The following is a 72089-nucleotide window of genomic DNA, read 5'->3' on the forward strand; positions in this document are numbered from 1 at the left end:
TTAGAGCTGTTAATATGAGCGTATTCAATCCACTCGAATTAACCTATACAAGCTTTAAAGCTTTACAGGTCAGACCGACTGATTCATTATTTTGGAGGGCCAAAAAATAATCAGCACAAACCATAACTATGTGGGCTACGGGTTGTGCTGAGCCAACACACTTTTTTTAAAAAAGAATATTTTTTATAATTTAAATTTAAATTTTAAAATCTTAACATAAATATCGATAAAACAATAAGTATTACATGATGTTTAGTACTTGTTAACCAAGCTCAAATCTATATATAAAATAAGGGCAAAAAATCTAACTATACAAAATAAGTACCTCAAATCTATATATAAAATCAGTGCTGCAATCCATTCCTATACACCTGCTGTCAGCTATCAGTCCTACCAAGACCACCATGAATCAAATCAAAAGACTAATTGCTGACTTCTTTTGGGGATGGAAAACTGAAAGAAGAAAATATCACTGGGCCTCTTGGGATACTCTCAGTTATCTTTATGAGGAGGGTGGTATAGGTGTTAAAAAATTAGAGGATGTATGCTTATCCTTCGAATATAAACATTGGTGGACTTTCAGATCAAAGAAGACACTATGGGGGGAATTCCTTAAAGCAAAATACTTCCAAAGGGCTCATCCAGTCATAAAGAAGTGGAACACAGGACAGTCCCTCATGTGGAAGCACATGATGAGCAATAAAAGAGATATTGAGCCTCATATACAATGGAGAATCAAGTCTGGAACAAGCAGCTTTTGGTAGGATGATTGGCTAGGGGTAGGTCCATTAGCTTACCACAATGAAAGTCTCCCTAGATTGAATAATACTACTGTCTCTGATCTAATGGAGAATGGAGGATGGAAGGCAGAGGAAGTAAGGAAACATGCACCCCCTCAACTGGTGTGCAAAAAGCACTCCCATCAGCTATATTCCAAATATACAGGATCAAGCCATCTGGAAGCCTAACTCTCATGGCAACTTCACTTGTGCATCAGCTTGGGAGTTAGTAAGAAAGAAAAAGACAAGATCTCTCACTAACAGCAACATATGGCACAATAGCATTCCTTTCAAGGTCTCTTTTCTTTTGTGGAGAGCTTTCAGACTTAAGCTACCCACAAATGACAGAATTGTGGCCTTTGGATAGGAGCCTGATGCATGCTCTTGCTGCTATAGAGCAGGTCTTGATGATGTAGACCATATCCTTGTTTCAGGCTACTTTGCACAACATATTTGGAAACACTTCTCAGGGTACTGGGGTCTACAACACAGCAACACTCCTCTAAAAAACCTATTGATGAGGTGGTGGCTAATCAAAACTAACAATGAGCTTCATAAGTTAGTAATGCAAGCCATCCCCATTTTTGTGTGCTGGAATCTATGGAAGAATAGATGTGCATGCAAGTATGGAGGCAAGAAGTCTAATGCTACTAGAGTAATATTCTCAATATCCAAAGATCTATACATGCTTATCTCTACTGTGTATCCATATATTGATTTGCCAAGTAAGTGGACAGATTTGGTTACCATGGTTGAAAAAAGCCAACATGAGTTGAGAATAACCAAAGTATGTTGGACTAAACCACAGCCTACAATGATCAAGCTCAACACAGATGGGAGTGACCTTAACAATCCAGGAAAGATAGGGGCAGGGGGCATTCTTAGGGACCATAATGGAGTGCTGATATATGCCTTTGCATCTCCACTAGGCTTTGGTTCTAATAACCAAGCTGAAGTACAAGCAGCTCTTATTGGTATTCAATGGTGTCTACAACATGGACACAGTAGGGTAGCCCTGGAAGTAGACTCTGAGCTACTGATCAAGTGGCTCAAACAAGAGATGAAACCACCATGGAATATTCACACCTATCTCACTGAGCTGCAGTTATTGATTAGCAAGATGGAAAGCTTCCACTGCAGACATATCTTTAGGGAAGCTAATTTCCCTGCAGATACACTCTCAAAAGAAAGCCACATGAAGGACCATACACAACACTACTACAGTTTTCAACAACTTCCAAGAGAGACCAAGGGATATTATAAAATGGACAAAGCTGGCATGGCTAGCTTTAGGAGAACAAAGATGAAGAAGATCCACCAACCACCTTGAAGGATATCACTAATCATGCTCTAGTGTTAGTTTCCATTCAAGTACATTTATTCACACTTTTTTAATACTAGCTGATATATATAATGATATCCAGGACCATTGTAAAAGGGAGAGTCTCCCTAGTTTACTGCTTTCCTAGAATAATTACCATACCACTAGAGATAAGGGATAGAGTAGCTATCTTCTCTTCTCTTGTCCTTTTGTTTATGCAGGTAGTTGCAGACATGGAAAATGTCAACCAGCAATACAACAGCATACAACAATCCACAGCAACAACTGTACAAACCAGCAACACAACATCCACCACATGGAACTCCATTCAACAGCAATCAAAAAGAAAACTCTGGTTCTATTATTGTTTTCTGTTGTGTCTCATTGTGCAGGTTTAATGCTACTTTAAGCCTGGGGTTGGAGTTGCAGCAGCTGAGTTTGAAGTTCTTGCACCATCATATCAACAACATCACATGTAGATGCTATAGCAGCAGCAACTACATTACAGAGATGCAGCAACAACAACATAAGAATGCTGTAGAGATGCAGCACAGGAATCAGCAATGGGATTTCTCCTTTTGTTTGTCTATCTTGTGCAGGTACTCTAAAGAGCTGATCCTGATCATAAGGAAGGGTCTCCTCTTGGGAGTAGCTTGCAACAACAAGCATCTTAACCCCCTTTACTATAGAAGTAACATGGAGATACCCAAGGACCTGCAGCAGACTATGACCAAAATGCAGCAGGGTATGATGTGCAGGGTGATTTGGACCATGTGGACCTGCACCAAGGTCTCCAAAATTTGCAGGACTGCAGCAAATACAATAGGAGCAAGACCCAAGAAGTCTCATCTCAAACGGATAATTGGAGACGTTAGGCGAGCGACCTTGAAAAAGTCAGCTGTCTTAAGCCTAAAGAGGGAGCATTTTGCTATTTGGAAGTTACAACCTGTGCAAAATACCTCAAAATCTTGCAGGACAAAAGAAAAGAATGTTTGTGCAAGTCTCAAGGAGTTTCATCTCAATCGGATAATTGGAGACGTTAGGCGAGCGACCTTGAAAAAGCAAACAGGCTCCAAAACACTTTTAGAGGTCCTTTCCTTTTTGCTAGCTTGTGCAAGTTCTTTCTTGCTTTTGTTTGTTTGTTGTATTGTTGCAGGTTGCTGGAGTGCTACATCAACATGCATTAACAACAACTACATAGAGGACATCAAAGATACAACCACCAAATCAAATAGAAACTCCAAGACTGCTACACAAGGCCCATCCTAGTTTTTCTGTCTGGTTGGCTGTTCATTTTTCTTTGATGGTTTTTGTGTAAGTACAACACCTGATGGGGCACCTTGGCAAATAAAATGCATCAACATAGAGACAACAACCTTACAAGCTAGGACTTCACCAACACATCAGCTCTCCACTCAAGCCAATTCCCTCACTGCAACACCTGAAGTCCATAGATCCTCACATTAAGGGAGACAACTACTTGTCTTACTTGGACCTCATCATCACAGCAACACTACTAAATACCAGGTTCCTGGTCTCAACACCTGCAATAGCTTTTGTGCACCCCAGCTACAACGTCAAAGTTGAGAATGCTTGGGTTCTCAGAGCACCAGCAGGCATCAGTATCCAACATCTGTACCAACAATTTGCAGCACTCAATGAGCAACTACAAGTCATTACTACTTCATACATCAGCTTCCAGATTTGCTTTTTGGGAGAGGCAATAAGGAGCTGGTTACAGGAATGCAGCAACCTTCCTTGGCTGCTTGTATCAAGAAGTTGCCTGCAGGTTTGCAACAACCATCACACCTCCCATACTTGTTTGGCTCTTTGGTTGCTTGGTTGTGCAGGTACACAAAGTCTCAGACAAAGGGAGACAACAACCACACAAGCAAGGGGTCAGGGAGGCATCACATACAAGTTGCACTACACAACTACTCTATCTTTCATGATCCTCAACAACAACCCCAAGGCTACTAGCTGCTATAGCTCCATTTACTTCCTATCATTTCATCCTCCTTAACTACTCATCCTTATACTGATGTTGTTGCATATTTCCTTGGACTTACTTGGTATGACAAGACTAAAAAGGGCAAAGATGAAAAGAATTTTCCCATCCCATGCGAGATAAAAGTTTCATATACTTTTTTCTTCTTCAATTTAGCTATGTCTGGTACGTAGCATAGTTGAATAGGAATATTGTAGGTTACTCTCTTTTTTCTCATGGAAGGGGAGAGTCTCCCTCATTTATGCTTTCCTAGTCGATTTGTACCAGGAGGAGTCCTCTCATAGATTTACTGCTTTCTAGTTAGAGTTAGCCTCTCTTTTGTATCGGGGATGAGTTAGCTGACCTTAATAGGTTAGCCGACTTATGAACCAACATAGGATCGGAGGTAAGGTTTATGTCCCCCTTCTTGTATTTTTATTTTGTTTATTTATGTTAAGGCTTGGGGGTGCTGCTCAACCCCTGACTATGCACGAGAGGTGAAAGCCTCGTGTAGGGTCTGTTCCCTTAAAAAAAAAATAACTACTATATAACAATAGTTTTAGTTTTCACCAACATAGCAATTGATTTTTTATAAAACAAGAAAAAAATTAAAAAACTGAAATTCTAAAACCAAACCCATATTTTATTGGTTAATGATATTCTAATCCCTTAATTTTATCACGATCCAATTTAGGATCATGACCGGCACTAAGGGGGAGAATTCCAAAGCAAGCCTTAAACCAAAGTCTACAGAAATTGGGCAGAGTTACCCTTGTTTTTGGGAAGAGTTACCTTTGTTTTTGGGCCTATCCAAAATTTTTCCGTCTCAGAAATTCACAACACAACCAACATCTCTAAATCAATGAATCATATCCATTAAAAATATAATCGCCATACAATAATATCAATTCATCTCCAAATACGAAAGAAAGTTTGAAACTAGTCAAATGACTACAATACAAAAGAATACTCATGATTATAATAGAGAAAATGACAAACGGAGCGACTCTAAGAGTTTTAAAAGAAAAAGCCATAACAACTAAATAAGCTTGATGCCTGCAGAACAAGTGCGGGGCTCACCATGGATTTTCAACTCGCTAACACTAATTAATGAAATCCTCGCCAATGTCACCTGTGCTCTCTGTAAAAATATTTAGCAGGGATTAAGACGCTAGTTTAGTGAATAATAACACTTCACCACAACTATTTTAGTGAGGGATAAGTGAGGAAACATGCTAGTATGATAATCAAGATCATGAAATAAATGCCCTTTTAGAACACTATAACAATATTCAATCTTATTTGTATCATGTAAGCGAAATCAATGTAAGTATTTATTAACAAACTAAGAAAACCACTTTCATATCAAATCTTATATTTGGGAGGTTTTCAAGAATGAATCATGTAATCAGTGTGGTTTTCTTCTTTTAGAAATAATAGATAATAGTGGACCCCTCATAAAGGAATCAAATATTCAGATCGGTAGATCCCTATTCGAGGGATATCGGTAACAATATGCTAGTTCTACCTTCCTACTAGCGAAGGCTATATCGGTAATCTATAAATACAAGGTGCACCAGGTCTAACGAACCCGCCGTTAGCTACAAGATCTATCAAGGTCTACTCCCATTTATACTTTTTCTTTATAAATAGTAGAAGCATTTCCAAAATAGTACAAGGCATTTAAGTTCTTATCGAATCATATTATATAAAACTTTAACGAAAAACACATGTCAAAATACTATTTCTCAAGCAAATGCTAAATCCTTTTGATAATGGTAATCATATCTCGATTATCAATAAAATATGTCTTATAAAAGCAAGTTCATCTCAAATAACTATTTCGGTATCATATCAAGTAATAGACTTGTCCCACATGCAAATTTAAAACATTCGATAACACATTCACTTTATAAACCATGTATAAATCATGAAAGTTATAAAAACACAAATTGTGGTAAGATTACTATTGATAGTACTCGTGTTGAATTACCAAGCTTGTCATTGAAGCAACTTGTATGGCTTTCTTCGATCAATCTATAGTCATCATATCGAACTCAAGTTAATTACCTCTTTTGGGCGGATTCAGGATAAATTTAGAATACCCAACTCTCCAAGTAATCCTATTTGTTAAATTATAGTTACTCATGTCATATGTAATTAAATTAATACATAATCTACTAACTTCAGTTAATTTACACAACTTATTCGTCTAATTTTGTAGCCAAAACTACACCTTACTGCCCAAATATTTGTCTCCGATGATTAATGTTTTAACACCCAAAGTATATTATCTAGTCGAAGAATCATGGAAAAAAAGCTGAGGGAGAAAACACAAAATCTCCAATGAAATCCTTTTCTCTTCTGCATATTCCCTCACCTCATCACTCTCTCTCCCTTTCTTCTCTATCTCTATCTATTCAATTTGTTTTCTTCGTCTTTGGTTGTTGTACGTAGGTTGCAGAAATCTCCACCCCAAATTCCCTTATGTTTTTCCTCTTTTTGATTTGATGTCAGGTTACAACCGTTTCAATAGCTTTTATATGTACTTGATTTGGTCCCAATACCTTATCATTACTGTCTTAAGAACACCTGATATGTAGTATGACCAACAAGAAGGGTGCAAAAGTTGAAAGTCATTTTATATATAAGTTGGTCCGAGGTAGCCCAATCACAAAGTTCATAATAACTCTTTACCCTTTCCACTTTGGAATCTCCATATATTTTAGTTGGCTAACAGATTTATACTCAGCATTAACAAGCTAAATAATCAGAAACAAAACATTTTTTTACACCTTTCTACCAATACAATTGTTGTAGGTCACAGTACATCTTAGTGATTATATCTGGAGTTATGGGCTCCCTCAAGGATAAACCCATCTCAATTCATCTATGGTTATTGTACACAAATGGGTTTCCTAGTTGGAGAATGCCATCACTATCGACAATCATACCCTTACTTTTACTAGCTAGGACCTGTATTTGTATAACCTCACATTCCCATGTTGAGTATCTTTATACATTCTTCTTATAAAGATTTAACTTGAACACAAGTCAATAGTATTTCTGAATTTTTCGTGGCTAAAACGAATATCTGCACCTCTAGTCTATGCATATCCTTAATGGGAAGCCTCTTTGCAGAAGTTATATGTGCCAAAATATCCACAATTTCATATAATATAAAATAGTACAATCATTGTCACTAAGTAATTACATCCATTGGAGTTGCCAAGGATTCAAATCTCTCTATAAGAAAATGTACCTGAAAGTTTTTTGATTGATGTAAATATCACATATTTTCTCACATAAGTAATGTCCCCCAGTCTTCACATCAAATATCATGGTGGTTCATTGTGATCATTCCTACTTATGTTTCTACAATTGTCTCGAAGAATAGTTGTCATGCATTAACCTTACACACACACACAAAAAAAAATCCTAATCTCCAAACTCAAAACATCGAGGACATCATGAATATTCCATATTTTAATTGTGAGAATAACATTGCACAGTGAGATTTTTTTTTTTTTTGAAATCTAAAAACTTTGCTCACATTCCTCCTACCACTGTTTTTTTTTTTGTGGCTCACTATTCTGAAGAAAATTCCATATGAAACGTCTTTACTAGCCTAATAAGCCCCAAAAACTATGGATCTCTATATGAGTAGTGGACCTTGGCCATTTTAAATTGCACCTATCTTCTTAATATCCATTAAAATATCATCCTTAGATACACTATATGTATGATCAATGTCATTTAGTATAGCTAAAAACTGCACTTAGAGAACCCGACATAAAGTTGATTCCACAGTATTGGCAACACAATCCTCATATTCTTCCCATCAACGAGAATATACCATAAGATCATCAATAAACACCATCATAAATTTTCTTGAAACAACTTGTACTTCTTATTCATTAACTCCATAACATTGTTGGAGAATCGATTAGTTCGAAAGACATCACAAGGGGCTCAAAATGCATTTTCTAAGTTCTGATGTTGTTTTAGGAATACTATCTTCTCTAATTTTAGGTTGATGATAAATAAACTGAATATCATCGTTAAAAAGTGGGAGGCTCCGTGTAATTGATCAAACATGTCATATTTATTAGACAATGAGTACTTATACGTAACGATGTTACCTTGCTCAATTATTTGCAGTCAATGCACAATCTCAATGGCCCACTCTATTTTTTTGTTTTACAAACATTATGAATATCCCATGGTTCTCCTATAAAGTCATTGTCTGTAGTCTTCAACGATTATTTTTTTCTCTCTCTCAACTCCACCAGTGTCATAGGATATGGAGATATCAGCATGGGCTATATGACAGGTATTATATCAATACCAACAATTTTTTTCAATAACTGGTAAGCCACTATAACATATATAATCTTACTTCATCCTTGTAAATATCCCTACTTGTTTTATTTTTCTAGAACAAAATGGGTTCATAAGGTATCTCAACAACTATTTTCACTGGCAATCGAGAGTATTGGGAAAGAATATAACCCATCTATGCAGTCATATCAAAGTTGACCATATCAAGTAAAATATGATATCCTTTCTCGTAATTCAAAATCTAACAAGTTTTATACACATGTTAAACTAACTTTAAGCTGGAAGGTTTTCTAGTTTTTGACCTTCTTGTGTGAATCCTTGATTGCATGCCTACCACATCCATGTTTTCAATCTTTTTGGCAAGTTCAAATTTTTCACAACACAAGTCAAAGTCTTTGTATATGCGGTTACTTCCTTGCTTAAACAGTTAACCAACAGTTTCACAAGCCTCTAAGCTTTTGAGGTATTGTGTCATTTATCGGTGCATATGTCATCTGAATCAATTTCATAAACTACCTAGGAGGCTTAAGCTTGACTGTAAGAAAGGAATTGATCTCTAAACACCTCAATGAACTTGTTCCCCGAGCTAATGGTGTTGCTCGTATCGACCTTCCTGATGGCACGATATCATACATTAGTTATGTAGGTCATGTCCTCTAGCATATATGCCATTGAATCTATATATCTCTCACTGGAACATCCAAGAGCTCAAAAAAACTTAAAGTAGTTCACCCACAAATCTTTACCAAAAAAGCAACCTTTTAAAGGATATTTGAGTAGTTTAAACATCTAAACCTTGGGGGGTTTTCATCTTTAGAAACTCTCAAGGATACATCTTTTCCAGGAAATTCTGAATCTTTGTACGTGCCTGAAGCTGGTCTTGGGACAAATGTTGTTGCCTAGTTATATTCATTATTTTCATTAATCTCTTTGGTTTGTTATGGAAAGATAATTGTCTTAACAGTAACACTCTCATGTTGCTATAGTGGCAGAGTCATACTCTTTCCAGAAGAGATATATCACAAGTCACATAAGTGAACAAAAATCCCTCATAATGGAATAACGCCCTCTTTCTTGGCATTGCCAACTACTTTTGTTTGTTCATCTTAACTGTGAGAAACACGAGTTCACAAAGGTGGACCTTGTTGCCTCCTGAATCCTTGGACTATTCTTATTATTGGATGACTGAATTCAAGGCATATGTTACAAAGATGAACAATGTTAGATTCATCTAGTTGACCCTATTAGACACACATTTAAGGAAGAATAAGAAAGAAGACACACACATCCTATCACGTTCTCACAGAATTACGATTATAGAAATGGCCGGAAACATAATAATAATTGAGATTCTATTACTAACGCGTTCTCCATAAGTCATAAGAATAACATAAGCTCTGATACCAACTTTGTCACGATCCAATTTAGGATCATGACCGGCGCTAAGAGGGAGAATCAGAAAGCAAGCCTTAAACCAAAGTCTACAGAAAATCGAGCAGAGTTACCCTTGTTTTTGGACCTATCCAAATTTTTTCTATCTTAGAAATTCACAACACAACCAACAACATCTCTAAATCAACGAATCATATCCATTAACAATCTAATCGCCTTGCAATAATATCAATTAATCTCCAAATACGAAAGGAAGTCTGAAATTAGTCACATGACTACAATACAAAAGAATACTCATGACTATAATAGAGAAAATGACAAATGGAGCGACTCTAAGAGTTTTAAAAGAAAAGGCCATAACAACTAAATAAGCTTGATGCCCGCGGAGCAAGTGCGGGACTCACCATGGATTTTCAACTCGTTAACTCTAATTATTTAAATCCTCGCCAACATCACCTGTGCTCTCTGTAAAAATATTTAGTAGGGAGTAAGACGCTAGCTTAGTGAATAATAACACTTAACCACAACTATTTTAATGAGGGACAAGTTAGGAAACATGCTAGTATGATAATCAAAATCATGAAATAAATGCCCTTTTAGAACACTATAACAATATTCAATCTTATTTGTATCATGTAAGCAACATCAATGTAAGCATTTAGCAATAAACTCACAAAAACACTTTTATATCAAATCTTATATTTGGGAGGTTTCCAAGAATGAATCATGTAATCGGTGTGGTTTTCTTCTTTTAGAAATAATAGATAATAGTGGACCCCTCATAAAGAAATCAAATATTCATATCGGTAGATCCCTATTCGAGGGATATCAGTAATGATATGCTAGTTCTACGTTCCCACTAGCGAGGGCTATATCGGTAATCTGTAAATATAAGGTGCACCAGGTCTAACGAACCCGCTGTTAGCTACAAGATCTATCAAGGTCTACTCCCATTTATACTTTTTCTTTATAAACAGTAGAAGCATTTCCAAAATAGTACAAGGTATTTAAGTTCCTATCGGATCATATTATATAAAACTTCAACAAAAAACATATGTCAAAATACTATTTCTCAAGTAAATTTTAAATCCTTTCAATAACGGTTATCATATCTCAATTATCAATAAATGTCACGATACAAGTTAGGCCCTAGATGTGACACGGAGATTAGAATACCGAAGAACCCCAACTAAGCCTCTTAGCATATCACACATGAGCATACATAAGGTAAATAAAGCAACAAAATTTAAACAAAGAAGCGGAAATAAAGTCTACAAAAATAGTCTCAATAAAGGAGAGTGAATCTCAAACTTGAAATAGAAAGACAACATAGACTCCATGATATCCAACATGCCTCTAATAATCTAGATGGGGACATAAGACAAGCTTCTTACTCACCCAAACATAAAAGACGAATAGTCATGAGAAAACTAGAAATAGTAAATGTGTTGTCCTTGAATCATGGGGACTTACCAACAATATGAAACTAAAGCTCAACTCTAGCCACGAGTGGGAGGGGCGTGGTGATCATTAGTCTCTACATTATGATACAATTTAGGCAAAAAGTATGCGTCAGTACATGAAATGCACTAAGTATGTGTGAAGTATGCAATGCATGGCATAAAAATATGATAGTGCAATGACCAAGCTTAAAACATAGTAAATTCCTTTTAAAAGCATCATAAGACATGGTCAATGAAAAACTCATAAGTAAATCATAAGGATGTGAGGTAGTCATGTCATGGGATTTTGTGGGAGAGACCGTCAACCGACATGTAATCATGTGAGCTATAACATGGAGTCTGATGTATTACCCCATCAAAAAGAGCCAAATATATCTTGCCAAGATATAAAGACATTATCATTATGAGAATCGGGTACTCGCCTCTAATCTCCTTTAAACCTATGGTGGTACATAGTTATGGGACATGGGTAATCACCACTAGTCCGCTCGGTGCTAACTATAACTCCCGATGGAATACATAAATCATAGTCATTAAATACATTAGAAAAGGCAATAATTAATACCAATCAACATCATAAGATAATCATACGAGTAGCTCCTAAAAAAATCATGATTTCATAACATAGTCAATCCATAAGAGACAGTCAATCGAAATCATCTAATTGATGATCCCTTAATGTGAGAAATTCTTTCACAAATCATTCATACCTGCTTGAAACATCATCGAAAACGTCATTCATTACTTTTATGAGTCATTCATAAGTCCTTGATAATCATTCATAAACATTCATTGAAATCCTTTGAAATTCATGATCATAAATCCTTGAAATCATAGTTGAAAATAGTATATAGCATGGATCAATGAAAATCAACTTGAAATCATGCGATATGATTTGAATTATGCATGAATTGATTAATAATAACATGATAAATCATAACTAAGAAGACCCAATGCAAATTCATGAAACTAGGGCTTTTAGAAGAAGAGTTCATAAAGAGAATTTGGAAAGAACCTTGGGACTCCATGGGTGAAATGACCCATAGATGAATTCCCACATACCTTCGTAATTCAAAGCCCTAAGTGTAAGCTTCTAGCAAAGGAGAGTTAATATTGACTTTGGAGCCCACACTTGACTTGAGGAAGAAGAAAGAAATTTGGGAGATAAATCCTAGAGAGATGATTTTTGTGTTAGGTGTTGAGAGGGAATGAGGGATTAAAAAGGGTTTTGGGTATTTATAATTTATGGAAAAAGATCTTAAAATGTCCAACTATTAAAATAAAAGAGTGGTCAATGACCAAAAATACCTCTAAGAAAATAATTGAATAGATCACTATATGAGAGGTAACCACTGCCCGTGAAGCTCACCACAGGTCGTGGTGAGGGTCGTGAACTGGAGGGTCGATTGGGATTGGAAGGGTTGACTTCCACGGTGGCCACCACGATCTGTGAAGTACTCCACGGTCCATGGAGACTATCGTGGTCGTCCCCAATATAAGGGGTCTTGGGGGATCGGGTTCACGGATGACTTTACGCTTAGTAGTTTGTACCACGGGTCGTAGAGCCCTCTGTAGTCCTTTCCCCAAATTCCCCATTTACTAGTGCTGGACCACGGTGGCTTTACACTGCGTGTGAAGAGCACCACGTCCTGTGAAGGGCTTTGTGAAGGACCTCCTGGTGCCAAAAGTTGAATGTTTTCTTGGGAACTCCCTTTAAACTCTGTTTTCTGACTTTCCAACTTCTGGCGTCTTACAATATCCCTCTTTGGGAATATTCCTCCTCGAATGGGCTAAATCGAACCTGAATAGGACATGGAAAGAGGACTATCAACCCAACATGAATGCAACAACACATTTATAATGAATAAACCATGAGATTTTTAATTTATCATAAAATATAGCTTAAAATCAACTTCATGATCATGCATGCATATGAAAGACATGAAAAACTGAAATGCAGGAATCCATAAGGGTGGACATGTGGAACTAACTCTACAATTAATACGAAAACTTAACCACTCGGGTCCTAAGGTTAATCAGGGCATAACGAATATGAAGCCAACATAACACCAAACCAAAAACTCATAACATACCCGATGAAGTACCTTGTCGAGTTGGACGCCCTAAAGAAGGGTAGGGCTGAGCTTGCCGATGACTATCTTCATCATTTCTAGCAGCTGAAAGTCAATCCCTCATCTTATGCCCCATCTTACCATAACCAAAACATGCACCCAAACCGGCTAGACAATCTCCTGGTATGGTTGCTCTCACATTTCTGACATACAGAGAAAATCTGACTATTAGAACCGTCATTTTGATGCTTAGGGTATGGAACCCTGTCCTTGTTGAACTTAGACACTGTATCACTAGCAAAAGATGGAACACCATCAGTTCGATCCCTCTTAAACTTCCTCTTAGACCTCTTTTTCAACTTCTCTTCCTCTATTTGCTTGGTATGTGTCATGAGCCTAGTGATGTCCACCTTTTTGATCAACATTGCAGTTTTGCACTCTTTGAAAACCAAATCCAAGACTCCTGAAACAAACTTGCTCATACGAGCACTAGGGTCAGCAACCATTAATGTAGCATAGTTGGTCAATTGCGTGAACTTCAAGGCATATTCCCTCACACTAATGTTCCCTTATTTCAGGTTGATAATTCATGGATCTTAGCTTCCGTTAATTCCAAAAGAAAGAAACAATCTGTAAAAGTATCCTTGAACTCCTCCCAATCAACTGGACTCGCATCCCTAACTTTTTCACCTTTCCATTGACTAAACCAAATTTGAGTGACTCCCTTCAATTGGTAAGCAGCCAAATACGGCTCCCTCCACCGATGTCACCCCCATAATATCAAAAATCTTTGGAATATCTTCAATAAACTATTGGGGATCCTCATCCAACTTGAACCTATGAAACTTCTATGGATTTATCCTAGTGAAGTCATGAACTCTTGTCGCCGCCGTATACCCATAGTTGGATTCACGGGAGCAACCACTTTCCTATTAACTTGTGCTGCCATGGCTTAGGAAAGCACTTGAAACACGGTCCAAAATTCGGTATGAGTCACTTGCTCATTCAAAGGGTCATTTGGAGCTTTTTACTCCTCAACATTCCTTCAAACTAGGATTCATCTTGGAGGCATATTTTTGTTATTGCAAAGAGAAAGCGTTAGAAGGAAAAGACTTAGAATTCAAATCTATCGCACGATATGATCATGAAAGAAGTGAAGTTTTTTCTAAAATGCCTCACCTCTTATTCATATATGTGGCACACTTTACACCGATGAACAAGACTCTACTTGATGCGGCATGTTAGACTCCCTAGGATGCTTTAAACCTTGTGCACTAACCCAAGTTTTTCACGACCTAAGATAGGCCCTAAGTGTAACATGAAAATTCAAATCCCGAAGGACCCCAACCAAGCCTCTTAGCATATCATACATGAGCATACATAAGGTAAATAAAGAAACAAGACTTAAACAAAGAAGCGAAAATAAAGTCTCAATAAGAATAGTGAATCTCAAACTTGAAATAGAAAGACAAGACAACATAAAATCCTGATATCTAACATGCCTCTACTAATCTAGATGGGGTATAAGACATGCTCCTAGCTTACCCAAACATAAAAGACAAATAGTCATGAGAAAAATAGAAATAGTAAATGTGTTTTCCTTGGATCATGAGGACTCACCAACAATATGAAACTAAAGTTTCACTCTAGCAACGAGTGGAAGGCACGCGGTGATCGTTGGTCCCTACATTATGATACAATGTAGACAATATGAGTTAGTATATGAAATTCTCTAAGTATGCAATGCATTACATAAAAATATGATAGTGTAATGACCAACCTTAAAACATAGGAAAAATCCTTTTTAAAAGTGTCACAAGACATGGTCAATGAAAAACTTATAAGTAAATCATAAGTAAGGACGTGAGATATTCACGTCATGGAATTTTGTGGGAAAGACCATCAACCGACATGTAACCATGTGAGATATAACATGGAGTTAGATGTATTTCTCCATCGAAAAGAGCTTAATATATCTTGTCAGGATATAAAGACATAATCATCATGAGAACCAGGTACTTGCCTGTAATCTCATTTAAACATACAGTAGCACGTAGTTATGGGACATAGGTAATCGCCACTAGTCTGATTGGTGCTATGTACAACTCCAAATGAAATACATAAATCATAGTCATTAACTACATCAGGAAAGGCAATAATCAATACCAATCTGCATCATAAGATAATCATAAAACTAGCTCCTCAAAAACATCATGATTTCATAACATAGTCAATCCATAAGAGACAATTAATCGAAAGCATCTAATTCATGATCCCTTGAATAATGTGGGAAATTCTTTCACAAATCGTTCATACTTGCTTAAAACATCATCGAAAACATCATTCATTACTTTCATGAGTCATTGATAAGTCCTTGATAATCATTTATAAACTTTCATTGAAATCCTTTGAAATTCATGATCATAAATCCTTTAAATCGTAGTTGAAAATAGTATATAGCATGGGTCAATAAAAATCAACTTGAAATCATGAGATGTGATGTGAATTGTGCATAAATTGATCAGTAATAACATGATAAATCATAACTAAGAAGACCCAATGCAAATTCATGAACCAAGGGCTTTTAGAAGAAGAGTTCATAAAGAGAATTTGGAAAGAACCTTGACACTATGAATTCCTACATTCCTTGGTAATTCAAAGCCCGAAGTGTAAGCTTCTAGCAATGGAGACTTGATCTTGACCTTGGAGCTCTCACTTGACTTGAGGAAGAAGAAAGATATTTGGGAGAGAAATCCTAGAGAGATAATTTTTGTGTAAGGTGTTGAGAGGGAATGAGGGATTAAAAAGGGTTTCGGCTATTTATAGTTTATGGGAAAAAGATCTTTAAAAAATCCAACTATTAAAATAAAAGAGTGGGCAATGACAAAAAATACCCCTAAGAAAATAACTGAACGAATCACTATATGGGAGGTCATCATGGCCTGTGAAGCTCACCAGGGCTTGTGGTGAGGGTCGTGAACTGGAGGGTCGACTCGGCTTGGAAGGGTTGGCTTCCATGGTGGCCACCAAGGTTCGTGAAGTGCTCCACCATCCGTGGAGCCTATCGTGGTCGTCTCTCATATAAGGTGTCTTGGGGGATCGAATTTACAGATGAATTCACGGTCCGTGGTTCACACCATAGGCCGTAGAGCCCTCCGTAGTCGTTTTCCCCAAATTCCCCATCTACCATTGCTGGACCACAGTGGCTTTTCACTGCGCATGAAGAGAACTACGGCCCGTGAAGGACAACCTGGTGCTAACAGCTGAATTTTTTCTTGGGAGCTTCCTTTAAACTCCATTTTCCGGCTTTTCAATTTCCGTGGTCTTACAATAAAACATGTCTTATAAAAGTGATTTCATCTCAAATAACTATTTCGGTATCATATCAAGTAAAAGACTTGTCCCACATGCAAATTCAAAACATTCGATAACACATTCACTTTATAAACCATGTATAAATTATGAAAGTTATAAAAACACAAATTGTGGTAAGGTTACCACTCACAGTACTCGTGTCGAATTACCAAACTTGTCATTCAAGCAACTTGTACAACTTCCTTTGATCAATCTATAATCATATCATATCTAACTCAAGTTAATTACCTCTTTTAGGGGGATTCGGGATAAATTAAGAATACCCAACTCTCCAAGTAATCCTATTTGACCCCCAATTTGTTAAATTATATTTACTCATGTCTTGAATAATTTAACTAATACATAATCTACTAACTTCGGCTAATTTACACAACTTATTCGTCTAATTCTATAGCCAAAACTATACCTTACTGCCCAAATACTTGTCTCTAGTGATTAAAGTTTTAACACCCAAAGTATATTATCTGGTCTAAGAATCATGGCAAAACAGAAGAGGGAGAAAAAGATTTACCTTGACTCCGACAAAATCTCCAATGAAATCCTTTTCTCTTCTGCATATTCCCTCACCTCATCACTCTCTCTCCCTTTCTTCTCTATCTCTATCTATTCAATTTGTTTTCTTCGTCTTTGGTTGTTGTACGTAGGTTGCAGAAATCTCCACCTCAAATTCCCTTATGTTTTTCCTCTTTTTGATTTGATGTCAGGTTACAACCCTTTATTTGGAAAAATTACTAGCAAAAACGTTTTTTAATAAATAATGATATTTTTTATTTATTATCATTTATAGCAATATTATGATATATCTATTATGTATTAAAAGTGAATTATGCATGCAATATAAATGTATTATAAGTGTTTTAAAATATATTATACTTGTTTGGTAAAAAAAATTGACGTGTATTAAAATATGTGATAAATATATTATCCATAAATAAAACTTGTATTATATGAGTTTTATAAATTATTTTCGCTAATATATATTAAAATTATATTATAAGTGTTCAGTGAAAAAATATATATTATTGTTATAAATGATAAATATTCCCCCTTTATTTTTGGGGTTTAGCCCAATGATGGTTATTATTATTTTTTTCTTTTCAAAAATTTCTTTTCGGTCAAAATAAAAGAAAATAATCTGCCTCATTTCTTTCTTTCCCCTTTTTTTTTTAAAAAAAGAACTAAATGACATATATATGCCCTTATTTTAGTATAGTATATTACAAATTTCCTCCCCTTTAGTTATTTACCTTTCATAAATATCTCAAAAATTACTTAATATTTTCTCTTTCATAAACTAAAAGGAAGGTATTGTAACTTAAATCAAACTCTCAACCTTTTCTGTTGTAAAAATCCTTCAATGGCAGACATGAATTATGTGTCAATTTTAGTTCAGCATGATGGAAGATGGAATGTAACATGTATGTATTAGAATATATGGTTCGATTTTGATAGTTTTGAAGTATTTTATTGATTATATTTGTTGATTGAGATTCTTTATTAAACATCTACTGTTAACGATGAAAAACAAAACTTAATTATAATGTGATAATGAACACTATGTATGGTACTAATTATTTGTTATTTACATCGAATATCAAACTAAATCAGTTGTTTTTTTTGTTTGATTACAATATATATAATGATTTAAATTTATTTTTTAATCATAGCATACATAGAAATTTAAAGAATTTTAAATGAGCAACATTAAAAAAAGTTTTTGATTATTTTATGGTTTATTATGATTTTTTGGTGTTTTGTGATTTTACCGTGATCTATAAAATATAGATTAATCATAAATTTTACAATTCATGTATATCGAATTTAAGTATTTAAAATAGTTAAATTCGTGATTTTTTTGGGTGTATATATTGGTGTATATCATAAATTGTATAAATAATACATATGCACTTACAAATTTGGTATTTTTAAAATTATATTGAGATTCATATGATATATTTGGTGTTTGGTTTTTTGATTATATATTGGTGAATATGCCTTTATAATGGTTAAATTGAACTGTGTATATGAAGTTTGTGCATTGATTATATTAATAATATAAACATTAATTTTTGTTTATGATTTAACACGAATTTGTAATGTGACGCAAACAGACATGTGAATTTCAAGATTGAATGAGTGATATTTGATGTAAACACAAATACGAAGGATTGATTACTACTATTGCTTCTCAATTAGGTGTGGACACTATCATATTTGAGTTGGTACACAAATATGTTGTGAGTGATCAATCCCCACCGATGATGATTCATAATGATAAATTATAATTCGTATATTTATTTTAGTATAAGTATTTGATATGTTGGTATTTCTTTGTAAAACAACACCATAGATACAATAATTTGTAATTTAAATTGTTTATGAATGGAAGTTTTACCAACACTGGTATTTTCTCATATATTTTGGTCTATTTATTTATTAATTTGATGATGATAATTAGTAGATAGTTGATGACATTATGGTGTAAGACATTAGAGAGTTGGAACATATAACAAAATCAATTTTACAATGCATGATTTTTAATTGGTGTGAAATTTAATTGTTTATTAGTATAATTTATTCATTGTGTTTAAAAACAGTTGTACACCAAATTTAAACTCATAAGATACACCATTTAATATATTGAACTTTTAAATTAAACTATAAAACAATGTTTTTAAGTGTAATAGTTTATAATAGATATGCAATTTGATTATATTTTGATGTAAGTTATTCATTATTATTAAAAGTGGACATTAATATTAATTCTTTCCTTTTTATGACAAAAATATATAAAATTGAAGAGAAAGAAGTAAAAAGAGATTTCTCTAAAAGAATTGAAACGGAATCGAAGAGAGAGAGAATTTTTTTTCCAAACAATAAGAGAGATAAAAAAGAACATAATTGAAGAGAGAGAAAAATCTTTTTCCAAACAATAAGAGAGATAAAAAGGAGAGAATTGAAGAGAGAGAGATAAATTTTAATATGAAATAGAAATGTAAGACCTCGGAAGTTGAAAAGACGGAAAAAGTAAAATAAAAGGTGAAATTTCAGAAAATACAGCTTTTAACACAGGTGATGACCACGAAGGCCATCACAGATAGTATTCAACACCACGACTCGTGGTGTGCCACCGTAGTGGTAATTCAAACCCAAACCCTACAGGAAAGGGTCACGACAGAGACCACGAGCCATGGTGAGCACCACGAGCTATGGTACCCTTCGTGGTGGCCCCTCCCCTGAAGCCCTCAAAAATTATTCTAAGGCAGGGACCACGCCTCACCACCAAGGGTCGTATTCACAGACCGTGGTGGATTCCATGGTGGATACCTCCCCATAGGCCCCTAGACCTTAGTTCAAGTTCATGAGTATGGACGACCACCATGGATCGTATTGCCCTTCACGGATCATAGTGGATCCCGTGGTGGGCATGAAACCTTCTCAGAAATCAAGTCCAATTTCATGATGGGAACCATGGCCCGTGAAGGATGGTCCATTTTGGGTTCCAGATTCAGTTTTAATTAAGGGTATTTCGGTCATTCCCTATATTTTCATTAATGAATGTGGATATTTTTTGGTACTAGATTCCTCCCTATTAACTACTCTAAAGTATTCTAACCCTCTTATTTTCTCCATAATTCTTAAATCACAAAATCCTCTCTCCCAAGTTTTCTCTCAAATGTCTTCTTCCTCCTCAAGCAATTCAAGGAATTCTTTTAAGTTCAAGCTCTCATTATCTTCAATTTAGGGCTCATTAAGGTCAAGGTATGTGGGATTTTATCCATGGGTTCCTTTCACCTATGGAATTTCAAAGATTTCTTCTCAATTCTCTTATGATTTCTTCAAGTAAAAGCCCTAATTTCATGATTTTTATTGGGTTTCTCAATTATGACATATTTCAATACTATTAGCCTAATTATGTATAATTCACATCTTATTGCATGATTTCAAGTTGAATTTTAATGACCCATGCTATATGCTAGTTTCGAGTATGAATTATGGGATATGATCATGATTTTCAAGTAATTTCAATAAAAGCTTTATGAATGAGTTTAAAGATGCTTTATATAAAGAAATTTATGGATAATGATTCTATGATGTTTCAAGTAAAGCGAAAGATAGGACAAGCTATGTCCCTAAAGATGTTTATGATAAAAGATATGCAATGATGGAACGCCTACACCCACATTGCATGAGTTATATGATAGATGAGCTAATCCTATGATTTTCTATGATTATGCTAGATGAATTATTCTTATTATGCTTTATAAAGATGGATTGATACTTATTATTATCTTTCCCTATGATGTTTATGATTAAATTTTGTGAGTTTCATTGGAATAATGACTAAGTACAGAGAGGACTTCTAGGTGGGGTTTGGTCTGGTAACGCACTTAATTACCCAAGGTAATCCTAGTAGCAACCTTTAGTCTCAAACTACGTTGTCCGCGTAGGTTTACATATGTCAATATGACGAAGCTAGTGGATCCACATAGCCCAGTTAAAAGAGTTACTTAATGGAGTATGCCCTGGCAAGGTAGCCTCCCCTGTCTCGTTGTAGGAGTCATCGGATTTCATGTATTAGCTCGCATGGTCTTATATGTCGGTTAAAGGTCATATCCCACACAGTTTCAGTTGAGTTATGAGTTCTTATGATGATTATGAGATTTTGATGTGTTGACCAATGAGATAAATGTTTTAATATTTTCATGACTTTACTCATGTTTTAAAGATATTGGCCTTGCATCCCATGATTCATATTGATTATGTCATATGTTTATTGTTCATGCATCTTCTCACATACTTAGTACATTTCATGTACTAGAGCATACTTTTTGCCTACATTGTATCATAATGTAGGGACCGACGATCACGTTCATCCTCTTCCCGCTCGTGGCTAGGGTTTGTTATTAGCTTCTTGTTGGTGAGTCCTCACAGTTTTAGGACATGCCATTTATTTCAAATCTGACAGTTGCAATTCATTACTCTTATGTTGTCTATTGGGTGAGGTGGGAGATTTTATCACACCCCCATCTAGCAGTAGAGACATGTTAGATAGCAAAGAGTCTATGTTGACATTTTCTCGTTTCAAGACTTGTGTTCTATTTGAGATTCTGCTTCCATATCTTGATTTAATTTTATTGCTTAATTACCTTATGTATGCTCATGAATATTTTGCTAACAGGCTTGGTTGGGGTCCTTCGGAATTCTAATCGTCAGGTCGGGTCGTGACAAGAAAAAAGGACGAAATTGAAGAGAGAAAAATCTTTTTCCAAAAGTAAGAGAGAGAAACGTGTAAGACTAAAATTGTGGTTGGAAAGCCAAAAAGTAATACAATAATTATCAATCTCATAAAATCAGCACTAAAACTCAAAAAAGGAAAAAAATACGGATAAATAAATTATATAATTAAATGTTGAAATTCAGTTTATTTGTTATATTTGTAATTAAAAATCTAGTTTTGTAAATAAAAAGGAGTATATACATATATTGTTAATCAAGGTCTTAAATAACATATTCTTGTAATTTTTCCAAAAAATTATCTTAATAATATTTATTAAATTTGAATTCAAGTAAATATTTGGTGTATGACTTAAATTTGAAATAATTGTCATTTTATGTAAATATTTTGGCTGCAATAGTACAAGAAAATAATTTTTATATTTGAGTTTTTGAACTTTGTGATATTTATATGTATGACGTAGAGCCCGTTTGGATTGGCTTATAAGCTGCTTATAAGTTGTTTTCAGTTTTTTTGAGTGTTTGGTTGGCCAACTTAAAATCATTTTGTGCTTAAAACAAGCCCAAAAAAAAATTGAGTCTATTTGACTTAGCTTATCTAAAGCAGCTAACAACAACAACTCAATGAAATCCCACAACGTGGGGTCTGGAGAGGATAAAGTGTACGCAGATCTTACTTCTACCAAGGTAGGACGGCTGTTTCCGAGAGACCCTCGACTCAATAGAAGCATAAAAAAGGGTCAGACAAGGGTAAGAAATTCAAAGCGATATGAGAAAGCAAATAACGAAAGCAACATAGATAAAATAGAGTAATCAAGGTACAGAAAGTAATAGATAATAATAGAAGTCAGAGCACAAGAAATTATAGTGCGCTAATGTGCCTACTAATACGGAAGAATAACGAGACTATGTACTAGCCTTCTACCCTAATATGGGTCCTCCACACCCTCCTATCTAAGGTCATGTCTTCGGTAAGCTGTAACCGCGCCATGTCCTGTCTAATCACCTCTTCCCAATATTTCTTCTGTCTACCCCAACCTCTTCTGAAACCATCCATGGCCAACCTCTCACACCTCCGCACTGGGGCATGGGTCTCTCCTCTTCACATGCCCAAACCATCTCAGTCGCATTTTTCGCATCTTGTCTTCCACCGAAGTCACTCCTACCTTGTCCCGAATAGTCTCAAACCATCTAAAACAGCTTATAAGCCAAAAAAAAAATAAGTTGGGTTACCCCAACTCATTTTTTTTAACTGCTGCTTAAAATAAATTAAGCCAAACATACACTTGAGACTTTAAGTTTGGATTCCTCTTCTTATTTTTAGTATTCTATTTTATTTTATTTTTAATTATTTTTTATTTATCAAACTAATCGGCCCAACCCCCATTGTTCAAGCCCTTCAGCCTAGCAGACCAAGCTAAAAAGTCCTATTTTTTAATGAACTCTAAAAATCTTAACCCAGTTCTATCAAATCACGGACTGAGCCAGGCTGGCTCAACATGCCTAGCCCTAATCGACGGCTCTATATACTGGTATAAGATTTTTTGATTAAAAAAACAAATGAGTAAGGCGTGGTTTCACGTACATAATGGCAATCAAGATGTATTTTGAGCTCATAAAATACTGCATGGCAGCAATATGCTGCTGCTTCTGTCACAGTATAGAAACAAAGAACAACATAAATCAGATAGAATCTCTTGTTACTTAAACGGGGAGAAATATCGAAATTTGTACAAAAAATCTACATGTCGAGCAGAGGAGCTAATTTTCTAATATTCCAGAGCATGAACAAACACCCATCAGTTCAGAATCCCTCCCTCCACCCACAACACAACCAACCCCGCAGAACAATAATGAGTCCATACTATAATCACTCCTTTTTTCATGTCCAGGTAATCTCAACATACCCTGTTGCCAACAGTTTGGTACAAAGACTTAAGTTGTGTGTTCCATTTATCAATGGCAGTGTATTTTTTCATTCCTTTCGACCTGCATGAATAAAAGCACGAAACACAAATTAGAAGTTATGTCAGCCAAAAACAACCAACCAAATTATCACGACGTCGAGTTCAGGGTTTCACCTATCTGCACACTCTAGCAACCGGTTCACTTGATCAATGTGCCCATGGATACGGTTGTCCAAGATGAGTGAGACCAACAACTCCTCAACGTCTTTTTCTGGCACATTAAGCTCCTGCATGTTAAGTAATAGCAACGAATTAGGAAGTCTATCACCCCCCCCCCCCTAAGTATAATATTCATGACAAAGCACAAGATGGTGGATCTATAAACATCATACTTATGAACCACGGAGAGTATGCCTGGCTTTTATGTGGATATTCCAAATTCAAATATGTTATCTAGTAAAGTGGTATGCCACCATTATGCCATCTTTAAAACAATTTATTGGTAGAGAGCACATGATTTGTGGGTTCACCACACGTCACTGGTTTGAACCCAGCTAGAGACAGAAGTCTGGTACTTAAGTCAAGGGTAGAGGGATGGGCGCATTATCCACAGAGCTTCGAACCGCTCATAACTAGCCCTTGGATATTTCTTGGATATAAAAAAGGAGTTTATTTCGGTTATAGAAAAGGAGTTTATTGATAAATTAATATCTTGTTCAGTCCTTCCACACACACACACCCCTCCCAAACCACAAAAAAAAGATATAATTGATAAACTGTCTTTAAGTTTGAGAAGCTACGAAAGTCGAAAAATACTAGGCGAAGAAACTCCTGTAATATTCCCTAGCAAACTCTAACAAACCTATTTACCTTGGAAATGAAGGGAATCCGGATTCTTGTGTAAGGCTTAATGATCTTCAGTAGCACTTGGGTTCTGACATTTCTTAAAAGATCTTCAATGTAATTTCTGATGAAGGGATCATCCATTATTGTTCTTCTATTACTCTGAAAAATACCAAGGGAATCACATTCAGAATGATGGTTAATAATAACTATAAATTGGAGGACTTATAGAAGCAATATTTTCATAGTTGCACCTTAAGAATTTTCTCAAACTCTAAGATCTCATTTCGTTGATATGCTGCTATAAGGTTAGTCATTGCCAGGATCTCAGGGTCATTTTTGTACCTGGAAAGTATAAAACACAGTCAAGCATCAACACCAATGCAATTTTGTTAATGTGCATTACTTGGTCCAGTGAGTCTAATCACAAAAAATTGATAAGAGTACTGGTCCTAATCTCTTTATTAAAAATAAAATTTAAAACTCTTAAGACTGCTCACGGTTTTGCTTCTTGGCCATCAAAAGGGTTAACCTCAGACTCCATCAGCATATTTGCCAGAACCAAGTACCTGTAAGATGGAACCAAGCGACTACAATATCAGGCAGAGCAATGTTTCTTCTGCAGCGCTCAGCAGAGAGAAATGAAGGTGAATCAGCAAAACAATTGCCTAGGACCATTAACAACTACTAACGTTAACATGCAACTAAAATATCATGTCGATCGATCTAGAAAATTTTGCAGTGTACAAGATGTTATTTCTTTCCAACTGTACTCTTCCCATATGTCCTACCCCAGAAGAAAATGCCAAACTAAGGAAAAAGGCGTACAAAACCAAGCACACGACGAACCGCACACGTACTTTAGACACTGGATGCGCCTCTGATTCCCAGCTTCATCATAGTTCTTGAAAGCTTCAAAGAAGTCTGTAGCTGCCTCTGCCCACTGCCGCTCTGCCATATGCATTTTCCCTCCACATTCACGAATTATTCCCATTATTCTTGGGTGAGGGATTGCTGACTTGACTGAAAGTGCTTTATTGTATAGTTCCTGAAGATAGAATACATGTTTTTTAAAGAATCTCAGTAAGCAGCAATTAGTGACGGAGAAAACAGCAATTGAGCAATTCAAGGACATGTTTCAGTATGTCTTCCAGCATCAATGGATCCTTCTTAATGAACAAATTAGATCAAACAGATCTTCCCAACATATTCAGTATCAAAATAAAAAATGACAAAATAAAGAACGGTATACCAAAGATAAGAGGAAAGAAATAAGTTCGAAGCTTCTGAGAGAAGATTCAAGAGGCTCTAAATCTCCAATAAGACTTGGAATTCTATGTTGACGGATGCTTTAATGGAATAGAATTAAAGGCAGGAGTTCATCTTTGGATATTAGGATAGTAATTTACCCTCTATATAAAATTATATAAATATTGGAAGTCTCTCATCTTTTGTGGACGTTTGATCATCTTTATCGTACTTTCGATACACACCATTCACTACCTTCTAGATGAAGCTTAACAACTTCAGATTTTGTAGTGGGAAAAGATTATAAAAAAGGGGTAAAAGTAAAACATAGAACCAGAGAGTAACTTGGAACAGTAAACAACATCTGAACCTGGCATTAAATAGAGAGATTGTTTATTTGGTCATATCACCTGCAAAGATTCACCTAATGGTGTACAAAAACCAGTACAATATCAAACAAACAGGAGAGAAGGTAATAACATACCTTCAGTTTTTTGTTATTTTTCGTCTCCGTGTACATTTGGATCTCTATTGCATATACCTCCAACAATTGTGTACCTTTCTTCTGGTCATCAGTACCATCTTCTTTTTTACAAGATTTGTGGAGTTCTTTCAAAATCTAATTGAACACTCAAGTTATTGGTAGGAAAACTTATACACTGACACTACAACAACAGATGCTAATCTGAAAAAGAATAATACCTTACTCATTCGTCCATACTCCCCAATGTCAAACCAAATTTTGCAAAGTTTTAGATTTGTCTTGAACCACAACCTCTGTGAAAAGAAGGTGACTATGAGACCCCTGACAAGAACATGAACTCTAGAACCTTCAAAGCCGGCCCACTATACCCTCAAGAAGTAATATTGTTCTGACCTCGTTTTTTGCCTCTTCAAGGGCTTTCAAGGTTGTCTGGTAGAACTCTTGTAGAAGATTGAAGTTCTGACTAGCTGATCCTGAGACGAAATCCATGATATTGTTGATACACTTTTCACTATAATTTCTTGTGACTGCTGACTTAATGTAGGTTAACATTTCTCTGTAAGCATCCATCATCTCCTTGTACTTCCCTAACTTATAGTAAAGCTTAACAGTTTGCTTTAAGGCTTTAAATCCCCTGAAAAACAATAAGAACAGTTGGCAAGTGTCGCATAAAGCTTATTTCAGAGAATTTTAAAACTTGCAAGAGACCTTTGCTTAGAAACCATCAAATTATGTAAAACAAGAAGCAAAGGGGTGAAATGGCACCACAACCTTTAGCAATACAATTATGAAGTGTTTCTAAGAAGCATCAAATCACATGAACAAGAAGCAAATGTGGGAAGTAGTAAGACAGCTTTTGGCTTACAATTATGAAGTATCTGCAAATACTATAAGCGATTAATATACAGGAAAGTAACAAATTCAAGAAACAACAAACAAAGCACAACAGATCTGACAATGAACTAGAGATCTCACCCTAAGTGCTAAATAGAAAGAATTTCTGAAAAATTTTAGATCTCACACACGTAAACCAAATAGGAGTGAGAGACCTGGAAGGAGAAACCTGACAAATCATTTCCAGTTCTTGTCAAACAACTATCTGCACTTGGCAGATTTACATTTTTTTTCCACGGGCTTATGAGAAAGATAAAGCTAAATACACTATCAGGATCTTTTCCCATATGTGCCATATACTAAATTGCACGGACTCTTCATTTTCGGTGCCGCACCCATGTTGACACGACGTGGGTGTGGGATCCGTACCTGATCTGGCCAACAGATTTTGGGTACTTTGACCAAATTCAAGGGAGAAATTCTGGACAGATTCAATGATTTATGTAATCAAAACAAAAACTAATGTGAAATTGAAGAAAATGGAATACCTTATATATATATAAATTTCTGTTGTCACTCTGTTTCCTTTTATCTCCTTCCAAGATTCTCCTCTTGATCAATACTTTCTCCTCAAGTTTTCCACATAATATCTCATAATTTAGGTTTTATAATTCTATTTTTAGATATTTGAATTATCTTTAGCCAAATCCCCGCACCCATATCCATACATGGATCCGTATCCTTGAGTCTTAAAATTTAGATCATTGAGGATCCACCTCTAGATACGCATCCATATCGGACACCCACACCCGAGTCCAAGCAACTTAGGCCATATAAGCATTTGCATAATGAGAAAAAACAATCTATCTCAACTGGCAGTTTCTGTTAATGAATCCTCTGCTTGTTTCTCAGGCTGAGTGTCAATTAATACAAGGTTGTAGTAGTTTACTTGAGATAGAAAATTAGCTTCAATGAGAACATGCAGTTCTTAATTACCCTGAACTTTGTATGGAACAGATCTATCACATCAGTCTCCAGCATCACAAATCTCACAAATACACATCCATCTATTCTCTTTATAAAGCGAACACACAAGGGAATTAGCTGATCAGTTTAACAACTACCATACCACACAAAATATTTATTACTTTCAATTCCTTACCAATCAGCCTTCTCAGGTTCCATACGAACTACTTCAGCAAAACCCTCAAGTGCTGCCTCTGGGTCTGTTTCAACCAAGCCTATGAACGACATAATCACAGAATATTAGTAGGTAACCATGTCCAAAGAGAGGAAAAGAAGAGAAGAGATATTAGTCCAAGATAAGTAGCTTAAGATGCAAATGTAGAGTATGCAACATCCTTTTTTTATAACAAAGAAATTACCAAGAAGCAGCTGTGACTCAAAACTCGGTATATAAAGTCAATGACATTACATAGGATATAACATGCCTTATAACTACCTTACAACCAGGGAGTACTATTGTTTTGACAACAAAATCCCAAGGACCAGCTGTTGCATGGTTTGAGACTCGGTAGATAAAGTCAACATCATTATAGAATATAGCATAATCTATTACTACCTTACAACCAAGGAGTTCTTTACAGGAGTAATTGTTGCTACTACTGGTACACAGTTTGCTTTTTCAGATTATTTAATATCTGTGTAACTTCTATCTTAGCAAATTCTTTCCTCGCGTCTGTTATCACATTCATATGAAACCTTTGGGAAATAGTCATATGAAACAAAAGATCTGTTTCACATTGAGCATCACACTTCACAGGCATCTCACACAGAAAAAAGACAGGGGAGTCAAGTGAGAGAAACATCACTGCTACAATCCTCACTTTCTCTAACATTGTTTAAAAACTAAAGAAAATAGAAACAAAATCTTGGCCACTATAAAACCGACTTGCATAGACAAACTTATGACCGACTTGACTCTAATAAATAAACTTATGGCTTTCTTAAACCTTGCGATGCCAAAATTCGTCCAATAAAATCCTAGAACTCATATACGATAGGGGATGGATGCTCCTTTTTCAACCTTCCATCACTAAATAAAACTACAAAAGCCTTTCACTGAGAACAAAATCACAAGGGATAAAATTCCAGAGGACAAAGAGCAGACATGTTTTTTCTTTGAAAACTAACTTCCCAAACTTATGTCCTATAAACTAAGCACTACTCCCTTACTTAACTGTTAGTAATTTTAAGAAGAGAAGGATATCACAAAGCTGAGAAGTATAGCACTGGAATAACACTTCTATTGATGTATGCAGCCTGCAGTTTACTTTTATAAGACCTAGAATGAGACAAACACAGTAAAACACACGATCCTAGCAAATTCACTAAATCACAAACTAACTCCTAAATAATACGAATATATGGCTAACAACTAATTGACTAAGGCCTCATTTGTGTGCACTTAATGAAGGTCTTAATCTTAATCATTTAGATCCCAGTCATTACGTTTGCTTGTTTTCAGGGACTGAATCTTAATCACTATGTGCGTTTGTTTTACTTATTTTTATAACCACTTAATGGGTCTGGATAGGTTTGAAGTATTAAAATATATAACAAAGTTTTAATATCATTAAGATGTCTATTTAAGAATTTCTACAAAGATGACAATTCAAGGCTATTCCATGTACTTTCACCCACCATTTGCAACCACCATTTCAGCCACAACTACCACCACAGTCACTCACCACCACCTACCATCCACAACCACCATTCTCTGCCCAACCACAACCACCGCCGTCAATCACCAAAATCAATCGTCATCACTATTAACCATTATTTGCAATCATCACTACCAACCATTAGCAAATTTTGTTTGTTTGCAAAGTTTTTTCAGAGAAAAGTAGCTAATGCAATTCTTCAAAGAAACTGATTTTTTGTAATCCAAGTACAGGAAGCAAAATTAAAACAAAATTCATCAGCATATTTAAGACAATGAAATTTCAAAATCCTCAACAAAAATCTAACTAAAAGAACCTTTGGAGTTGTAGTATTGATTCTCGATGTCAACGTCCTGCTCTTCAGGCTCCTCGTCGGAATACTCGAATCCATAGTCCTCCATATCTGCATCTTCAAAAAAAAAAATTGAACACACACACTCACATTTATATACACAAAATCGGATTAACAAAGAATTAGTGAAGTAGAGAGAGTAAATTACCAGAGCCCATAGCTGATTAGAGAAGACAAAAAAGGAAGATTAATGAGGTGATTTTTCAGCTATGAATGAAGAGAGAATCTTCGGGTTTTCTCTTTGGACTACTGACTACTGTAATTCAGACGTGAATTTAAAAGTTCCGGATCTCGGGTCGGGTTAGATTACGGTGCAAAGGTGAAAAGGACCATTTACCCCAACTTCTGTTGCCGGTGTTTAGGTCGTTTGGTAACAGGTAAAAGTTAGGTAGATATTAGTTATGAGATAATTTATGTATTATTAATTATGCAGAATTAGTATTTATGGCTTAGTAATTTTATTTTCTATTTTGCATAAAATTATATACGTGAGTTTTGTAATAGCAAATCAACCACAATATTAATTTATGCGTGAATAATTTACCTCCTAATTAGCTACCAAACAACCTATTAATATTTAGTCATAATGTAAAAAAAGTAGTAACCAAATCAAAAATAAAATAAAAATCGCTTTTTCTTCTCACCTTCATCTTCCTCTTCTATTGTCGAAACAATTTTAAAGTTTCAATTGGCGGTGAAACTAGAAATTCATATAAGAGAATTAAAAAAATAAATTACTAGTGCTACACCTAAGAAATTGAATATTAGTGTTAAAGCAATTTTTGAACCCTTTTACATGTTACACATGTTGGAAAAATGTCAATTAACACAAAAATATATATGGTCAAACTAATGGAAATAAAATGAGAAAACAATGACACCAAGAATTTACCTGAAAACCTTGTTAAATAAGAAAAAATCACAAGCCAAGAGGAGCAACTGATATCACTATAGCAAAAAAAAATTATACTATGTAGTCACGAGTACAATACTCAAAGTAACTACTACATAATCAAAACGAATAACACTCTTTTGATTTTCACTTTACTAAAATTTCGCTTGCGCTCTATTTTTCTTCGCATACTATTTTCTTGTATAATCTATGGTATACTTCACTTTGCTCTCTAATATTTTCTCTCTATCTTGGTGTGTTTTCAAATGAGCCAGAAGCTCTCAATTTATCGAGAAAGAAAGAGCATGTTTATGTCACTGATGACATAGGCCAATGTTACAATTTTAACATTTGTATGTGAAAACATCTTTTTGGCCGATTGCCAACTATTGAGCACCGATTTAAGTACGAGTTAAGATAACTCGATCCCCATAACCTACGCTGTCAGCGTAGATAGGATCATGCCGTTGATTTGGACGACTCCTCACCCATCCTTGTTGAGGGATTTTTAGATGGATCCATAAGTTAAGTTGTTCTCCTATGCTCTGGCAAGGAATAGGATGGCTTGGCAATGTGCGCAGAACGTTGTATCATCACGAGGCTCATAGTGATGGTAGTCGGATAGAGGAATTCCCCAAGAAGTAAGGTAATTATTTTTAGATTATATGTATATATTGAACTGTCTCAGTTGTGAAGCTTTACATGTTTTACCTTACATTCATGCTTTACATTTCAGTCAAGTTATTATGTGTTCCCTTTTAGTTCAGTTATTGTTATATTCAGCTATACTACATATCATACATTCTATGTACTAACGTCTTTTGATGCTACATCATTTTATGATGCAAACGTAGGCTCTTAGGATCATCAACAGGTGCTCCGTTGAGATCATACTTCGTCAGCTTTGGGCGAGACCTCCTTGCTTTTAGATGACTCCTTTTCAGTATTTAGTAGTTCCTTAAGATAGTCGTGGATCTTGTCCTGGCACCTATCTTTAGAGATTAGAGGCTTCATGGCAAAGATAGAGTTTGAGTCAGTTTAGTCTTTCGGTTGATGTTTCTAAACATTATTTCATATTATATTCAGTTATTTTATGACAGATGCTTGAGTTGTATTTAAAGTATTTACATGCTCATCTTTTAAAGATTTTGCATTTGAGCTTAGTCTTCAGCTTAGTAGTCAGCCAGACCAAGAGTTCGCTTAGGACCAACAATGATTTTCGAGTGTCGGCCACACTTAGGGTGTTGACTCGAGGCATGACAGAGTTAACCCCTAAGAAATAATAGAGTGGCTGCAAATGGTATGAATTCAGAAGAGTTACAGAGGCACCTTCCTAATGCTTGTCGCAACATATCCAGGTTGGCTACCTTTTCCTTGCGAAATCCTTCGAGACTCTTGCTTGTAGATGTAATGAAGTTTTTTGATTCACTGCTTGGACCTAAAATCAATCTACTAATGGTTTTTCGATTCTGTTGCGAGTTTTTTTTTTCTTGGATCTTATTGGTCTATGGGTTATCCCCTTTTCCGCTTTGCTTTCTTTCATCTTCCTAAATTTTGGATATAGAAACTAAATGTTGCCAATAGGTTCTTTTTAACGTTGTCCTGCATTTCGCATACACAAAAGAAATCTGAAGATCAGTTCTTGTACATGAATGCTTCATACTGCAAGTTACTTGTTGGTTTGGTTTCTGTCATTGATGATGTTCACAATGAAGTGACTATTCCAAAACAACCATAATTTATTATTAACATTAGAGAGAGTCCTGCATATCAAACATTCTCATATAATTAGTAAGCTGAACATAATTGACAAAAGGTATTTGTAGACTGGTAAGAGAAATATTGTATTGTTTTTTGATTAGCTTAAGTCTTTCGAAAGCACTTAAGGTCCTTACACTTCTTATGTTCCATGATATAGTATTTATCATTGTGAACCAATAGAGTTATCCCTATATGTATCAATTCGAACTCCTTTATAGCTTTCCTCCTTAAAAGTATCCTTATTAGGGAAGGATCTCCATCAGGTGCAAGCATAACAGGAATTGTTACCAAGAGTTGCTCTTGAGGTTTCATCTCATCTTCTCCAATTTTGTCCATATTCATGTTGGATTCCCTTGGTTGAATTGACTGTTCCATTTGTAGTTTTCTATGATCTTGGATTGATTCGTTTCCATCTGTTGGCTTCCACTGCCATATTCTTCTATCTGGTTTCCCGTCTTACTTCTTGTTCTTCTTTCATAAGGAGTGATGCTTCTATGTTTTCCTTTCCCCCTTGTGACTGTTTTCCATCCTTTTTCTTCTTGTAAAGGGTCTCCATCCTTTTGTTTATCAGTCGTCAGCACCTCGTTCTGCTCGTCTTCTTCTTTCCCGTAAACTTGCATCATGTCATTTTCATCGTTCACTTCTTTTTTGTCTCCGTTGTTGCTTGTTGAGGTTCCTAGTGGCTTTATCTAAAATGATCAGAACACCAATTGGAGCTACGATTCTGCATAATGCGTCTCATTCAAGAAGTGCCACATTAAATCTGGTAGATTAACCCAAATCGGGGCTAAAGTTATTTCTACCTCTAGCTTAAAATCAGCTTTCTCCATTTCAGTAGCTTCATTTGCATATTACATATCGATACTAATTTCCTACCATAGATATTTCTATGGTCTTCTTCTAAGTCAAAATCAATAAATACACCCCTATTTTGATCGAGCCTTTTGTGGAAACCGTTTTCAAGAAATCATTTCCAATTTTTTTTTCACGTGATGACCAGATTCTTGTGAACTACCAATGATGTATGAGTTTACAAGCTTCCTCTAGGATGTCATTTTTTTCTTTTGAAAACGTCACCACTGATTTTTCCTTCTACCAAGTTACACGACCTGTGCATGAGCTTCGCCTTCCTCTTACTTTCATTACCATTCGCGACTCCTACAGCAGTAACAAAATTGAAAGAGGGATCCACATAAGTACCCTGCTCTCCAGAAGAGGCATTTGTCTTGAGATCTAAAGTAGAGGGCATTTGTCTCCAGAATTACTCTGCTCTCCAGCAAAATAATGTTATAGCATCTTTCAAATAAGTAAAAGCTATTGGTTCGTATTACTATATTGACTATAAAATACATTTAGAAACAAGGTGTTAGTGTTAATATAAGGTTCATGATTCTCTCGAGGAAATTTTTTTTTTTTAAGTCACACAACCAACACTTTTTATGTGAGGTTACTTTATTGCTTGACAACTGAACACTTTCTTATCACAAGTATAAAATAAAAATGGTTATTTGACACTTTTGTGTAGTCGGCTCAAGAATAAGTTCAAAAATGGTAGAAAATGCTCTGCCACTTGAGTAATTGTTGCTAGATCATGTCTATCATTGGGTATTCAAAGAAGACGTGTTGTATGCTCTCATGGTGCATTTCACATGTTGGGCTACAGTTGATAGCCCATGTGATCGATTTGTCTCTAGTTGTCAGCCTACCTTGTATTGCCAGATAATAAATAAATATGCGTCTAGTTGTAAAGACTGAATATGTAGTTCTCGAAGGCGATGGTTTATTAATGAATGCAGAAAGGTATTAAATAGAGTTACGTAGAAATAATAAGACTCCTAAACAAACTGAACTAAAGTAATCTAAATCAATAATAACTGATGATATAGCCAATGCAACATCCTAAATAAGCAAGGACTACTGAAATACTAATACCGACTAAACTACTAACTAATGCTGAACTGACTTGTGATGCTCTAATATGCCTAGTCAAGTTAGGCGATGGGTCACTAAGCCTAACTTGAACAGATTATGCTCAAAAGCAGATTTAGGCAGTGCCTTGGTGAGAGTGTCGGCCATATGATCGGCACCATGTACATGAACAACACGAACCCTTTTGATGTTGACATCGTGGCGAAAAAAGTGAAAGTCCACTGCAGCATGCTTTACACGACTATGGTGGACAGGATTCTTGCTCAAGAATGTGGATCCAAGATTGTCAGTGATAGGACTAGCTGGCCTAGGAGCTAGGGGTGTTGATGGATTCTATGTTGCGCGGACTGTTCGTTTTTACCGCTGAATCAGTCTCAACATGACACTGGTGTGGGCGTGGATGTGGGGTGCGTCTTAGATTTGGTCAACCCATCCAAATACTTTGACCAAAGACAAGAACAAATGTTTTTCCGACGAAGCTGATAAATGAATAGCTAATAGAAGTTGCAAAGACCATAGAGGAGTGAAAGAAGTTTCTGGAAAGAAGAAAGAGAGGAGAGATTTCTTGGAAGAAGAAATAGGCAAACTAATGAGGCTAGAGAGAAGTGAAAAAGGTTTCTGGGAAGGAGAAAGAGAAGACATATTTCTTGGAAGAAGAAAGATTTCTCGGAAGAAGAAAGAGACAAACAAATTACTTTAATTACAAATTGTACCGTGTTAACTGTATATGTCCCTTTATTTCTTTGAGTTGTGACACTGACACGTAAATAATTAAATTTTATTCAAATATCTAGGTTATACTATTTATAACTATTTTTTTCTTATAAAATGAGTGATAATTTTTAAATTAATTAGTAGCATGTCAACTTTTTTGATAATTTAGAATATCTTTATAACTACATTTTTATAATGTTGAATTTTTTTGGCCAAATCCCCGCACCCATATCTATACTCGAATTCATGTCCTCGAATATTAAAATTTAGATTTTGCCGAATCTGACTCTCGGATTCGAACTCGTCTCGGATACCCACACCCGAGTCCGAGCAACTTAGGATGGATTCGTGTTCCTACGTTGATAGACAAGGAGAGTAATGGAACAGAGTACATAGGAGAAAGTTTTTGTGTCTTTCATTGATACAATGTGTTGTTTAAATACAAAAGAATTATGTGGTAAAGGATCCCACAATATTAGTACAACTAATGAATCCTATCAAGTTATTAAAGGTTCAAATTCATAAAATATATAATAATGAAATCAAGAATATATGATTCAGATATGGAAAATATTCTATCCTGATTTAGCTTCTTTATGCCCCCGCAAGTTAGGGGGTGGTGGAACGACCCCTAACTTGGAGACAACCCATTGAGTTTGTGCTTTTGATAAGGATTTCGTAAGTAGGTCAGCTAGGTGGTCAGCTGAGTGAACGTGTACTATGCGAAGCTGTTGACGTTGAACTTGGTCCGTGACAAAATGAAAATCAATGGCTATGTGCTTCATTCTACTGTGGAAAACTGGATATTGGAGTTTCTCTTTGGGCTTGGCTCCATGAGGGCTGGAGCCTCACTCTCACTTTTTCTATACGGGGAAAAACTTCAACGAACTTGATTTTCAAGCCTTAGCCAATTTTTGAGCATCTTCCCTGCAAACCACAATACACATTGCATTAGCTTCAAATACTAAAATGAGTAATAATCAAGAGTATTTTGCATGTTTTAACTCAGAACACGGTATAAACATGGGTAAATCATGGCTAAAAAGTGTGTAAATACGCCCTACAATATCAGTAGATTTTGGATATAGAAACTAAATCTTCGCATAAGGTTCTTTTCAATGTTGTCCTGCATTTCGCATACACAAAAGAAATTTGAAGATCAGTTCTTGTACATGAATGCTTAATACTACAGGTTACTTATTGGTTTGTGTCATTGATGATGTTCACAATGAAGTGGTTGTTGATGAAAACAAAAGTAAGAAGAGTCAAAAAAGGTGTTGCCTTGAAAAGAAAAAAAAGGGAGTCAAAAAGTAGGGGCAAAAAAAGAGGTTTGCTAGCAGCTACGCGTTTTAGCTGTTTTCTAAATGAAAAGTCAAGAAAAGGCAGCTACGCGTTTCATTCTCCTATAAATAGCCTCATTTAAACCATCCCAAAAAGAGAGAGTAAGAATACAAAGAGAGTTATACACCAAGATAAATATTGTAGTCTTGAGTGTCCTCTTTAGTAGTAGTTCCTTTTACAAGAGAGAAGTATTAATTGTTGTTTTCTCCTTGTATTTGAGAGTTGTGTACTCCATATTAAATAGTGAGATCCTTCTACCCCATAGTTTTTTCCCCTCTATCTGTTAGAGGGGTTTTCACGTAAAATTCTCGTGTTCAATTTATTTTTATTATTTTCATCATATCAAACTTTAGTTGTAGTGCTTCCTCACCCCAACAGTGGTATCAGAGCCAGGTTATTCTGTCTGTTTTATGCGAAGGTACTATTCGTGAATAGTAAATTTTTATGAATAGTAAATTCGGTGAATAGTACTATTCACGTGAATAGTAATTTCGGTGACGGTATAGTTTGTCACGATTGTTCGCAAAAAGATTCAGAAATGATCTAGAAGGGTGTGAAGCAAATAACAATGTCGAGTACAACAAAGTTTGACGTTGAAAAATTCAATGAGACTAATTTCTCATTGTGGAAAATGAAAATAAAAGCGATATTGAGAAAAGACAATTGCTTAGCTGCAATTGAAGGCAGGCCCACAGACTTTGTTGATGACAGCAAGTGGAACGACATAGACAGCAATGCAGTTACTGATCTACACTTGGCACTAGCTGATCAAGTGTTGTCTAGTGTGGCTGAAAAGCGGACGGCGAAGGAAATATGGGATACTCTTATGGGGTTGTATGAGGCCAAGTCTTTGCATAATAAAATCTTCTTAAAAAGAAGATTGTATACTCTTCGAATGACAGAGTCCATGTCAGTTACTGAACACATCAATACTTTGAATACTCTATTTTCGCAACTTACAACAATGGGTTGCAAAATAGAGGGGACTGAACGTGCGGAGCTTCTACTTTAAAGTCTGCCTGACTCATATGATCAACTCATCATCAACCTGACGAACAATACAGACAGTCTAGTTTTCGATGAAATTACAGCCGCTGTCTTGGAAGAAGAAAATTGGCGCAAAAACAAGGAAGACAGACAAACAAGTTCGCAGCAAGCTGAAGCTTTGATGATGATGAGAGGAAGACCAACGGAACGTGGCTCCAGTGGGAGTCACAATCATGGCAGATCTCAATTAAGAAGTAAGAAGAATATCAAGTGCTACAACTGTGGCAAGAAAGGGCACTTCAAGAAAGATTGTCGGTTCAAGAAGAAGAGTGAACACTCTGAGCCATTAAATGCTCAAGGGAATGTTGCATGTACCTCGGATGATGGCGATATTTTATGTAGTGAGGCAATATCAAATAATGAAGGCAGAAAACGTTTCGCTGATGTCTAGATCATGGACATAGGAGCAACATGGCACATGACTTCCAGGAGAGAATGGTTCCATCAATATAATTCTATCTCATGAGGGTCTGTGTTCATGGGAAACAATCATGCTTTGGATGTTATTGGTATTGGATCCATCAAAATAAAGATGTATGATGGCACGGTACGTACCATCCAGGAGGTACGACATGTAAAAGACTTAAAGAAGAATCTATTGTCTTTAGGACAACTAGATGATAATGGATGTTCATATAAGACTCATGGTGGAGTCATGAGAATATCCAAAGGAGCGCTTGTAGTGATGAAAGCGGAAAAACTTGCGGCAAACCTATATGTGCTTAAAGGTGAAACACACCAAGAAGGAGAAACATCAACCACTTCAGCAAGTTTATTTGAAGAATCAACGATGATATGGCATCATAAACTTGGCCATATGTCGGAACGAGTTTTGAAGATTCTTGCTAAGCAAAAGCTTCTTCCAGGGCTCAAAAAGGTTTCACTACCCTTTTATGAGCATTGTGTTACCAGTAAGCAAAATAGACTGAAGTTTAACAGTTCCTCTGCTAAAAGCAAAGAAATATTAGATCTGGTCCACTCTGATGTTTGGCAAGCACCGGTGGAGTCCCTAGGAGGAGTAAAATATTTCGTGTCATTCATCGACAATTACTCCAGGAGAAGTTGGGTGTATCCAATCAAGAGAAAGACAGATATTTTTCTAGTTTTCAAAAAATTCAAAGCGCGGGTGGAACTTGAATCTGAGAAAAAGATCAAGTGTTTGAGGACAGATAATGGAGGAGAATACACTGGTGATGAATTTAATAACTTCTGTAAACAAGAAGGTATTAAATGGCAGTTCACGGTGGCATATACTCCACAATAAAATGGAGTAGCAGAGCAGATGAACAGAACTTTGTTGGAACGGACAAGAGCTATATTGGCAACTACAGGGTTGGAAAAACCATTTTGGGCAGAAGCAGTCAAAACCGCCTGTTATGTGATCAGTCGGTCACCATCAACCGCAATTGATCTGAAAATGCCAATGGAGATGTAGACGGGAAAACCAGCTGATTATTCTCGCTTACATATATTCGGAAGTCTTGCTTATGTTATGTACAACACCCAAGAAAAATCGAAGTTGAATCCAAAATCTAGGGAATACATTTTCTTAGGATATGCTGATGGAGTCAAGGGGTATCGCTTGTGGGATCCCACAGCCCGCAAGGTGGTAATCAGCAGGGATGTTGTATTTGTTGAAAACAAGATACAAGCAAAAGAAGGTAGCACTTCAAAAGAAAAATCAGAGACTACTACAGTTGAAGTTGAAGAAATAGAAGAAGTTCTAGTTTCTTCTGAAGCAGCACCAGAGAACGAAGAACAAGAGAAAACTGAGATCGAAACTCCACAAGTTCGACGGTCAACTTGGGAGAGAAGAGAACTAGTTTGGCACTCAGATTATTCTATGGAGAGCAATATTGCATACTGTCTATTAACAGAAGATGGAGAGCCTTCAACTTTTCACGAGGCTATGAAAGGCCAAGAATTATCTCTGTGGGTGGCAGCAATGCAAGAAGAAATTGAAGCTCTTCATAAAAATAAAACATGGGATCTTGTTCAATTACGTCAAGGAAGGAAGGCCATTGGAAACAAATGGGTCTACAAGATCAAATGCAATGGTAATGATCAAGTGGAGAAGTATCGTACAAGATTGGTGGTGAAAGAATTCGCTCAGAAAGAAGGTATAGACTTCAATGAGATATTTTCTCTAGTGGTTCGACTCACAACAATTCGAGTGGTCCTGGCGATGTGTGCTACATTTGACTTATACTTGGAGCAGTTAGATGTCAAAACTGCATTTCTTCATGGAGAACTTGAAGAAGAAATTTACATGCTCCAACCAGAAGATTTTGAAGAACGAGAAAAAGAGAACTTGGTTTGCAGGTTGAACAAATCTCTATACGATCTCAAACAGGCGCCGAAGTATTGGTATAAGAGATTTGATTCCTTCATTATAAGCCTTGGATACAGTAGACATAGTTCAGATCCTTGTGTTTATTACAAGAGATTTGGTGATGACGATTTTGTTATTTTGCTGTTGTATGTTGACGACATATTGGTAGCAGGCCCCAACAAAGATCGTCTTAAAAATTTAAAGGCACAGTTGACTAGGGAGTTTGAAATGAAGGACTTGAGACCAACAAACAAGATTCTAGGGATGCAAATTCACCGAGACAGAAATAATAGGAAGATTTGGCTTTCTCAAAAGAACTACTTGAAGAAAATCTTGAGGCACTTCAAGATGCAAGATTGTAAGCCAATTTCTATTCCACTTCCTATTAATTTCAAGTTATCCTCAAGTATGAGTCCTAGCAATGAAGCAGAGAGGATAGAAATATCTCGAGTACCGTATGCATCAGCAGTGGGAAGTTTAATGTTCGCCATGGTATGTACAAGACCCGACATTGCACAAGCAGTGGGAATGATTAGTCGATACATGACTAATCTTGGTAGAGAGCATTGGAATTCTGTTAAGAGGATCCTGAGATACATCAAGGGTACATCAGATGTTGCAATGTGTTATGGAGGATCAGAATTTATTGTTAAAGGTTATGTTAATTCAGATTATGCAGGTGATCTTGATAAAAGTAAGTCCACCACAGGTTATGTGTTCACTCTTGCTGGAGGAGCTGTAAGTTGGGTTTCAAAACTGCAATCTATCTTGGCTACATCTACGACGGAAGCAGAATATGTAGCAGCTACACAAGCTAGCAAAGAAGCAATATGGATGCAGATGCTACTGAAGGAGCTCGGGCACAAACAAGAGAAGGTTGCTTTGTTTTGTGACAGTCAGAGCGCTTTGCATCTTGCAAAGAATCCGGCATTTCATTCAAGGACAAAGCACATACGAGTTCAGTATCACTTTGTTCTTGAGAAGGTGGAAGAAGGCAGTATGGATATTCAGAAAATTCACACTAATGACAACCTAGCAGATATGTTTACGAAGCCGATCAACAGTAACAAGTTCATATGGTGTCGATCTTCTATTGGCCTAGCAGAAACGTAATATTGCAGTAATTGGGTAAAAAGGATGGTGTGAAGACTTAATTAATTCTCAATTAAATCTTCAAGTGGGAGAATGATGAAAACAAAAGTAATAAGAGTCAAAAAACGCTGTTGCCTTGAAAAGAAAAAAAAGGGAGTCAAAAAGTAGGGGCAAAAAAAGAGGTTTGCTAGCAGCTACGCGTTTTAGCTGTTTTCTAAATGAAAAGTCAAGAAAAGGCAGCTACACATTTTAATGAAACGCGTAAAACGCATTTCATTCTCCTATAAATAGAGAGCCTCTTGCCCTCATTTAAACCATCCCAGAAAGAGAGAGTAAGAATACAAAGAGAGTTATACACCAAGATAAATATTGTAGTCTTGAGTGTTCTCTTTAGTAGTAGTTCCTTTTACAAGAGAGAAGTGTTAATTGTTGTTTTCTCCTTGTATTTGAGAGCTGTGTACTCCATATTAAATAGTGAGATCCTTCTACCCCGTGGTTTTTTTCCCTCTATCTGTTAGAGGGGTTTCCACGTAAAATTCTCGTGTCCAATTTATTTTTATTATTTTCATCATATCAAACTTTAGTTGTGGTGCTTCCTCACCCCAACAGTTGTTCCAAAAACACCATGTTTTATTTTTAACAATAGAGAGAGTCCTGCTTATCAAGCATTTTCATATAATTAGTAAGCTGAACATAATTGACAAAAGTTATTTGTAGACTGATAAGAGAAATATTGTATTGTTTTTTGATTAGCTTAAGTCTTTCAAAAGCACTTAAGGTCCTCACACTTCTTATGTTCCATGATATAGTATTTATCATTGTGAATCAATAGAGTTACCCATATATGTATCAATTTGAACTCCTTATTTGCTTTCCTCCTTAAAAGTATCCTTACTAGGGAAGGATCTCCATCAGGTGCAAGCATAACAAGAATTGTTACCAAGAGTTGCTCTTGAGGTTTCATCTCATATTCTCCAATTTTGTCCATATTCATGTTGGATTCCCTTTGTTGAATTGACTGTTCCATTTGGTAGTTCTATGATCTTGGATTGATTTGTTTCCATCTGTTGGCTTCCACTGCCATATTCTTCTATCTGGTTTCCTGTCCTACTACTTGTTCTTCTTTCATAAGGAGGGTAGCTTCTATGTTTTCCTTTCTCCCTTGTGACTGTTTTCCATCCTTTTGTTTATCAGTCGCTTGCACCTCCATTGTATCATGTCATTTTCATCCTTCACTTATTTTTTGTTCTCCATTGTTTCTTGCTGAGGCTCCTATTAGCTTTATCTGAAATGATCAGAACACCAATTGGAGCTACGATTCTGCATAATGCGTCTCTTTCAAGAAGTGCCACCTTAAATCTGGTAGGTTAACCCAAATCGGGGCGGAAGTTATTTCTATCTCTAGCTTAAAATCAACTTTCCATTTCAGTAGCTTCATTTGCATATTACATATCCATACGAATTTCCTACCATAGACATTTCTATGGTCTTCTTCTAAATCAAAATCAATAAATACATGATGCATAATACACTCCCCTATTTTCACCGAGCCTTTTGTGGAAACCGTTTTCAAGAAATCATTTTTAATTTTTTTCACTTGATGACCAGATTCTTGGAAACTTACCAATGATGGTGAGTTTACAAGCTTCCGCTAGGATGTCATCTTTTTCTTTTGAAAACGTCACCACTGGTTTTTCCTTCTACCAAGTTACACGACCTGTGCATGAGCTTCACCTTCCTCTTACTTTCTTTACCATTCGCGACTCCTACAGCAACATCAAAATTGAAAGAGGGATCCACAGAAGTACTCTGCTCTCCAGAAGGGGCATTTGTCTTGAGATTACTCAAAGGAAGGAAATCTAAAGTAGAGGGTTTTTGTAGATTTGTAGTATCAATAGACAGAAAATAATTAGTTGAATTCCTTCAATAGACATGGAACTCAAGTATCAATATCACACTAGACAAGTAAATATATCAATTAATAAACTACATGTCAATCCCAGACAAATTAAAGTGAAGAGATAGATTGACTCTCTTTAAAGAAATGTACACAGTAGCAAGACAAAGAATTAAAGGCAATGGTTCAGACTTCAGAACAGAGAGCTGCAGCAAAATGGAAGAGCCGGAATGAACTAATACAATAAACCTAAGAATCAAAGTCTTCATCTTCCACCCTAACTCCCTGATGACAAATAGGTCTACAGAATTGATTTTTTGATCAAGTAAAGAAAGCATTTTATAAATATTCACAGCACTTTACAGGCTAAGCCTGTAGAGAGTTCAAAATTCTATTGTATAGAGAAAAACTTAAAGAAATGAGAACTACAAGCGATTAGTAAATAATGTTATAGCATCTTTCAAATAAGTAAAACCTATTGGATCGTATTACTATATTGTATATAGTACCTCTACTGTACGTGCCAAGTTTGAAAACACGAGAAATACAAGCAACTAATATGTATCCACTAACATTTGAACTTGTGGGATTTATCTCAATTTATACCATTTGTCCTCTTAAGAGAAAGATTCAAGAAACTGCAATGCTTACATTACTGTGCCTCATAGAAATGGAACCCGTACTCATCATGAGTTAAACATGACAATGCATCTGACAAAGGAAATCAGACATATAACCTCATGCATACTTGCTTTGCTTCTAAAATGCATAGGGCAAACCATATCTACTACCCGACCTCAAGTTACCACATTTGCGTCATCTAAGAGGTAACTCCTTATCAAATTAACCCTATTTCTCTCCAATTTCATACTCATTTTGCAAAACTGCAATTAAACTTTCTAGTCATTGACTAGAAAGTCCTCAACAGAAAATCACTTACCTAAGCATTTCCATATAAAGTATGAAGATAAGAAAGGAAATGGTTGAAGAATTCATTTCCAAGCACTCAAAATGAAAATTATAACCCAAAATATCATTTTTTTCCCACCAAACCCACATGATAAACTACATTTTAAAAAGTGTAGTTCTTCTATAAGGATCTCGGTTCTTCGGTACACCAAAATTTTATCAATTTTTTTAAAAACAAATTACATTTAACTCATATTTGACTCAAACTTTACAAGACCAAGCATATACAATATTTTTTAAATTCCATCGTCTATAGCTTGAAAATCTTGAGGAGTTGGTTTTTGTAGTGGAGAAAGGTTTCTGGACAATGAGTAAAAGGAAAAAAAGGCCATTTTATTTTATATTTGCATCAAAAAATCCATTTTAGAAATACCAAACTAAATCGAGCCAAAGTTGGAAAAACTTGAACCTAACCGAATTTATTCAGTTTGGTGCATGCACACTTTCCTAAACCAAAAATCGAAGAGCCAAATCGATGTTTGATAAAGCCGAATCGAAGTACCGAACGCCCACTCCTAATTTGAACATCTTCAAACTATATTAGTACCTCCTTTCTCTGTCAATCCCAATTTGAAAAAACAATATTTCATCCATTCATTTTTACTTGTCATGTTTTGTCTTTTGAAAGTCAAACTATATGAACTTTCACCGATATAAGATGTATTTTTTCATCATATTAATATGAAACAAATTACAACTTATATTATTTTTTTTCATATTATTTTTGAATATCTAATTTAAATATTGAATTAATCTATTTCAATTTATTTTCAAAGATTAATCAAATTGACTCTTGTAAAGCGAAACATGACAAATAAATATGAAGGAAGGAAATTGTTTTCATGCATAAGTTTTTGAATGCCACTCATCAACGCCGAAATACGCTCTTTATTTTCACACTTTATTTCATTCTTTTATTTTATAAAAAAACATAAGTGTTACAACCCAAAAATCGAGGTCATGATGACACACATCCCAAATCTCAACCTGATGTGTAAGCCGAACAATAAATCACATACAAGACTCCCAAAGGGGAAGTCAGGCCACAAATGAAAAGAAAAGAAATATAACGAAGAATTTCTCAAAGTATAAAGAGCATCTAATACACCTTTGAGTATGAAGTACATCACGAGTCTCCGAATAGAAATAAAGACTGAAATAGAAGATGGAACTAATGGTGATCCAGAACAGGGGATCTCACCACTAATCCGAAATAAGCATGTTCGCTAGAGGTGATAAACCACCACGAGGAGTACCTTGACTAGAAGAATCTGCATCAAAAGTGACACAAAAGTAGGGGTGAGTACAATATAAATATACTCAATAGGTTTGACTGACTGAGTGTAAGAGATTAATCAAACTTATGGAATAAGCTAACAAACGCATCCACCTGCATAAGAAAATTCCCACTTCGATATTGGTGCTGGCAATTTATAAAGAACGACGCAAGTAAAGTAAACACATATGATTAGAACAGTTCCACATATCATCAGACAAGTCAAATAACTCAAAGAGCAATGCAATGCAATGTGATGATCCAATGATGTGATGGTACAGTGGAATCAAGATTGTCGCACAACCTATCATATACACCATGTCGAGGTAAGGCTTCCATACAAGGACCCATGGGGGATTCGTAGTCCATATACCAAATCACAATCTCAATATCTTATCAACTTGACACCTAGCTCGTGGTCAAGGATATAAAAAGGTGTACTCTTATTTTCTTTCTCAAAAAGAATTTCCACATTTCTCAACTTTTCAATATCCATGATATGATGAATGAATCAATAATCCATAGCATGGAGGAAACAATCAACTCAACATGTACAAAAAATTGGTTCAAAGTTCTCAAAACTCAACCTAAACATGATATACCACCACAAATAGATAGTAGTGGAGAGGAATACATGAAAATAAGTGTTCACCCTTTTGAAAAATAATTTATTTACTCAAGTGCGATCAAAACCCCAACTCAAACCCTCACAAGTCAGGACCATTGAAGGAACTTCTTCATACCTTGTAATATTAGCTGTTATTAATAATGATAATCAGGACCATTGTAAAAGGGAGAGTCTCCCTAATTTACTGCTTTTATAGGATAATCTCCATACCATTAGATTTAGGATTTAGAGTAGCTATCTCTTCCTTTGTTTTCCTCCTGCATATGCAGGTAGTTGCAGGTCTGGAAAATTTCAGGGTGAGCAGCAGCATGTGGACCCTTGGAGAAACAAACTTAGGTGCCCCTGGGTGCAGCATTAGTAGGATGCAACAAACTAAAAATGGAAGTTTGCCAAATCCAACTGAGGCAACCATTCTTTGGAAGGCTGTTAGAGGATGCAATACCACAGGATCATGCATAAGGAGCCCTTTGTACTATAATTTCAGCCTGCATCTTACCTTCCTCAGCAACAACATCCTGCAGCAACAAAGTCACAAAACTGCAACTTTCAGGGAACACATACAAGACAATAGTAGTAGCTATTATAACCTGCAAAATTACTTGCCTTTGTGTTTTTCTGTTTGTTGGTGCAGGGTGATTTGTACCAAGTGGACATGTCCAAATACCTCCAAACTTTGCAGGATTGCATCATATACTAATTTGGAAAGGCTCAACAAGTTTCAGCTCAAAAGGACAATTGGAGACGTTAGGCGAGCGACCTTGAAAAAATCAGCAGTCTTAAGCCTAAAGAGAGAGAAACTTGGTAATTGGAAGCTCCAGCTTGGGAGTCAAGCTTTCAAAATTTGCAGGGATAAAGAAAAGGCCATATATGCAAACATCAGGAAGTTTCAGGTCAAACGGATAATTGGAGACGTTAGTCGAGCGACTTGGAAAAAGTTAATAGTCTCCAAAGCTCTTACTGAGGTCCCTTCCTGTTTGCTAGTTTGTGCAAGCCTTGTTTTGTTTGTTTTTGGTTGTTGTATTATTTCAGGTTCCTGGAGTGATGTATCAACATTCATTAACCACAAATACATAGAGAAAAGCACCAACACAAATTCCAACCACCCTGCAGCACTTAAGCTCCAGCAGGTCAGCATGTGCAGGGTGAGGTGCAGCTTGTGGACCTGTCCAAAGGCCTCCAATCTTTGCAGGGTGTCAGAAAATAATATAATGACAAGGCTCAAGAAGTTTCAGCCCAAACGGATAATTGGAGGCGTTAGGCGAGCGACATTGAAATATTCAGCTACCTTAAACCTAAAGATAGGGCCTTTAGTAATTTGGATCCTCCAACTTGGGAAACAAGCCTTCAAACTTTGCATGGCTAAAGGAGAAGATATATATGCTAATTTCATAAAGTTTCAGCTCAGATGGACAATTGGAGACGTTAGTCGAGCGACTTGGAAAATGATAACACTCTCCAAAGCTCTTACTGAGGTCCCTTCTTTAATGCTAGTCTGTGTACACTATGTTTTGTTTGGGCTTGCTTGTTGTATTATTGCAGGTGTATGGAGTGATATACCAGCATTCTTCAACAACAAATACATAGAGAAGAGCACAACTACAACTTCCACACACCCTGCAACCTCTAATCAGCAGGGCAGCAGGTGCAGGGTGAGGAGTAACTTGTGGACCTGTCCAAAGGCCCCCAAACTTTGCAGGATTGCAGCATATATTATTTTGATAAGCCCCAAGAAATTTCAGCCGAAATGGATAATTGGAGACGTTAGGCGAGCGAGCTTGAAACAAGCAGCTGTCTTAAGCTTAAAAAGGAAGAATGTTGCTAACTGGAAGCTCCAACTTGGGAAACAAGCCTTCAAACTTTGCATGTCTAAAGGAAAGGATATATATGCAAACTCCAGAAAGTTTCAGCTCAAACGGATAAGTGGAGACGTTAGTCGAGCGACATGGAAAATGCTAACAGGCTCCAAAATTCTCTTTGAGATCCATTCCTCTCTATTAACCTGTACAGGTCTTTGTTTGTCTTTGGTTATTTGCTGTGTATTTGCAGGTTGTTGGAGACATACACCAACATGCTTTAACAACAAATACATAGAGGACAACACCTGCAGCATCTCAACACTTGCAGCAGCTCAACACCTGCAACACCTGCAGCAGCTCAACAACTGTTTGCTATGTTGCTTGTCTCTGGTTGACTGTTCTTGTTTAGAACCTCTTTGGCACTGTTATGAGGGCTGCAGTAACCTGGGGCTTCTATGGAGCAGCACACTCAGCTGGCCAACCACACTCTCTATTGTCAACACACCACAACAACAACTACACCAACCAACAGCAAACAAGGAACAAATACAAGCTAGTTACAGCAGCATGCAGATCTCTTTGGTTGTGTGGTTTGTTGGTTTAGTTTGTCTGTGCAGGTACTCCAAGAAGCTGAACCTGATCACAACAAAGGACCCTCCAGCACTCTCCAACACTCTTCACTACCTGCAGCAACACCAAATTATTTAGAACCCCTTGCAGCAACAACTCCACCAACTTGCAGCACACAAGAAACATGGTTACAGCAGCTTCCAGATTTCTTTGGTTGTGTGGTTTGTTGTTTGTATTTGTCTGTGCAGGTACTCCAAGAAGCTTAACCACCTCAAAACAAAGACCAACAAGCAGCCTAACTACAATGGCAGCAACAAGGAGCTGCACATAAACATGCACCAGCCTGTACACTTCCCACAATTGATTCCCCTTTTGTTAGTTGCTACTGCAGGTTCACAGTTGCACACCTGCTACAACTTCAAAGTTGAGTACGCTTGGCTTCTCAGGGATCCTACAGCCATCATCACCCACCCTCTGTACCTCCTATATGCAGCACAGCAGCAGCAGTATGCAGCATATGCAGCACACAATAGCCATTGTTTGCTTGTGTGTTTTTCTGGTGTTGTTTGCCTGTGCAGGTACCAAAAGAGAGATCTACTACTGAACCTAACCTGCAACAACAAGTATGCTATCCCTGCAGCTAGAGAGGCAGCAAGGAACTGGATACAGGACTGCAACAACCATGGCCTCTGCAGCACATCAAGATCTGCAGCAACCATATATTTGGACTCCCATGCAGGTGGTCGAATGCAGCTACACTTGTTCTGATATTCAGGCTCTCAATTTTATCCACAACAACTCCAAGGCTATTGGATACTATAGCTTCATATATTTCCTCTCCTTTCAGCCCCCATAGCTAATAATCATGATACTAATGCAATGGCACATTTCACCTGGATTTACTTGGTACGACAAGACTAAAAAGAGCAAAGATGAAAAGAATTTTCCCATCCCATGCGAGATAGAAGTTTCGTATACTTGTTCTTCTTCAATGTAGCTATGTCTGCTACGTAGCATAGTTGGAATAGGACTAGTGTAGGTTACTTTCCTTTTTTCTCATGGAAGGGGAGAGTCTCCCTTATTTATGCTTTCTTAGTTGAATTATACCGAGAGGAGTCCTCTCATAGGTTACTGCTTTCTAGTAATAGTTAGTCTCTTTTTTTGTATTGGGGATGAGTTAGCCGACCTTAATAGGTTGGCTGACTTATGAACCACCATAGGATCGGAGGTAAGGTTTATGTCCCCCTCCTTGTATTTTCCTTTGATTATTTATGTTAAGGCTTGGGGGTGTTGCTTAACCCCTGACTGTGCACGAGAGGTGGGAGCCTCGTGTAGGGTCTGTTCCCAAAAAAAAAAAAAAAAAAAGTCAAATAGTGTTACAAGCATCTCTCATAGGCAAACCATGAATCACATGCTCACAAACAAGTAGAATAACAAATAAAACCCCCATACGGGCTAAACCGCACAAATAAGCCCCTATACAGGCAATACAATATAATCAACCCCTCACACAGACATCACAATATAAACAATAATCCCAATTCATATTACTATCCCATCCTAAAGCCTATAACATAAGAACGATCAATTACCTAATCCCGGTCTCAAAGAAGGATAGGCAAATCTACTTTGAAGGCTGAAAACTTCACTCGAACACTCTATTAGAGTTTTAACCTAAAATACAGACTCTGAAATGATCCCCAACTATCAAGAATGGAAAGAATTCATCAAAAGGAGTTCAAAGATACCCATATTGCAAGATTTAAGAACCATAATCAAAATCATCCAAAAATTACCTCGAAAATGAAAACGGTAAAACTGAAATTTTACTTGAAAATCAAGTTCTACACATCAAGAGGAGTTAGTGGTAAAAAACCCCATCAAAAATCGAGTTTGAAATCATGAAATTACTAATTTTGAAATTTAGGAGAAAACCCCCCAAACCCACATTGAAATCTTGATTTTGAAATATTTTTTGAAAGATAAAATCGTTAGGAAATAATTTAGAAATGATAAAGAAATTTACTCCAACAAATTTTCTCAAAAGATTACTTCAAAAATCATATATCCAAAGCTTCAATTGAGTAACAATGGTGGAAATAAGAAAAAGGAGGAAGAAACCCAAAATATGAGCTATTTTCAACGAAAAAGAGTCTGTTGACCGTGGTCAACTTGCACCAGCTTTCTTCGAAACATGTTTTTGACCCTTAGAACACATCCAAAATCCTATAAACATGAACCAATAGTGAAAATTGATCACAAAACATGTTTTAGAACAATGGAATCGCCGGATTTTCGAAGAAAGGTTGTTATGACCAAAATACCCCCATAGACCTCTCTTAGGCCTAAAACTCAACTTTTAGCCTAAACACTCAAAACGAACTCTAAGGTCTTGGGTATCTAACCAACCATCCTACTAGACCAAATTTGATATTTCGGATGCAACAGAACTAACAAAATCACCATCCGACGTTCGAATCTCGAAATATTGAGCAAAGTCAATTATCTAATTAAAATTTCACATAAACTCTCAAAATCATCAAAATCTCTCCTGATCGCATCGAGAACCACACTAACCATCCCATAAGGCCAACAAAGCATGAAAACACAAAGGGAAGGGCAAAATAGTCATTTCTCATCGAAAGTAATTTCTCAAGAATTGAGACATTAAACTATTCACCACTAAAACACACGTTCGTCCTCGAACGAAAAGAAAGGTAAAATATCTAAAGAAGTGAAAAGATGAGGGTATCTATGACGCATATCAGACTCCACCTCCCATGTAGCCTCCTCAACAGGCTGGTGTCTTTTCACTGAATTAATATGCTTTGATCTCAAATGTCTAGTCTGCCTATCTAAGACAACAATAATTTCCTCCTCAAAGGATTAGTCCTGATCCAAACCAACCAATTCCCATTGAATCACATGAGAATCATCATGCCGGTATTGCTTAAGCATCGATACATGAAATACGGGATGAACCGCTAAAAGGTTTAGAGGCAAAGACAATTTATAAGCTACCTTTCCATACTTTTCCAAAACCTTAAAAGGGCCAATAAACCTCAGACTGAGCTTCCCTTTCCTCCCAAACCTCATTACACCCTTAATAGGTAACACATTGAGAAACACTCTCTCAGCAATGCCAAATGACATATCACGAACATGCCTCTCTGCATAGCTCTTCTACCTACTCTAGGTAGTCATAAGGAATTGCTGAATCAATTTAACCCTATCCATAGAGTCTCTCAACAAATCAATAACCTAAGGTTGTACCCCAAAAGAATCAAACCATCCCATAGGAGATCTATAGCTTCTCCCATACAAAATCTCAAAGGGTGCTATATGAATACTAGAATGGTAACTATTGCTAGTCCCAATGACCACCAAAGTCCATGACGCAAGCTCAGACCATGTTCTCAAGCACTTGAATAGTCCTTTCTGACTGATCATCGGTCTGAGGATGAAAATTGGTACTCAACTCAAGATTGGCACCCGTTTGCTCCTGCATAGAACTTCAGAAATGAGAGGTAAACTGCGTACTTCTATTAGACACAATAGAAATGGGCACTCCATGTAACTAAACAATCTCATGGGTGTAGATCCTAGCCAACTACTCCACATTATAGCTAGTTTTCACTGGAATAAAATGGGTTGATTTAGTCAACCGATCCATAATCACCCAAACTGAATCATGCTCACCCAAAGTCAAGGGTAATCCAGTCAAAAGGTTTATAGTAATGCACTCTCACTTCCACTCGGGAGTGGGCATCCTTTGTATAGAACCACCCAACTTTTGATGCTCATAATTCACTTGTTGGCAATTCAAACACTTATCCACAAAATCTACAATGTCCCTCTTCATGCCACACCACAATAGTGTTGTTCAAGTCATGAAACATCTTTGCCACCCCTGGTTGAAAAGAATACTTTGAACAATAAGTCTTCTCCAATATCATACGCACCCAATCACCAACTTTAAGCACACAAATATGACCACTAATCCTCAAAACTCCCTCAGGATCAAGAGAAGTTGACTTAGCCTTTACCTTTTAACACTTTATCCTAAATCATCCTCAACTTGTCATTATGAAACAGGTGGGAACGAATCTGATTTATCAAAGTAGAACTAGCTTCAACGAAGGCCAAGAAACTATGAGGTGTTAAAATATCAAGTCGAACCAATTGTCTAGCCAATGACTGAACCTCCAATGCCAAAGGTCTCTCTTCTGCCTTAAGAAAGGCTAAGCTACCCATACTAAGTGTTTTTTGAGTCAAAGCATCCGCTACTACATTAGCCTTGCCCGAATGATAAAGAATGGTGATGTCATAATCCTTCAACAACTCTAACCATCTATGCTATCTCATGTTCATATTCGATTGAGAAAAAAGATATTTAAGGCTATGGTGATCTGTAAAGACCTAATAATTCACACCTTAGAGATAGTGTCTACATAACTTCAAAACAAAGACCACTACTGCAAACTCCAAATCGTGAGTAGGGTAGTTCCTCTCATGTACCTTCAACTGTTGAGAAACATAGGCGATGACTCTCCCCTTCTGCATCAACACACTGCCCAAAGCATCACAGAATATAATAAATGCCAAACCTTCTTGGTGTAATGCTAAAATAGGTACCGAAGTCAATAAATCCTTAAGTTTTTGAAATCTTGCCTTACACTCATCGATCCACTAAAATACCATAGTCTTTTGAGCTGCATAGTCAATGAAGATGTGATGGCAAAGAAAATCTGAACAAACCAATGATAATAGCTCGTTAACCCAATGAAACTCTAAATCTCGATAGCAGAAATAGGTCTTTCTCAATCACAAACTGCCTCAACCTTGGTTGAATCGATCATAATTCCATCGTTGTTCACCACATGACCTAAGGAAGCCACAAACTCAATCTAAAACTCACACTTGGAGAAATTTGCATATAACTTCTCCTATCTCAATATCTGAAGTATGACCCTCAAGTGACGAACATAGTCAGCCTCATTCTTAGAGTAAACCAATATATCATCAATAAATACAATCACGAAGAAATCCAAATAAGGTTGAAACATTTAGTTCATCAACTCTATAAAAGCAGTCGGGGCATTCATCATCCCAAAGGACATGACTAAAAACTCATAATGCCCATAACAAGTCCTGATGGAGGTCTTCGGGATATCACAATATTAAACTCTCAACTGATGGTAGTCTGACCTCAAGCCAATCTTAGAAAATAATAATTATTACAACCCACACTCTTGAGATCAGAGTGTATCTTAAGATTCTTAGAAGTTATAAGGTGAGCCAGATAATCTACGACACTATCAAACAACTCTAAGGAAGGGAGAATGTAATACCCCATAGTAGGGAAGGTTGGAAATAGGGTCATGAGAAGTTGGAAGGAGTTGGAGGCCAAGTAATGAGTCGTAGGACTCAAATTACCTACGTAAGCTATTAACTTAGAAGTTTTACATATTTGAGCTACTTGAGTATATACTAAGCTTGCATAGTCAGGATTACACGGGTTCTTAAGATAAAATGAGATTACGAACCCACGAGGAAGAGAAAAAGATGACACGTGGCAGCAAGAAGAGAGTGCCATGTGGCAGTAGGAGAAAGTGCCACATGGAAGCAGCTGAAGCAAGGAGGTGACCTATTGCCTGCTTGGGGGGTGGACCCACTGCCACGTGGCCGCATGAGCTTAGGTGGCACCCTAAGGGGCTTCCATATGTCACCCCTAGGGGGATGCCACGTGTCACTCTCCAAGGAGGTATATATATACATATGTCTTAAAGTTAAATTGATCACATAATTAGACTTTCACTTAGAAGAATTGAAAAAGAAACCCTAGGAGCTAAGGAGAGAGGGGCGACGACTTGGCCAAAAGAAAAGGTAAGGCCTGATTTCATTCTATAAATTAATTATTTAAGGTATCCTACAGTGATATAGCGGTTTTTAATAACATAAAATTTTATTTTGGGGCAGCAAGGAAGAGATACAAACAGTTCGCAAATTTTCAGCATGTTAAGAGAACTTCCGAGACAAGTTTTAGTAAGTTTTAGCAAGGTATGTCTTGGTTATCTTCTCCCACATTTTGGTAAGGGTTTTTAAATGTTATGAGGGTGTTAATAATGTAAAGTTAAGGTTTGTAGAAGCACCAAGAGGACAAAAAACAGCCACGACATTTCAGCCGCGCTAAAAGAACTTCCGAGGCAAATTTTGGCAAGCTTTGGCCAATTTCGGTTAAGGTAAGGGTTTTTATTTCAATTTGGAGTTTATGGTGTGGTTATGGAGTGTATTAAATATCTTATACATGGCTGGAAGTATAAATATTGCACAAAGATGCTTGACATTAGAAACAAACTAAACTAAGGCCGTCATGGTTAAATCGAAGTCGAGTAGGGTGTTGGTTTTTGTGCTGTGCTTGCAGGTGCTTTTATTGTGTGTTGAAGGGATGGAAATGTTTAAATAAGGTGTGGGTTCTTCTGGTTGCAGCACACGATCCGCCGTTGTGTATGGTTAAGGGTTTTACGAAATAGAGATTAAAAACCCTATTTTAGTATCGTAGTTTTAAGCGAGTTGTTTAGAGTTTGTATTGTCTAATGTAGAAGTGGTTTACTTGTATATATGCTTATGATTGTTGTTTTTGGGATTCTGATAAGGTTTGGGGATTAAATTGAAAGTTCGTATAGGGCAAGTTATAGAGGAGATGCTGCCCGATTTCCGTTAACTCCTTAACTAACTAATTGAGACTAGTCGAGAAGTGTGAACAAGGAAGTAATTCCTATGGATAATGGGTGGTAGGTTTAGGGGATGGAAAGTCGAAATTCACTAACCTTAGTATTACTTTCATGTTAAATAGGTTAAAGGAGTAATGAAGCGAGTCTGGAGGCAATTAACCCATAGCAGGTATGTAGAACTATTCTTTTTTTTTTGGCATGTCTTAGGTATAAGTTATGAATGGTTTGTATATGAAATGTGGGGATAATTCCACTCATGAAACTCCAAGTGTAATTCATAGACTTTATTCACTTTGTGATGTTAAGACTCCTGTAATAGCTGAGTTATTGCCTTTAAGGCTCTTAGATCATGAACAATAGTATATGTAAAGCCTGTTTCTTCTTCTTTTCAGAATGTCTTAAGTATAAATGGAATGGTATATGATATGAGGTGGAGGTAGTTCCAGTTATAAGCTCCGAGGATGACTCATGACTTTTATTCACTACTTGATGTTAGAATTCTTAAAGTAGTTGAACTACTAACCTCGAGTCTCCTATCGGATGAATAATAATTGAATGCATAAGTCCCTATTCCTAAGACCTCTACAGCGACAAACATCTCTATTCCCATAAGTTGTTTAACCTTATCACGATACACGTCTGTGATTCTTGAAACTCCAATTGATATGATCCTTAACGATGTTTAGAAGGTACTTAAGACAATTACTACTCGTGCACACTGTAACCCATCTTCCTCCGAGTCCCATAAGGGGGATGGGAATGCGGTCGTGCCTAGTTTTACTATTCGTTTACCAAGTCCCGGGCTGACTATATATATATGTATGAAGTATACAAGGATGAAATGCCATATACGAAAAAGTGAAATATACAATGACGTCGTATGTGATGATACTCGTCACCACTTCCCAGGCCGGTATATATATGATGATATGATAGAAAATGTGGATCGGGCCATATGTTCTATGGCTTTCTTTTAAAATATGGATAGGGCCGTACATTCTGCGACATTATTTTAAAATATGGATCGGGCCGTACATTCCTCGGTATTATTTTAAATTATGTATCGGGCCAAACGTTCCTCGATATATTTTACTATATGATAATGGCACAGAGTCCCATAGTGGGTCGGGTGCGGTATGACATGTACACCACTCTTTCACCGAAACCCTCACTAAAGGGCTGGATATGATAGGTCATATATATGAAAACATAGTGATGTACTTGTAATATATGAAATAATGTCGTATACGAAGGTATGATGCCGTATACGATGATATGGTAGCACCGAGTCCCACAGCGGGCCGGGAGTGATATGTGAGGATGATATATATGCCCTCTTTTCATAAGATGCAGGCATAGTGAATTGTTACTTGTCATTCTGGTTTCCTACATCCCTATTTCAGTTGTTATCTCAGTTATGTTATCTTATGCTTTATATATTCAGTACATATATCATACTGACCCCCCGTTCTTCGGAGGGGATGCATTTCATGCCCGCAGATACAAATGTTCATTTTGGAGATCCGCCAGCTTAGGGTTTCCACTCAGCGATGTTGGGAGTGCTCCACTATTCCAGAGCCTAAATTTTGATACTGGTCATTTGATATATGTTTGTTTATTCAGGGGTACAGCGGGGGCCCTGTCCCGCCATATGATACAGTTAATACTCTTAGAGGTCTGTAGACACGTGTACGTGGGTTGTTGATGAGTTTGTTTCAGCTATGCCTGTATGTCATGTTATAAATATTATTAGGTTATGGAAGCCTTGTCGGCTTGCGTGCCCTTTCATGTTATGATACAGGTGAAAGAGGCTACAGGTATATGAAAAAGTTTTTGATCCACTGGGTTTTTTATGTATAGTATCACATCACGCACCATTCAACTTGACTATACCAATAGATATGTATACGGGGGTCCAGGTCAGACCCCAGTTGCGGCCTACGGGGTTGGGTCGTGACAATAATGCACCCTGAAGCTAGTCAAATAAATCATCAATGAAAGGAAGATAATACTTATTCTTGATCGTAACCTTGTTCAACCATCGATATATGATATACATACTTACAGTACCATCTTTCTTTTTCACAAATATGACCGGTGTACCCACGATAAAATACTAGGCCAAATAAACCATTTCTTCAACAGATCTTCCAACCGTTCCTTCAATTCCTTCAACTCATCCAGAGCCACTCGATAAGGAGAACTAGAAATGGGCTTGGTGCCCGGCTCCAAATCAATTACAAAATCAATATCATGGTCCAGAGGAACACCCTGTGAGTCAGTAGGAAACACATAAAAGAACCATCTCCCTAATCTCGTGGTCTCTAAAAGAGATGAATCTCTGGTATGCTCACGAACATGAGCCAAATAAGATAAGTAACCATTCTCCAACATGCGAAAAGATATCACTTTCTTTAGATATGAATTTGGAGTACTTTTTCACACTAACCAAGGTAAACGGGATAAGATAAGGCCATGGTCTTAGCATAATAATCTAGAATTTCATGATAGGGAGATAACCAATCTATACCAAATATTACATCAAAGTCTAGCATATCAAGAACAACCAGGTCTACCCGAGTCTCACTATCCAAAAATGTCACTACACACTCAATACACCCTATCCACCACTAAGGAATCGCCTATCGGGGTAGAAACACTAATAGGTACTGCTAGGGAATCACACACAATATCAATATTTGTGGCAAGATAAGTTGACATATAAGAGTAGGTAGAACAGGGATCAAATAACATTGAAGTAGAGCGGTAAAAAATTAGAATGATACTTGTGATCACTACATTTGAGGCCTCTGCCTTAGATATACCTGGTACAGCATTTTATAGTCTACGGCTATCACCATTCTGAGAACCACCTTAAGCACTACCTCGAGCTCTACCCTAGTCATCCCTGGTGCCGCCTCTAGCACTCTGTGAAGCACAACAAACCTTTGGAGCTGAAGTACTACGCACAACCTGTGACCCTGACTGAGCAACAAAAGAATCAAGCCTAGGAAAATCCTTGGCCTTATGCCCAAACTCCTCACAAACAAAACAACCGCAAGGACCTAGACCTCGTTGTGCATAAACAAAAGAGTCTATACGTCCTCTTTGTCCTGATGAGCCACAATTCATACCCTGACTTATCTAAATAGGACTGGGTCTACTAATACTATCTGTACCATAAATTGCGGCATGAGCTGGTCTACCTTGAGAACCCTATTTGCTTGGACCCAAATACCCTCTACCTCTGATGAATAGCCACTAAATTGACCCTGATGATGGAACCTATTGGTGCCATCCTATCTAGCATATTAGATACTCTCAATCATCTTGGCATGTTCAATAATACTCTTAATGTATCACCAAAGGTTGTGGCCTCATAAAGATAATCGGTGAACCCCTTCACTAACTTATGAATCCGTTCAAATTCGATAGGAATACTCGACAAGGCATAGTAGGCCAACTCATGAAAATGAGCCTTATACTCAGAAACTAATAGAGAACCCTGATCTAATCTACAAAACTCATCCTTGCTCTGATCGCAAAGACTATATGGCATAAACCTCTTGAGAGATACCTCAATAAATTGCTCCCAACTCATCATAGGAGAACTAACAGGCCTAGAAGTAAGCACCAATATCCACCATTCCTTTGCCACTCCTGCAAATTGAAATGAGATATAAGACACTTCATGTGTCTCCAAGATACCCGGGTTGAACAACTTGTCCTAACACTTGGTCAAAAAGTCATAAGTCTCCTTACGAGTCATACCATCAAATTTGGGAGGAAATACTCTGACAAATCTCTAAAAACTCTTCTGCTCCAAAGTAGACATAACAATACTAGCAAAAATTAGTGGAGCCATGGATCTTGGAGGAATGAAAAAGGAGTCTAATTATATAACCAAAATTTAAAATCCAACACTTGATGTCTAACCGACCATTTTCCACTTCTTCAGTCTGCTGCTCCACATCCTCATACTCATAATTGGACTCGAGTGGGGCCTCACTATATCATCCTTAAGTAAGATTTTCCATCTCAAAATCGAACATTACCTCTAATGCCAAAAGAATAGATTATAGGTATACAACACTTGATATGAATAACTCGCATGAAAGGAATCAATGGAAGGAATTTCTCCAATTAAGAGTCTTGTAGCCTCTCAAAGATAAATTTTTAGATTTTTCTTTATAATTATTTTAATTATTGTTATGTCTCTTCTTCACACCTATGAATACCCACCTTATTTCATTATTTTGTTCATAAAGCTTTCTCAAAAAACGCTTCTCTCTATACACTTGTTACTCAGTTTCAAAATATAGTTTTAGTTCTTAGTAGTATAGAAATACTATTCTGGTGATTCATATATACTGAGTAGTACACAAAATGCTCCGGCGAGGAGAAAAGGCTAGGATTCAAAAGTGTTCATTAAGTCCTTCGATTCTGAGTAAAGCTTCAAATTCCAGGTATGTAAGGCTTCAATGAGAGTGTTCCTTCTACTCTCATGCGTAAAGTATTTTGATTATATGATAAATTATGTTTATTTACCCAATTCTCTTTAAGCTTTACTCTAAGTTATGTGGGTGTTTATCCATGGGTTCTTCCACCCATGTAGTCCAAACTCTTTCAAATAAATATCTTGATTTCAAGTAATATGTTCTTATGGGTAATTCTTATTTCTACTTAATAGCATGAATCATGGTTAAACTACTGATTATTGGTCTATTTTGATGCAAAATTATTTCATATGTATGGATTGATGGTTTGCAAGTATTTTCTCTACTTAGCCCTTTAAAGGTTCTTGAAATTTCATGGTGGGTTGTTTAAAGCATGATTTTTAATTAATGGATTTCAAAGTATTTATGCATAATTTCATTTACATACATGTTTGAAAGTTGAAGTGATTTAAACCCACCTAGTTTTACTATATTTTCAATAAAGTTTGACTTGAAATCTTTGACTCCAAATAAATATTTATGAAAGCAATGTATATGATCAAAAGGAGTCTTATGAATAAAAGAATGATGAAATGCTATGAATGATGGATTCTTTATGCAATAAGGACAATTCTTGCATATTTGAATCACCAAATATTTTAATGAGCTATTCTACCGAATATGATATTTTGAATTCTCAAGCAATATGGTATGACTATTTTGAAGTATTGAACTAATTCGTGGGATTGACTTAGCACTGAATGGGTCATTGAGGTGAGATTCGGTAAGGGAATCCTAGTAGCAACCCCTTGTTTAATTAACTATGTGACAACATATGAGCCCTTATAGGATTAGTCTAATGGATCCATGAAAGCCCTTAAACTTATAGTTAAAGAATGAATGTAAAGTTGACTGAGTTCTACCCTATACAAGTAGACTTCCCAGCCAATGTAGGGGGTTATGCTGGATTCCATGTAATAGCTCACATGGTCTTAATATCGGTTATAGTCAACTTACCATAAATGAACGTTTCAAATGCTATTTACATGATTACTCATGCATGTATATATCCACATATGTATGATTTAAATGATATCTACTTGATTACTCATGCATGCACTCATTTATGTACTTTACCTTATAAATGTCCTAAATGTTTTACATTGTAGCATGCCTACATACTTAGTACATTCAAAGTACTAACGCATACTCTTTTGCCTACATGATATCACCATGTAGGTCTCAGTGCTCCTCCTCATTCTCTTCCATGTGGCTGCTTAAGATTTCGTTGAAGGCTACTTTTGGTGAGTTCCCATGTTCTGGGAACACCACTCCTTTATCTTTCTAGCTTATGATATGTTGAGACCTTTAGACACCTACTATGACATTTCTTTTTATTATGATTAAGGGTGAGCTAGGGACTTTTCTTAGCCCCATTATATCTAAAAGTTAGAGGTATTGTTGGACAAATGTAAGTTGAAGATTTACTATTATGGTTTTCGCTTATTTTTTATCATTACTTATGAAAGGCTAAATGAATGCTAAGAGACTTGTTTGAGGTACTTTTGGGTTCCTCATTCGCCATGTCACGTCTAGGCCCTAGGCTTGGGCCGTGACAAGTATAAAGAGCATCTACTACAACCTTTGAGTATGAAGTACATCACGAGTCTCTAAATAAAAATAAAGACTGAAATAGAATATGGAACTAATGGTGATCCAAAACACAGGATCTTACCACTAATGCAAAATTAGTCTGTCCACTAGAGGTGATCAACCACCACGAGTACCCTGACTAGAACCTGCATCAAAAGTGACACAAAAGTAGGGGTGACTACAATACACATGTCATCAATAGGTTTGACCGACGGAGTATAAGGGATTAACAAAACTTATAAAATAAGCTAAGGAACACTTTCACCTGCATACAAAAAAGTCTTACTCTGGTGTCGGTGCTGTCAATTTATAAAGAATAGTGCGAGTAAATTAAGCACATATGATCATACAGTTCCACATATCATCAGACAAGTCAAATAACAAAAAGATTAATGCAATAAAATCTAATGTGGTGATGCAATGATGTGATAGTACGGTAGAAACAAGGCTGTCGTAAAATCTGTCAAGGTAAGGCCTCCATAAAAGGACCCATAGGGAACTTGCATTCCATATACCAAATTATAATCTCAATATCTCAACAACTTGTCACCTTTCTTGTGGTCAAGGATATAAGAAAGTGTCTTATTTTCTTTCTCAAAAAGAATTTCCACATTTCTCAACTTTTCAAGATCCATGATATGATGAATGAGCATGAATGAATCAAAAATATAGCGCATAGAGGCAACAATCAACTCAACATGTACAAAATGGTTCAAAGTTCTCAAAACTCAACCTAAACATGATGTACCATCTCAAATAGATAGTAGTGGCAAGGAATACATGTAAATAAATGCTCATCCTTTTGGAAAACATTTCATTTACTCAAGTGTGATAAAACCCCCAACTCAATCCCTCACGTAGGCACTACAAGTCGAATAGTGTTACAAGCATCTCTCATAGGTAAATCATTAATCACATGCTCATAAACAAATAAAATAAAAATAAGGCCCCTACACAGGCTAAACCACACAAAGAAGCCCCCGCATGGGCAATACAATATAATCAAGCCCCCATATGGGCATCCTAATACAAACAGTAATCTCAATTAACATTATGATCCCATCCTAAAGCCTATAACATAAGAACGATCAATTACCCAATACTACTTTCAAAGAAGGTAGCCAAATCTAACTCGAAGGCCAAAAACTTCACCCGAACACTCTACCAGAGCTTTAACCTTAAATACCGACTCTGAAATGATCCTCAACTATAAAGTATGGAAAGAATTCATGAAAATAAGTTTAATAATACCCATATTTCAAGGTTTAAGAATTGGAATCAAAATCATCCAAAAATTACCTCAAAAATGAAAAGGGTAAAATTGAAATTTTACTTAAAAATCAAGTTCTAAACATCAAGAGGAGCTTGTGGTGGAAAAATACATTAAAATTGAGTAAAAATCGAGTTTGAAATCATGAAATTACTAATTTTGAAATTTGGGAGAAAAATCCCAAAACCCACATTTAAATCTTGATTTTGAAATAATTTTTGGAAGATGAAATCATTAGGAAATGATTTAGAAATGATAAAGAAATTTACTCCAATGAATTTCCTCAAAAGATTGCTTCAAAAATCATCTTGCCCAAGCTCAATTGAGTAACAATGGTGGAAATGAGAAAAAAGAGGAAGAAATCCGAAATATGGGCTATTTTTAGCCAAAAAGGGTCTGCCAGCGGTCAACTACACCAATACCCTTCAAAACACGTTTTTGACCCTCAGAACTCATCCGGAGCACTATAAACATGAACCATTAGTGCAAGTGATCATAAAACATCTTCCCATCTTATTCACCAAGTATTTTTCCCCCTTCCTTTCCAAACCACCTAAAGTCAATTGTGAACTCATCTACTTCAGACATCAATCTGAACAACAACGATCCAATTAACACTTCTTTCACAATTATGAATGTTGTTGCAACCAAAATACAGATCATTAACATCAACCCAACTACACAACTTCCAATTAAACTTATCGATGGTGAAAACTTTGCAACATGGAAAGCTTAAATCCAAAAGGTCATGGATGAGTTTGACTTAATGAGCTATCTCGATTGATCCATAAAGCCACCACCATACACCATTAAACAAGGCACACAAGATGTCATCAGCCCAGACTTCAAAATCTGGTTTCAACAAGATAATCTCATCAGCAATGCCTTAATGGCATCTGTTGACTCCACCATTGCACCATCAGTTACTTCTACTAAAACTTCAAAACAAGCATGGGATTATTTACATAATACATATGCAAATATATCTCAAATAAGGATCTACAGTCTTCGAGATGCATTGGTGAAAATTTAGCAAGTTCAAAAATCTATCACCGATTATCTTACGGAAATTAGAACAACGACTGGTGAATTAGCTGTTGTCAGTGGTCTCACTTCTAATGAAGAGTTGGTTGTAAAAATTCTGAGTGGCCTTGGACCTTAATATGAGGCCCTAAGTACTGTTATTCATTCAAGCGATTCTCCGATATCATATGAGGAATTGGCACACAAGCTCACATATCATAAACTTTATCTAAAGCGAACTAAAAAGAAGCAACCACTAACTCCAATCACTTCTCAAGTTGCACAAGGAACAACTAATCACAATAATAATAGCAACATGCAAACTCGCCTCTGGTTTGGTTAGCCTTAATAGTGTTCGCAAACTACTCCCTCTATAATGCAACAATGGCGTACCGAACACACTCAAAGCAGTGGAAAATTCTCCCAGCCATGACGTCCATCCATCCTCTTGTAAGCTAAAATGCAAATTCAATGTCAATTATATGAAAAATTTGGCCACACTGCAAATGTTTACTGTTCCAAGTCGCATAACCACTTTGACGCTAAGGCTATGTTTGCTTCTCAATGTTCTTCCAATACTACTCCATGGATTTTGGATTTCGGTGCCTCATATCATATCATTACTAATTCTCAGAACATAGCCCCACATGAATATATGGGTCTCGAACAAGTTTCAATGGATGATGGTATTGGTATTTCGATCACCCACACTGGTTCCACTGCACTGAATACTCCCATGCATTATTTTTCTTTACATAATATTCTATATGCTCTATTTATTAAAAAGAATCTTATATCTGTTTCAAAATTTTATGTACAAAACCAAACATCTATTGAATTCTCTCCACTTTCTTTTGTTGTGAAGGCACTGAATACGGGGGCACCACTATTACAAGGCCAGAATAGAGATTACTTGTATGAATGACCAACATTTGTGACTTCAACACATTCATCTCCTATAGACTATGTGGCAAATACTTCTCAAGTTCCTTTATATCTATAGCATCATCATTTAAGACATCCTAATATTCGTCTTTTGAAGATTCTTTTATGAAACTCCCAGTTGCATTATGTTGATAATTTTCAATCTTGAAATTCATGCAATTTCAATAAAATCCACAAGATTACTTTCTCGCATAACTCTTTATAAAGTTCAAGGTCCTTTGAAATACTCTATATCGATGTTTGGGGTCCTTCACCCATTCTCTCCTTTGATCAAAAATGCTATTACATTATTTTTGTCGATCATTTTACCAAATATATTTGGCTCTATACAGTTAAACAAAAAAGTGATGTAGTCAAGGTCTTCTCTGAATCCCTACCACTCATTGAGGATTTGTTTCAATACTAAGATTCTCACCCTATATTCTGATGGGGGAGGAGAATTTAACAGACTAAAATCACTTCTACTAGCTAACTTTGGGATTCAGCATTTATCCTCTCCTCCATATACCCCACAAATAATTTCCTTAGCTGAAAGAAGTCATAGGCACATTACAGAAACTCCTAGAACCCTTTTTCACCAAGCATCACTACTTCCCCAATTTTGGAGCTTTGCTTGCCAAACTATTGTTTGCTCAATTAATAGATTTCCTGCATCCTAAGATAATATTTCTCCATATCAAGCTCTCTTTTGTAAAACCTCCAATATTTTCTCACTTTTTATGTTTGGTTGCTTATGCTATCCTTGGCTAAATCCATAAAATAACAATAAACTTGAATCAAGACCCACACCATGTGTCTATTTAGGATTCTCCACTCATTTTCATAGTCATCTATTCTTTGATCCTGAATCCTCAAAATTATATTTTTCCATAGACGTAAAATTTCTGGAAGATATTTTTCCCTATGAAAATATTTTTTCCAAATATAAGGGAATCTCTCAGAATATTTTATGGTTCAATTCGACATTTGATTTGGATACTTCTTACTCTACTCATTATTGTCCAGATCATACAATATCTTATCCTTTACTTTATGAAATCCACTTCCAATCAAAGATCCAAACTTGGCTTTCCATACAAATGACTCTACTGCACCATCAATAGTTGTGTGGCCCCTCTCAGAATTTCCAGCAATCTGACAAAATTAGGTAACTTTCTGCCCTCTAGATAATTCATTTTTATACTGATGAAACATCCATAACTCCCTTTTCTAATTGCCTTTTCTAATAGCAGTAATCAACACAACTTAACCTTCTTTTTCGGACAAACCAGCCTTCACAATCACTATGCCTCGCCACCCGCTCCCAATATCAAATCACTAAGCCCAATACAAAGTATGCATCCATGGCCACCCTTACATCTCAAATACCACCGGTCACAGTTAAACAAGCTTGCAAGGACCCACAATAGAGATAATCTATGCAAAGTGAATTTGACACTCTCATGAGCACCAAAACATGAAACCTTATTCCTTTATCTGATCACCAAAATATTGTGGAGAATAAATGGATCTTCCGAATCAAGCACAAACCTAATGGATTGATTGAATGGTACAAGGCTTGACTTCTTGCCAAAGGTTTCACTCAACGGCCTGGAATCAATTATGCTGATACTTATAGTCCGGTTGTCAAACCAATAACCATTCGATAGTATTTGCCATCACCACACAAAACAAGTGGTCGCTTCATTAACTAGACATAAACAATGCTTTTCTACAAGGTACACTGACTGGTGAAGTCTTCATGAAACAACCGAAAGGTTTTGAGAATCCTGATTACCCAAAATATGTATGCAAACTAAACAAAGCCATATATGGTCTCAAACAGGCACTCCGTGCTTGGACACCAAGCTCACAAATTTTCTTTTTTCTGTTGGTTTTTGCAAGACTCATTCTGATCATTCTTTATTCACCTTACACTCTCATAAAATTGTCATTTTCTTGCTTGTATATGTAGATGACATTATTATTATAGTCAATAACTTTCAAGCTATTAGAAGTATCAAGAGCGTACTCTTCAACCGTTTTTCACTCAAAGACCTTAGACCCCTACATTTTTTCCTGGGCATTGATGTCCTGCCACAATCAGCTGGATTATTTCTTTCTCAAAAAAGTACATAATGGACATCTTGAAGGAGTTTTGTATGTAGGACATCCAAGGTGTCTCTACACCTTTATCCACTGTGAGTTCACTTCGGTTGATTGATGGCTCCCCTCCTACAGACGTAAAACAATATATAAGTGCAATTGGCAAGCTCCAGTATCTTGCATTTACTAGACCGGACATAAGCATTGTTGTCAATAAGATCTCCCAATTTATGCATCAACCATATCACACACACTGGCAAGTAGTGAAGCGCCTCCTGTGGTTTTTTAAATCAGCTATCCATTATGGGCTTCTTTTTGCCATTGATCTAATGCTGCCCCTCATGTTTATACCGATGTCGATTGGGAAGGAGACTATGATGATCGTACCTCTACTTCTGCTTATGTTATCTATCTTGGCTTAAATCCATTTAGTTGGTCATCGAAGAAACAAAGAAGACTCTCCCATCTTTAACTGAGGCCGAGTATCGTATCGTTGTTGAGAAAAATTGGCTTATCAATTTTCTCAAAGAGCTTCTTATCTCTCTTGATAATGTACCAACTATCTAATGAGACAACTTTTGCACCACCTACTTATACGAAAATCCATTTTTCCACAGTAGAATGAAGCACATAACCATTGATTTTCATTTTGTTAGGGGACCAAGCTCAACATCAACAATTTTGCATAGTACACGTTCACTCAACTTACTAGCTAGCTGACGTACTTACGAAATCATTATCCAAAGCACAAACTCGATGGGCTATCTCCAAGTTAGGGGTCATTCCACTACCTCCTAACTTGTGGGGGAATAAAGAAGCTAAACTTGGAGAGAATATTTTCTATATCTGAATCATATATTCTTAATTTTGTTACTGTATATTTTCTGATTTTGCACCTTTAATTACTTGATAGGATTCATTAGTTGTGCTGATATTGTGGGATCCTTTACCACATAATTCTTTTGTATTTAAACAACACATTATATCAATGAATTACACAAAACCTTTCTCTTATATACTCTCTCCATTACTCTCCTTGTCTTTCAATGTAGGAAAATAAACCTATCAACACCCGTGGGTCCTAGGCTAGCCAACAATATTGGAGCCATATTCCCTAGTACGAATCCTGTCCTCCATAGTCGTGTGAGGCATGCTGTAGTGGACTTTTACTTTTTTTACCACGATGTCTGATACGCTCAAATTACACCTTCCTTAAGAAGTATAAAGTGATCATTAATCAAATATAAAACCTAACGAAGGCTAGGATCAATCCCATGGGGAATATGATTTAGACTTTAGATTAATCATTTATTATTTGCTTTAGTAATCAATTTATTTCCGTAAAGAAAGAGGGGATTTTTATAAACTAATTAACAGATCAAATAACAAGCATCAATGAACATAAGTATGATTTAATGTTGTTTAAATCAATATAAAGTGAAACTAGGGTTTTATGTGTTCCTCATGAATCCTTAACTAAGTAGACGTTGTTTTATTAACAATCATTTCCTGTGTGTTACATGTACAATCGGTAAGTTAATTTCACCTAAATCCTTGATCTGGCAAATAATTGAATTTCACTATGCAATTTGATCTGTCTATGTGTGTATACTTTACTAACCCTTACCAATGATCCCAAATTTATCTATCCCTTGATTCGTTTAAGCTAATTAGATGAGGATGATTAGCCTCAAATCTTATTGTTTAATCCCTTTTTTTATCCGTTGCTTCCTTTATCTAACAGGTAAGGATAAGACGACTTCTAATGTTGGCCACCGTTAAAAAGCAATCAAAATGAAGGGAAAAATAATACATGCTTGCACACTATTGAAGAATTACTTTTTATTAAGTTCTACGTCGTTATTTCTTCATGGTTCCCATAAACCTAGTTGTGGAATTAGCTATTCATAACTATGTGATCACAATCAATAATATTTAGGTTAAAAGCTATCATGAACTTACAACAGTAATTGTGAGAATCCAAAAATCTTTAGTAAAATTCGGATGTAAAATATCGATAAAAAAATTGAAATTCAAGAAAGCCCAAATGTAGTTCAAGCTTTATTCTCAAACCCAAAAATGTGCAGAAAGTAAAATAAACCTAGGAAGTGTATTTATAGACAAATAATCCTGAGTAAATATGAATTTGTAGAACACAGAAAACTTTGAGTCGATTTGGGTCTACGATTCATTTCTACGGATCTAATAACTTTGACAAGTCGTAGAGCCAACTCGTAATAAATCACATTGTACTGAGGAATTCTTCGTCTTCACAACAGCTTTTTATAGCTCGTAAATCTAAGGATGACTCGTCAACTGGAGTCGTAGACACAACCCTTACTTCATTATCAGTAACTTCAGCTACGAGTGTGTTCTATGACTCATAGGAATATGAACGAGCCATAGAACTGACTCATCTTCTTCACTTTGCCGTCAGTGTTTCACTTCTACTTAACAACTTCACTTTATGGCTCATAATAATAAGAACGAGTCGTAGACTTTGCCCGTCAACTTCAGTTTAACTGCATTCCTCTATCATTGCTTAGACGATTGATGCCTACAACCCGTAGAAATAATTACGAGTCATAGGATTGACCCATAATCTCTAAAATTTCCTTCCTTTAGTGATGTGATTCCTCAATCAATTCTCCGACTCAGTTTTTCTGCAAAATAAACACAATAAACATAAAATATGCTAACAAACACTTAAGATACATGCAAATTCTTAAGTTTTAAAGTATTAAAAGTACCATAAATCCACAGTACATCAACACCCTCAACTTAAAATAGTAGTTTGTCCTCAAGCGACACTACTATACTAAAATGACAAAATGCAATATAAGATCAAGGATCTACAATAATCACAAGGCTACTAACTTTCGACCCCTTTCCTTTTCTATCCATGATACCGTTGCAACCATTATTTCAAATCAAACTAACTTATATGGATAAATATTAGAAACTTCAACACCAATAGACAAATTCACATGCAAAAACAACATTCACCATTGTCATGACTATTGAGAAAATGTCACGTGTGCCCTCACTGAAAAGAAGTCCCTTTTTCACACATATTGTAAATTTTTGTTTAAAACTCAGGGACGTGGAAAACACTTTTGCTCACAAAAGAAATTCAGACCTTCATGCACAATACCATAGGCTTACACTTATTTTCAACACTTAGACTCTTGAACCATTGAATTAGGATCACTATAGGACTTTTTTACTTGTAATGTAGGCTCAGGGACAGGTGTGGTGTATTTATATTTAGTGAATTTTGGACCTCATCAAACATTACATGAACCTCGAGTCCACATCTTACAATCCATAACTCGTTTCATTCCTTTTCTTCGCTTTTGGATTTTATTTTAGGTGTGGCTTTTGTTTGTTCATTTCACAATATTTTTCTTATGATTTATACTTTTGATTTCTAACTCTTGCTAATATCTTTAATCATATTAGCCAAGCAACCTTTTCTTCTTTTTTTTTCTCTTCCTTATCACATATTTCTTTTTAAACCTTTTCTTTTCTTGAGTTTTTTTTCTCATACCCCTTCTTTTCTTGCTTTTCTCTCATAATAGCCACCCTCAACTTAGGCTTCTGGCCTGAGTTGAGGTTCACATTATCTAAGGAGGGACCAGGTCCAAAACAAAAGATTATAATTAGGATTAGGGACATTTGAAACATGTGTTACTTGATAAAAAAGGTCTTTTAAAAGCTCACGGTTCAAAGGGTAAAACAAGGTTTGGTTGTTTCTTTTAAGGCTAAGTGGACTAATTCAAAAACGTCCTATCATCATTTCCTAATCAACAGTTTAGTTATCACAGTACGACCAATGAGGCAAGTTCTAGATTGACACAAATAGTCAAAACACACAAATACCTCACACACACTTGGCATCAAGTTTCATTGTCAATTATCAATCTTTGGTTCATGTTTCAGTCTAATTCATGTGTTATCATTTAAGTTTACCTCATGTCACATAAAGATCCTGCATAGTCAATATATCAAAGAAACAATCACAATATTTCAAGTAAAAATTTTGGAGAGGTCTATTTGTTTTTGTTTTAAAAACCTTCTAGACATCATGCCATAGACCCCTACTCTTATTTCACATTTACATATTAAATATGCCGGTTCAACATAAATTAAAGAAAATCCAATAGGGAAAAAGAACACAGGCAAAAAAAACACAAGCATATAATCACCCCACCCCTACTTAAAAAACTTTGCATTATCCTCAATGAAATAAAACATTTAAGTAAAAAGTAAGGGTAAGCAAAAAAGAACCCATGGCGCAAAAGTGTCGAAGCCTATATGGTGGGATCTAGGTCCATAGGTGTCGATACCGGTGTAGTAACATATGGTACCAAGGCAGTCTGAGAGTCAGCTGAAGTATTGACTCGTAAGCTCGAAGCTCTAATGGTACGCTACCTCTCCTTCTCTCATCACATCTCCTCGGTCACTCTAGATACCTGAGTGGCTACCTCTAGATCATGGCGCTACTTCTTGTTCCTTCTCTTAGCATCATCCATATCTGGAATATCATCATTAGTATGAGGCCATTTATCTCTTTCCACCTCTGTATCATCATCCTTAAACAGATTAAATAAGTGTGGTGGTAGAACGATTGGTACGATGAATGGTATAGGTATTGGTGTAGCCAAAGATATAACCTCAACACATAGTACTCCAAGCTCTGTCCTAATAGAAGCAATGTTAGAACTAGATAAGGACTGCAACCTCGCATTCACCCTCAGCTCAAAAGCATCAATGTGCACCTGAATCTACCGATCTCGATCATCCAAGATAGCTTCAAACTTTGCTGCCACGCTCTCCTCTGATTCAGTAATGGCTTTTCAAAACCATGGCTTGAGCTTCTGAGTCAACTGAACCAATTGGGCCTCAGTTTGTACTTGCCGCTGTATCAAGGTGTGTAAGGCTTTGGACGAGATGGTGATCAAGCTTATGTACTGTGGATGTGAAACACTAGTAGATGGACTGTCAAGGCAGTCGGGGCAGCCTCAAATGGCTCCATGAGGGATGCATCGAGGTTTGAACCTCTACCAAATTAGCTTGCATAGTCAGTTGAATAATCTCAAACTCAGGTAGCTGCATTTTTGGATAGGGAGAACACTGCTTTCCGATGGGGTTTGTATCATCTTTAATAAGCTCGAGGCCTATTTTCCTATTCCCTGTAATCAGCAGGTCGACTCCTATAATCAATGAAACTATGGCATCCCAGCATAGTAACACAAAACATGGGAAATATACTATAGTGTTCCGCCGAATGGCCCGCTCATGTATCTCGCAAAATTATTATTTTCACACAGCCAACTTCATATCCAGCCATCAAGATGTCCACAATCACATCTTGAT

The 72089-nt window shown here is 36.4% G+C and overlaps 1 protein-coding gene and 1 long non-coding RNA gene across 4 annotated transcripts; both read right to left on the reverse strand.

Moving 5' to 3' along the window:
• Window positions 1-4945: 4945 nt before the first annotated feature.
• LOC129902799 (uncharacterized) lies at window positions 4946-17429 on the reverse strand. 2 transcript variants are annotated; one of them, XR_008770157.1, is made up of 5 exons: window positions 17242-17429; window positions 14976-15039; window positions 11294-11357; window positions 10225-10285; window positions 4946-5228 (listed from the first exon to the last, which is right to left on the reverse strand). It is a non-coding gene; the product is annotated as an uncharacterized LOC129902799 (long non-coding RNA). The 2 variants fall into 2 exon arrangements; XR_008770156.1 differs by lacking the exon at window positions 4946-5228 and having other exon boundaries at window positions 10000-10285; window positions 17242-17426.
• A 6121-nt stretch (window positions 17430-23550) lies between these two features.
• Window positions 23551-30579, reverse strand: LOC129903484 (COP9 signalosome complex subunit 2). 2 transcript variants are annotated; one of them, XM_055979051.1, is made up of 12 exons: window positions 30469-30579; window positions 30285-30371; window positions 28447-28525; window positions 26844-27084; window positions 26669-26743; window positions 26451-26585; window positions 25579-25766; window positions 25219-25287; window positions 24973-25063; window positions 24746-24880; window positions 24050-24162; window positions 23551-23957 (listed from the first exon to the last, which is right to left on the reverse strand). In XM_055979051.1, exons 1-12 carry the CDS (start codon window positions 30476-30478, stop codon window positions 23867-23869), a joined length of 1314 nt encoding a protein of 437 aa, XP_055835026.1. In that variant the 5' UTR covers window positions 30479-30579; the 3' UTR covers window positions 23551-23866. The 2 variants fall into 2 exon arrangements, with proteins under 2 accessions (XP_055835026.1, XP_055835025.1); XM_055979050.1 differs by having other exon boundaries at window positions 30285-30377.
• Between the last annotated feature and the right edge of the window lie 41510 nt (window positions 30580-72089).

Source organism: Solanum dulcamara, chromosome 9 (assembly GCF_947179165.1).
Source record: "Solanum dulcamara chromosome 9, daSolDulc1.2, whole genome shotgun sequence".
NCBI classification, from domain to species: domain Eukaryota; kingdom Viridiplantae; phylum Streptophyta; class Magnoliopsida; order Solanales; family Solanaceae; genus Solanum; species Solanum dulcamara.

Coding starts and splice junctions, on each gene's coding strand:
- LOC129903484 (XM_055979050.1), bottom strand. Junction 26,586..26,668: donor AGTATGGACGAATGAGTAAG/GTATTATTCTTT, acceptor GTGTTCAATTAG/ATTTTGAAAGAACTCCACAA. Junction 24,881..24,972: donor AGTTTGAGAAAATTCTTAAG/GTGCAACTATGA, acceptor GGTATTTTTCAG/AGTAATAGAAGAACAATAAT.